The following is a 70,944-nucleotide window of genomic DNA, read 5'->3' on the forward strand; positions in this document are numbered from 1 at the left end:
ACAGCCCCTAACATCACGGCCGTTCTCACGAACTTTTAAGACGTGCCTAACTTTCAGTGATACGGGGCAGATCTGACCCCGAGCAAGGAAGTTATGCCTTCCTCCCTTCAGCTTATACAGAAACAACCACCCTGGGTCACGCCAAAGGCCCCTGCAGGCCAGGATCTTCTTCCCAGAGTTTTTATTAAGGGATGCTTCAGCACGGTGCAACCATCCCTGTGCCTGCTCGGGGCTGCCACCGTGTGCGTCCCTGCCAGGAGAAGGGCTGCAGTGTAATACCTAGAATAAGGCAAAATTTGGGTTTGTTTGATTTGCTGTGTGCACAGCCTGCTGAGCAGGTCACTGCAAAGCCGGAGGGTTTCCTCTGCGGTTTGCAGACCTCGGGATGAGAGCGAGCGGGGGACGACAGCCATCTGGTGGGCAGGAACGAGCATGATTTTTAAGAACAGCAACGTTAGGAAAGAGTTTAGGAAAAGGGAAACGTATTTCAAAGAATTCTTTATGATGCTGTCAGTTCAGTTTTGCATAAAGTGGTCTTTGCCAGTGCAAAACGCGGGATCTGTACGTGCACCCGACAGGTGTTTCTTCAAGTTTCTCCTCAAAAGAAAACCTCGCAGAAATATTTAAGGTGCTACTGGTATAATCTGTAACAAGTATGGAAATATTAATGTGGGCACGGAAAGATTTCCCTCCTCTCCCCCCCGTTTTTCTTGTTATTCGGCTGTTGAAGAAAAGCCACGGATACCCTCCGGGACAAGTCTTTGCCTCAGCGGGGAGGAGGTGGGGAGGAGGCACGCTGGCCACAAGCGACACTCCGAATTTTCACCTGTTGGCCACTGTCACGTCAAACCGAGTCAGCTTGGCAGCCACCAAGCCACACTCCCACCTGCCCGCCCCCGACAGAAATAGCAGTGAGCCCATTCCCCCGCGCTCCGGAGGGAGAAAACAGGGCGAGGGTGATGGATCTTCGCCCTGGGATGGGCTCGGGGCATGCCAGGGGCAGCGAGCTGGATCCCAGGGATCATGAGGTGATCTTCCCCGTGCAGCTGAGCTCGGCTCTGGGCTTGCTGCAAGGACAACATGAAAAGCCAGAGGCAGGGCTGCGTGGGTGAGGTCTATGTGGGTGTGTGCGGGAGCTGGAAGGGGTGATTTGTTTTTCCAAGCTGCCACCCCATCGGACACCAGGAGGTGGCACAGGGACAGCTGAGGACAGCAGGGAGCCCTTTCGCAGCAACTGTTTCTTGCACGTCTTTGAGTGATTTATGGAGTGTGAGGTGTGATTTGGGCCTGGTCACAAGGCAGAGGGGGAGAGCAGAGGAGGTGGCTCGCCCTCTTGCTATTTCGAGATGGGCTGGAGCCACCTCCCCAGGAAACCACACTGAAACAGCTCCCACCTGCCTTTGCTCAGCCCCCATGCCGTGCTCTCATCTTCCTGCAGAGAGCAAATGTGGCCGCCCAGGGTCTTCCCCTCCCCACGCCGGCAAAGACAGCACACGCATTTCTTCAGGGTCAAGAGTTTGCTCCTTTAATGTGCAATAAAAAAGGCAACTCTCCCACATTCGACAAGAAATCCCACGAGCAGGAGCCCCAGGCTCGGCACCCTCCTCCCTGGCCGCCCCGTAGGATTAGGCGGCGTGTGTGCGGTTTTTTTTTTCGGGAGGGTTTTGCTCCCCATGTGCAAAGGAGCTCCCGGCTGCTGCAAAGCTGCTTTTTGGTGTCGGATGAGTCTTGCTTCACCTCTGCGCTCACCAGCTGAACAAGCTACCCCAGCAAGGGCACATTCTCCTTGGTGTAAAAGTGCCTAAAGCCTCCAGCTTTAGGGAGCACAGCTCTCTGCCCCCAGCACACGGGGAGCCGCTAGCGCTGGCTGCTCAGAGGCACCGGGATCCTCCCCACACCACAGCAGGACACGGTGGAAGGCATCAGCGGAAGCAGCAAGAGGGGGGCGGGATGGTATCAGGGAAAGAGGGGAGGAAAGGATGAGAAGGGGGGGAATTAAATTAACTGCAGAGTTTGCTGAAGGCACACCCCACCCCAGGGCAGGCAGCCCTTTCGGCCCGCAGGCTGGGTACCACTCACAGCTCGAGCCCTGCGTGCAGCCAAGGGCTTTGGGGGCTGGCTGCTGTGGAACGGAAACGTGGGGGCTTGGGTCGGGCTCTGGATAAACTGATAAGGGAGAAGAGGAAGGGTTGTGAGTGGGGAGGTGTTGCATACCACAAGCACTTGTGCAAGAGAGGCTAGAGCAAGAGGGCCCCGCTACCATTAGTGTTTTTGCTCTGCCACCTGTAACGTCGCACGCCCTTGCTGCTTTCCAGTCTAACAGCGGCAGGCAGCGGGCCAGGGACCCGCTCTGTTGGGAGGCTAGGAAAGAAGCAGGCACGATTTCAGCAGCAGGCTGCAGCCTCTCCTGTTTCCTGGGCAAGATCTCTGACTGCCTCCCTGGAGAGGAGGGTGGGGAGCTGCTTCCGCTTTGCCCACCTCGTACCAAAACCAAAGCCCACACCTTCCACGTTCTCGAGCAGCTTCGAAAAGCCCCTTCACAAGCCTATTGTGCGACATCCCTAAACACAACAATGGTTATCTGGAATCTGAAAGCAGCTTTAAGATAAAAACAACTCAAAAAAAAAAAAAAAAAAAAAAAGAAAACAGGAAGAGAGTGGAGGAAGGGGACAGAGTCCTTCCCCTGCTGGCCCCTGGTCGGAGGCGAGCGAAACAGCACACACAGCCTCTTGCTCCACAGCACACCAGTCAGTAGCATTCACAAGGCAAACATAGCGTCATCTTCCTTCGCTTGCTTCCGATGATGGCTGGCAGCAGGAGGGGAGACAGACGTGCCTGCCGAAGAGCTGGACAAAGTGGGGAGCCGGTCCGCAACTTTTGCTCGCTCTTCCAGGAACTTGTCAAACTCTGGGACAAGAGCAGAGCATCAGCAAGGAGAGAGGCTTGTGGAAAAGCCCAAGTGCTGCCAGCTGGAGAAGGGGGTTGGCTGGTGACTCTTACCTTCACTGGTGACACCTTTTGCATCCTCGGACTCCCCCTAGGGAAGGAGAAGGGCATGGTTAGAGGCAAGGCAGGCAAAGGTACCTCCACAGGTGTGATTCTCTGTCTGCATGGAGGGAAATAAGACAGTGCTTCCCCTCTTCAGCAGTACAGACGTGTTTAAGTGGCCCCGAGCCCCAGCTCATTAGCTGTGGCTCCCAAAAGGCTTTTCATACTGTTACAATATCCCAGGCCCTGTGTCCTCGCCTTTTCCTCCCCTGCTCCCTCCAAGCAGCCTGTGCTGAACATTCAGCAGTGCTGGTGCCCTTGAGCACTGCCTAAGATCCAGCCCCACAGACAGCTCTGACAGGACTGCTGCCTCCAGGACAGCAGCCCCTCACTTACCACGTCAGTGGAGAGCCACTTTTCGATGTCTTCCATGAAATTGGCTTGGGGAACCGGCACCTGGGACAGAAGGAAAAAGAGGAATGAGGCCAAGAGGAGAGAGGGTGTTCTTAAAACCCACTCTGCAAAAGAGAAGCCCAAATCAAAATCTAACCCTCTTGCCCCACCATTCTGTCAGTTCAGGCCCTTCCAAAGGCGACTTGCAAATGCAAAGCTCTCCCAGCTACCAATGGCTCACCTGCTTCCTCTGCCCCATCCACACCCAGGCACGCGTAGCTTCTAGGATGTGTGCCATTAAAAGCATCTGGGGTTTGGTAGTTGGCTTTGGGGTTTAGTACAGGATGAGGCTTTCCATTCCGGTAAGGACCCACTAGGTGGAAGCTGGCTGCTTGTTTTAGGCAGCCAGAGGAGAAGAGGTGTGCTTTTCTCCACATCACCTCCCTTCCACAGAGCAGTGATGGTCTGATGTCAAAGTCTGTGGTGCTGAAGATAATGAATGTGCCAGGATTGGTACCACGCTGAGGGGAAAATACACCTGCCAAGAAGTGATTCCCTGGCAAGATCATGAAGCACAGCAGAATCTGACATCACACCAAACTATAGAAATGGATCCATCAAAGACAACGCCCTCTGCAATTAAAGTAAGCTTGACTTCCAGTAGGGAAGAAGCTAGCACAGAAGACTTTATATCCATGCGCAATTTAAGCAGCAGAGACAACTTTCTAATGGACAGAGATATCCTTGAAGGAAACCAAGACCAAATCAAAACCCCAGATCCTTTCCTCCAGTCACAAGCTCCTGAACAAAGCTGAGCAAAGCTGAGCCCTTGCTAGAGGTTTTACAAGCAGAAATGCCAGAGGGTATCTGTAGGAACTTTTTTCTTAGTCTATATAGTACCTACAGCTCTCTCAGAAGATAGCGAGGCCAAGAAGAAGAGCAACCCCTTCTCACCAAGGACAGGCAGACTTCCCCAAACCAGGTAGCAAGTTCAGATAGCTACCACAGCTGGCAGAGGGGTGAGCGGGAATGGAAGAGGATGTGTAATATCGAGGAAGTTTCAAAGCAAAGTGGCTCTGTCTACCCAAAGAGAAACTCTTTGGAGTAGAAGTGCGTTCAAGCCAGCTGGACAGCTTGTGGGGAAACTTCCAAGAGCAGACATCAGTCTAGGCAGTGTCCATTTCAGGAAGGCAGGCTCACAGACTTCAGACCTGGGTGTGTCAAAACCTCAGCATGCCTGAGGTGGTGCAGTGCAGGAATTCCTGCTGCCAACAGACAAAATTCAACAGCTTGGAGGCTTGAGCTCTTTAGCTACAAGAGAAGTCCTCCAGCAGGATAAAAGCCAAAATAAGTTTTATTCTGAGTGGGCAGGAGAGGCTGCAGAGGGAATGAACAGCAGCAGCCTTCCCCATATTACTCTTGATTAGTGCCCTTGCTCCTGGGACACCCAGCCCGTAACAGGGCATCCTTTAACTCACAGAGCAGCACATGCTATTTGGGCCTCCAGGCTGCCGGGACTTTTCCCTACAATTACGTATGCTTGAGGGAAGACTGACACTCTGCCTGCTTCCTTCCCGACCCTGGTCTCCAGGGCAGGGCTGTGCCATGTCACTTTGCAGTCTCCTGATGTCTGCTGTGCATCCTCATGTGCCGTGCCAGTGGCACCTCTGTCTAGTTCAGCAGCCCCAGCCTCCTTTCTCCCTGCTGGCGCCCCACAGTCTCACCATTCCTTGCCGCACCATCCAGTTAGTCAGCTGGGCTCCATCACTGGAGGCACCAAACTCCCCCTGGTCGAGAGAGAGTCTGCACTGAACACTGCTCTTGCAGAGGGTGGGGGAGAGGGGAGGCAGTGGGTTTAGGGGGGGGGGGAAGAACACGCTGTTAATGGTGGCCCACTTCTCTGACTGCAGAGAGGAGGCAAACAGACTTGGAAACCCGCTGAAGTAGAATAAAACCTATTTCCAAGTGGAAATTTCCTTGCAGATGTAAGGAGGCTATCCTGTTACCAACTGAGGCAAGTCCAGACTCTCCACAGTTCCCCACCTCTGAGGTTTAAAACATGAGGTAGAGAGCCCAGGGAGTGAATGCAGGTTGGTGGAGACAAGGAGTTATCATCAGTCATGTTAAATGCTTGTTTTTTTTTCCAAACCGACTGCACATTTATTGCGCTGGTGAGCAAGGAGGACACAACCACTCCTGAGGATGTACTAAAGGCTCTCTGGCCACTTACCGCTCCCGTGTTCTGCTGTCGGGCATCCAGGGCACCAGCGAGTCCTTTGGAGGCTTGGGGATCTTCGTACTTTACCCTAAAAGCACAGTTAGATGACAGACAGGTGAATAAAAAGCCCGAGAGTGGAGAGCAGGAACTCCTAAATATATACTCAGGGTTGCTGACTACGGAACATTTCATCTCTTGTCGCTCTGCTACCAAGAGCTTCTAGAAAGGTAGGCAAAACCCCTACGAAAGATGAATGCAGCCCACACAAAACAAAATAAACTGCTCACTGCAACATCACTGTGGGAAACCAGAGGACAGCCGAGGCACACGACAAGAGGATGACAAGGCATCGTCCAAAACCAACCATCCAACAGACTAAAACACAGTCGTACAGAGCTAGGTGCATCGAACATGGCACTCATCTTCTCTGGGGCTGATGACAGAGATAACTAACACAGACTGACCAGCAGAGTGCTACAGGAAGGATTTGAGCACTGAAGCCTCTGTGTGCCCGTATACCTTCACAGGCACAGCTCAGAACCACAACTTTAACCAAGACCACTCAAGAACTGGTGGTGGCAAAGTCTCGCAGATGTATGCCACATAGGAGGTTAGGCTGGATGATTAGAATAGCCTGGCGTTGCTTCAGGGTCTTCAAACACCTCGTTACAGCAACTTCTTTCCACACAGAGACACGTCCCACCCCTCATCTCCCTTATTCCATTTCCGTGTCCCCACTACGCAGCTACCGCACACACTAACGCCACACGTCACCATCTGATCCACGCAGGCTGGAAAAAACAGTCCTTCCATGCTGGGAGCACGAAGCCTGTCCCAGAAGCTCTCCACAGGTCTCCCCTCCAGCTGCTCCCAGGCCCCTCCTTGCAGCCGTAGCAGCCCATCACGTGGATCGGTTCTTGTTGAGGGCCAGGGGCTTGGGCCAGCGACGCTCAAACTTCTCAAAAAAGTGCTCATCCGTGAAGGGGCCGCTGTGGACGATGGCATCAAGGATGAAGTACAGCGCTGCTATCATGCCACTGATGAGGAAGAATGGCAGGAAAGGCTTGAGGTGTTTCAAGCACTGCTTCGCAGAGATGCTCATGAAGCACGGGGAGTCAGGAACAGACCCCAGCTGCAAGAACGTCTTGTCCGGGAGCAGCAGGGAAACGGGTCGGTTCAGAGGGAGGGGGACACTGACAGCAGGGGCTGGTGAGTGAAATGGGAAACCCGAGCCAGTGAGAGCAGAGGCTACCTGGCAGGGGTGCAAATGTGGGCAGATGGAAGGCAGAGAGGCATAAATAGAAGACGCCTCATTACAGCAAAGATCACAAGTCTCAGTGTGTTAAGGATTGCACCATGCCGGGGAGGATACGATTCCACCCCTGCCCAGCTCTCCCTCGGCCACCAGCACCGAGCACATACCAGAAGCTCAGATTTCAGCCCCAAACTGGAGGCTGTTGGCACCTGTGTTTTGCCCTGGACTGCCTCTACCCCGAGGCAGCACATCCACCGTGTGCTGGGAGCTCCCTGCATGTAGCCATCTACCCAGGGGTTCCCAGCCCTGAGTGAAGTGGTTTAGGGCTAAGAGTGGTGGGATTCACATTGAGCAAACAGGCTGAGCCCAAACCAGCTGTCTGGGTGTCTAAGCACGGCTTCCCATCAGGCTGACGTGCTCCTAGCCCAGCAGTGTGGTGAGGGAGGAGCAAGGCCAGCCCAGCTTGTGGAGGCAGAGCAGGAGGAGCTCAGTGTTTGGACACGATGACAAGGAATAAATCAAGTTGTGTGCTGCCCGTGGGCTGCTAGAAGCAGTCTGAGACAAGGGAATGAAAGGAGGCATCCTGATGAGGTCTGAACTTGCCACTGTACAACTGCAGAGGAAGGCACTCCAGGGGTAGAGATCAAGAGCACAAGTCTTGGAGGGCTGGAGGGAGCCCTGTGCCTGTGGACTCTGCTGCTTGGTAACCTGTGGAGAACAGGGCGTGATTCTGACAGGTGAAAGAGATCCAGTGAGCCAAAAGGATCCAGTCAGCACAGATCTTGTTGGCTCCTCCCAGAATAAGGACTCAGGAATCCACTCTTTGCAGAAGAGAAAAGCCCTCTTCAGTCCAGATGGGACAACACCCAACTCTTGCTGCTTTCCGTAAGGAAGTCTCAAACATCAGTCTCATTTACCAACAGGGAAACTGAGGCACAGAGCAGTGCCCTGTCTTGCAAGCCACAGTGGATTGTGTATTTCCTGCACTCCAGTTCAACAGTCAGTCCATCAGGCTCCATTGTTATTCAGTGACAACTGAGTTCAACATCTCCCCAGTCAGGGCACGGAGCAACTCCTGAGTTCACACACAGACAAGGAAACTCAGCCAGTCCCACTCCACACCTTCACCTCCCAACACTGAGCATCCCAGCACATGCAGCCCCTCTGTTTAGCAGTGAGGGACACGCACAAACACAGACCACTTCCTTTTCCATGTGCCCAAGACACTGTGAGGGGGAGACGATGTTAGCAGGGGAACTACTGAGGTCATCCTACAAACACTGCATGGGAAGAGCACGTTTCTGTCACATCCGACTGCCTCCTAGGAACTGCTGCTTGCTGAATTCACAGCCCCCGTTTCCCCGCACGCTCCCCCCTTACAAGAAGGCAAGAACAGAAGGGGTGCTACACTCACTCTCTGCGCTGCTCAGCCAGCGAGCTGCCCCGGGTCATGGCAAACATGTCGAACTCTTCTTCCAGCTTGCCGGAGGTGTTGAGGGACTGCAGCCCTGCACTCACGCTGCTTGAGCCCAGGTCTGTGGGAGACAGAGGAGGGTGAGCAGGCAGGACAGAGCAGTGAATGGAGGGCCGTGTGCTTGGAGTACTAAGTGGAAAGCCAGCATCAGAACAGGCTGAACTGCTCTAGGCCCACTCATCAATCCTGCCCCTCAGCAGCAGAACAGTGTATGCACGCATTCGGTGTTGTGGGTGAAGTGCCAGACTCAGTTTCTTCTTCACCTGCTCTGCAGGATATTTTTAGCTCAGTCTGGCAACAGCGGCATCGATTTACTGCACTGATTCTGAAGGCCAGATGTTCCTTACCATTTAAGACAACACTGGGAATTGCTCCATAACCTGTGGAAGAGAATAACCTGTGCTTCTGGGCAAGCACTTCTGAGACTCTGAGACAGACAAGTGGATTTCCATTACTTAAGTGTCACCTGAAAAACCCTGGCTTGAGAAATATCTCCACTGGCTTGTCAATACAGTCCTCCCGATTTTCTGTAGCTGCACCCAAGCTCTACTGAATGTGCTCACAGCCAGTGAGAGAGCTTCAGGCACCACTATGTAGGTGGTTGGTATGTTCTGAAGACCATCAGGACTCTTTAGGCTTTCTGACAACCTGTCAAGACCTGGGTCCTGAGCCCAAGATGCTCACGGCTGCCTTTGCAGTACAGCTCAGCAGCTTTTTTCCTCCCAGACACCACACAGCAAGAGGCAACTGCACTGCTGCTAGGGATAGGAGGGGGAGCATCTTTCTCCCTTTCCCTGCTGGAAAGCCCAGACCTCAGCCACAGCCTAATGCTGAGGTCCTCCTTAAGCCATGTCCACCTCGTGCACAACCTGAGGCTGTGGATGCTGAGACATGCTTGTGTCCCTTGGCACATACACAGGTTTCTTCATGAGTTTATTAGTTGACAATATTTCTCTAGGTTACTTTATAAACGTAGCTAAATTATTTTAGAAGGTGATTCAAGGGTATTAAAGGGTTCTCAGGAGAAGGACTGAGGGGAGTACTACATGGCAACTCACTCATTCCAGCCAGCTGGGAGGAAAGGTTGTTGGTGACTTCAGGTTGTTTCGCCGCAGGAGCACTGGGTCCCAGGTCAATCAAGCTGTTCTGGGCCTCGGTTGGTGCCTTTGGAGAAAAAATGGAAGATAGTGAAGACTTTGTGAGGTTTGGACACCTTGACCCCCTAGTTCTAGTTCTTTAACACTGGAAAGTCCTTCTGTAGTCCATCAAAAGATACCAGCTGGATAAACCTCTCCTTGGAAGAACGGGGGCAGTGATGGGAGAACTGGCTGGGAATAGTGTCGTAGGGCAGAATGGATGTTTGTAGGTTGGGTGCTGCTCAGACAACAGGGCAGTGCTGACACAGCGAGCTTCATTTGGGAACTGGTCCTCTCCATGCTCAGCAGCCAGAAAACACATCTACAACCGGTCTGTCCTTATTCTTTGGGTGAGGGGAAGGGGCCCACTGCCAGGGAGGGAGAGGCTAGCACTGGGAACTGGACTGTCCTGCACACCAGCGTGGTCTGGTGCAGCTGAGCAGGAAGAACAAAGCCTGCAGCTTTCAAGTGGGGCAGACTGGATCCCTTTCCAACTCAGCAGGACACAGCAGGTGCTGCAGGATGCAAACTGAGCTGTACTGAAGGCAAAAACTCAGTTACCTTAACAGGCTGTCCAGTCCGAAGACGTTCAAACCTGCAAGAAAGACGACAGGGTGTGACAGGATGAATTACAAGAGTGTGTGCTTGTTCACCCTCAACCCAACAGATTTCTCAGGAAGGCCTGGAATAGTTTGCCCCTTCCTACATACTTGGAAAGGGGGAGCATGGTTGAGGGCTCAGTTCTCCCCCCTGGACAGAAGACACCACAACGGAGCCCACAGAGTTCACGTCTCCAAAGGTGTGGTGCGAGAAAGCTTCTTGTGATACTCCAAAGCTAATTCTAATCAAAATGGTTCAAAGCTAGCTCTCCTTCATGCAGAGAAAAGGGACCAAATTCTCCAGATTTCACCCTTGCAGAAGAGATAAGTTTGGTGAAATGGAGGACAAGAAAGGGTGCAAATTCCACCTGGGCAAGTCCTTTCTGTGTCTGCCTGCCTCAGAGCTAGAAAAACATCTCTTTCCATGCAGTTTCCTCCTTCTTCTGGGTTGGGTTTACATACCATCAACAACACAGTGTCTCCGAAGGGGCAGGAATAAGTCAGGAAGAAGTATGAATTGGCTCTTTTTTCAAAGATGGGTGGTACAGGCTGACACCTTAAGCATTACATCCATGGGCAGATCAAAAGGGTGGAATAAAAGGCAGACAACTCTTGTGGAAGACCAGGGCAGAGAAGGGAGACGGGTACCTTTCATGGCGTAGAAACACATTGTTGAGGTTGTCGTTGATGAGGAGTAGCTCCTCGGTGAGCTGCTCATGGAGGACACGGGGAATCAGTTCCAGCACACGCTGCTGCATGGCTCTGCACGTACGATTCAGCTCCTGCTCACAGCAAGGCAAAGTTACCACAAAGGTCAAACTGAGGCTGAGCACTCGCGGATTTGGAAGTGTGACTGGGACAGACAGACCCCAGAGCCTGCTGGAGCCTATCAGCAAGCGTAGAGAAGGAACAGATACTGATATGAGATTTAAACTGAATATGAGCTTTACAGTTACTGGTCTGCTCTCTCCTCACAATTGCATGCCTCTTGTTCAACATATCATTTAGAAAAAAAAGGCCCTCAGGGATTACAGGTCCTTATGTGGGACAACTCCAAGCTCAACAGTGCAACTTCCCTTGGCCATTTAAACTCCACCTCCCCTGTGACTCCCTTATCCCATCACACCCCGATGAGCCCCACACTAAACTGTCCACTTCGGTTGCTCCCCATGCCTGTCATGAGTAATTCCTCAGCCCCTCCAGTCACTCCTAAATTGAGCTCCACGTGCCAGCCCTCTGCCCAGCAGCACTGCCTTCTGTTCCTTACTTGCAGCAGCTCCAGGTCAGAATTCTCAGCCTGGGATGGCACCAACTCTGTCAGCATCTCCGACATGACCTTCACGTTCCCGTTCACCACTTCCAGCTCGCTGCGCAGCTTCCCGACCTGCAGAAGGGAGGGGAAGCATTAACTGCTCAGCCTAAAAGGCTAGGGGGATAGATAAGGTAGCTCTGAATGGCAGCACACAGCGTGTGCGTGTTCACAGAGCCAAAGGGAACGGCCACTGGAGAACTCATTTGTCACTGCTTAGTTTGGCTCCTGGGAGCTCCCAGCCGAAGGAAGCCCCATTACTCACCATCAAATTCATTTGCTGCTAAAAGATGCCAGGCTCTCACCGGGGACCTTTGCCACTACGCCTAACCTTGAATTTCAACAGCCAGCACAGGATGCTGTTATGATTCAGTCTTTCCCCTGCCAGCGGCTCCTGTGTGGCAGCCACTCCAATCATTTCATTTCTGAAGCAGCGGAAGAGGGGAAGAAATGAATTCCCATCCAAAAGGTGAGCCTGGGCTAAGTGTGCAGTTGAAGCTCTTTCTCTCTGGTTTCAGAGGCTACTAATGAGCCCCTCGAGAGCAGTCTCTAGCTTCTGTTCTGTGCGGGGATGCGAGCTACCAACAGCTGGAGGATTAGTGCTGAACCTGCTGTCATATGAAGACAGGGCGAGGAAGGAGAAAACAGGATGGGGAAACAACTGAGAAAGCCCTGGCCTTTGCAAGCCACATAACCAGATAGGGTTGATTTACATAAAGTCAGCAGTGAGGCAAGATAAACAAAGATGATAAGGAGGCACACACTGAGCAAGCTTACACTGCGCTGCACTGCTCTGCAAAGACCTCGCTCGAAGCCTGTGTGTCTCAGTTCCCCTCTTCCCTGCAGCCAAAGGATCCTCCCTATACCTGCTGGCAGCCCCGTCTTAGGGAAGTAAAACCACTCTGTGATTGTGGTGCCCCAGCTCATCACTATGACCACCAAGGAGCTCTGGTGAGCCCTAGAGGGATGATGTTTTAGAACAACTCCTTAAGGACAGAGGCTGGGGAAGGACCAGGGCAGCAGTCCCAGGAGAGCATTGGTGAAACAGCCCCCGGGTGGAGGCACGGTCAGCAGCACCACGGGGTCTGTGTGCAACTCACCTGCTCTGGTGTGGGTGTGATGGGCGCCTCGCTGGACGTCTCTCTGCCAGCGGGCAGGGTGACGGGGTGGAGGATGGACTCGATCTGCTGCGGGGAGTTGACCACAGGTGAGTTCTGTCCGGACTGGGAGTTGGAGCTGTACACGGTCTGCGGACAGAGGTGGGAGAAGTGGCAGAAAGAAGATGTTAGACATTCCCAGGTAGTGCAATTATGAAAGAAACGTTGATGTCTGCACACCATCTGCTTTCAACAGCTCTTCTAGCTTCTCTGCCTCACCTCCCCCACATATCCTGCCCTGTAGCTGTAGCCGCTTTGCCCACCACAGCCTTGCAAAGAGGCTTTCCTGCAGCTTCTCCCTCCTCATTTCCTCTAAACGCGACCTAAAGCTGCTGCAGTCCCCTCATAACTCCAGAAAAGTATCAGCCCAGCTTCCTTCTCCTCAGCAATGCTCCCATACCCTCCGCGGTGTGTGGATGGGTGACAGCATGTCCAGGTCGGTCATGGGGAACTCCAGGCCTTTCCGCCTAAGGTCTTCATAGACAGCCACGACACCAGTCAAATCCGGAGAGCTGCGGAAAGCGTCCGCCCAGGACTGGGGAAAGGGAGACAATGCAGCCCATCGTCATTTGACAGTGCACAAACACCTAAAGGCAAACACACTCTCTCTGAACCGGTGCAGATGCTCTCACTCTTCTCGGCTCACCTGGATGAGGGTCAGCACCTTGTCGTGCACTATGGCAGGCGGATTGTTCTTCGGCAGGATTGTTCTCACCAGGACGCTCTCCACAAAGTCCTGGCTGGCCACAAGGACATGGAAGCGATGGCCACAGTTTTTGACGCACGTCTCCAAGACCTTTGAAGGCAAAGAAGCATTAGCTACAGCCTTCTCTGCCTGCATGGGTTGGCCTTGCTGTCTTTGGGTACCCGTGTCTTTGCAGTCAAGGACTCAGCTTTACAGCAGGACATCACCGAGCTGAGAAAGACCTGATCACTCACCGTCAAAGCCAGCATAACTTCATGGAAATTCTTATTCCCTACAATTCTCTTCTTTATGGCTCGGAAGGCATCTTTGGGTCTGCAGGAGAAATCAGATGGAGAAAGATTATCACAAGGTTGATTCTTTCTCACCTAGGGAGAAAGAATCGAAGTAAAACAGCCACTGGCATCTAGAATCTCATACTCAGTGGTGACCATTCCCCCACCACGTTTTCAGTGTGGCTTGAAGCAAAGACTGGTAAAGCAGCTTCTGCCTCTGGTTCTGCAACAGAACCTGGGTCCTCCTGGTGAGTGCTGTGTCTGACACTGGAGGCTTTTGTGTTATTGTCTGCAACAATCCAAGGAGTACAGACAAAACAGAGGGGAGAGTAAATACAAAAATAGAAATGTGCCGTTTGGGGATGGAGCAAAATCCCTGAGCAGAGATGCCAAGAAAGGAACACAAAAAACTTGGCATGGGTTAGAAACAGGAAGGAGAGAGAGAGAGATGAAACAACCCCTGTTATGTTTAGACAGAAGCTTGTTAAACAAAATTTCCCTGGAAGAAAGGAAGCAGGGGAGATGCAGTGGCAAAATCTTGCATATACTGCAGGTAGACAAGAGAGCAGCAGCATAGCAGGGCCTCCTTAACCCCTCTCAGAGTGGTCTGAGCCCACTGTGGTTCTGTGAGAGGGCACAAAGGGACTGATGTGCTCCAGCAGATCACGGGAAGAGAGACTGGGCTGGAAGAGCAGCAGTGCTGCAGGGCAAGAGTGAGATGGAAACACTGAGGTAATAAGGAGGGCAGGAGTGGATCGGATCAGGGGGCAGTAAGGCTGTAATGGATGGGCATTAGCAGGAGAATGGGAGAGAGCTCCATGCCAGGAGGGTGCAGCTGTGCTAGCAGCAACCCAAAATTGAAATACTAAGTGGTGACAGCTCAGGACTATTAGCAGAGACAGGCAGATCTGCACCATGGGGATAGCAGGACTGGAAAACGAGGGGTGATAGATCTGTAACTAGAGACATTTGACTTTGTTAACATACAACTGTGAAGCAGAAAATTGGGCTAGCTAATCCTCTATCAGCTTCACTGCGGGGTGGGACAGGAGCGAAACCTACATCATCTACTCTATGTATCACCTTCTTTTCTACATGCTGTTCTTGACATCTCCAGTGTGAGAGGGAGCGGTCCCTCTTGAATTCACTGGCAAATCCCCAGGTGCAGAGTTAACATGGCTGGCAGATTTCTGAACATCCCACCCCAGGGAGAGGGAGACAAAGGCTCTCCTACCCATTTTGCGTGTGTCTGAGTGAGTGTATATGGAAATAGCTGAGAACATAACCCCAGCAGGACTCGCACTGTCAGGGGACTGAATAGCAGCCTGAGATTTTCCTCTCTCCACAGTCACTGCTCCGGAGATTTCTGCATTCCCAGAGGACAGAGAGGGATACGAAGGAGGAATAAACCAGAGTAAAAATATTGGAAATGTGCCTTTGGGAGATGGGAGGCAGCCTGGCTTGGATCTAGGTTTCTCTGGGGACTCTGAAGGCCTGTTTGAATGGCTCCCTGTGCTCACAAGGATTACAGGGAGCCATCTAACAGCTGCTCTTGACAGCTTTGCTGTGTCTCTAGATCTCCCAGCAGAGTCTCTTCTAAGGGACTGTTGGGCAGCCTGGCTTATTACCTCCACCACTGCATGCTACCACTGTAGCCTAGGGACGTAGTGTTACAGGGAGTGTGCTGGGACTTGCTGCTGGAGGAGAACCCTTGCCAGCTCCCTTACCCTTCTTCAGTCTCGTTAATGATGTCGCAGATCTCCATGTTGAGAGCCCAGTCCTCGTTCCGCAGGGACCCATCGGTAGCTCTCTCTGGAAGACAGAAACCAAGACAGGACAAGGCTAAGAGTGGCCCTGGGACTCTCACGGCTGCTGTTCCGCTGTCACTGCACCCCAGAGCCCGGCCTCCTTCTCCCTGCCTTCCACCACCAAATATAATCAGGTGAATCAGACAGCCAAGTCCGAGCCACCAAATGCTTCCCACTAGGTGTCACCACCACAAAGCACATCGCAGGCTGCTGTTGGGACAGGCATTCGCTCAACTTTGCCCACAGCACGCATGCTATCAGACATGGACCGCCCGATCCCTGCTGCGTACACACAAAGGGAGAGGGGCTGAGCAGAAAATGCACGACTTCAGCTCCACAGACTGGAGAAATGGAGGCTTATTTGCTTTGCTGCTGCACGGCCAGGAAAAGAAACCACGAGCTTGGCCTGCTCACACCGCCACGGATCGAATGTCAGCGGCGTCGCTTTTGGTTGCATCAAGTTAATGAGACCAATGAATCAGCCCCGTTGCTTACACACATAAAGCGCCTATCACCACATCGATACGGCGTTTCACACGGGTCACCTTGCTTTCACATGGGTTCTACGAAAATAAACAAGCAAACATAAACAACCCAGATGGGACCTTCCCGTCTTTAACATTTGCTTCTTTCCCCTGAACTTCTGGCCTCTGGGGAATACGAGCAGAAGAGGACTGCAGGCTGAAGCCGAAGCAATATGGTTTCAGCTTTGACCGTGTCCCCTTTAATTAGGAATTCCTCAGTCAGCCTTGATGTTATTCAAGGCAGAGACTTGGGCAACAAGCAGCTATTAGTAGAGAACACCAGTGCCTCCACCCTGTAATCAGCCGTCTCTCGGCCCCAGCCACACGGGCTGACTGATGCCTTTAGGGACACCACCGGCAGCTGGGGGCAAAGAGAGCCCGGCAGCGGGGTGGGCAGGGCCAGGCACTCTCCAAACCGCAGGGAAACACTGAGATATAGCACATGGCAAGCAGCAGGGGAGAGCCATCTTTCCAAGCACTCCCATCCTATAAAATGCCTGGCAGCAGTGGGGCAAGACAAACTAAAGAAGCCAGACCAGTTCAGCGCCTACCAGGTGCTCTTCAGGAGACCCAGCGAGACACTTAAAGTGCCTCACTTTTCAAAACTGCTGTCCCCGCACAATCTGGAGGTGACCCTTGCTGCTGCAGGTCCTTTAGCCTTTCAGAGGGAGACTCCTCTGCAGAGCTGCCTCTTCTTGCTTTTGACCCAAATATCCAACAATCCCTCTGTGGGACTGAAACGAAGTGCCCACTCATGCAGCGGTAATGGGGTAACGGGGGAAGAGCATAGGAAAAAGATTTCTAATTCCTGACATGGCAAGCACATCCATCATGTTTTGGGATGTCGTGTTTCTGAGGATCAGCCAGAAAGCTGCTCACAGCTCCCTGCAACACAGCCTCTCTTGTACGTGTGTCCTTCCCACAGATTGCACACCACAGCGTGAAGCGCCCTGCATGGATCTTATCATAATGCAGACGCCACCTTCTCTGTTGACTGCAGAACCTACTGATTAGACTGTGATTAGGTTGATTACACTGTGGCCACAACCAGATGGAAGAGGGCAAACAAGGCAAGGAGAGTGGCAAGGAGAATTTTCTACCTTTCTGTAAGTCTGCCTACCATCGGAATAGCCCGAAGGCCTCTCGATTCAGGTGAACTTGTGTCACTTTGGTCATTCAGATGAACTTTCTGTCACGCATGCCAAGGAGAAATCCTGGCCTCTGCAGATCTAAGCTTCCTCATTGAAGCACATGAGGTAACATCACACTGAGTGATGTGGTGGAGAATATATGCAGGGCAGTCTACATGGACTACGGCTGTGTGTGTCTGGTGTACCATACAAAACACAGGGGAAGTGTTTTCTGTCAGGGCAAACCTGGGATCAGGACTCCGATGGGTTTGGTGCATGAGGTCTCAAAGCCACACTTTGCTATCGCTCTCCTCTGGCATGCTGAGGGGCACCTCCCGCTCAGGACGCACCTCAGTTTAAACTCCAGCCTCCCCAAAAGTTCCTGTGAACTGCTTGTTGCCTCTGGCAGTGAAACTCGCAAATCAATCGCATGGTTTTGCTCTGCTGAAAGGAATTCCACATCCATCCTTCACACTCCTGAAGGAAAACACTGCACGCGGAAGGAAAAAACAAAACTTGGGAACTGGGTCCAGCCTAAAGGAAGGTCCAAGCTACAGAAGAAACCAGGGACGAAATGAAAACAGAATTTAACCTTCAAATCTTTGCTGTTCAAAAACCTCCCCAACCCCCCTCATCCTCTTTTTTTTGCCCTACATGAGTGTGAACAGACTGCAAACGCACTTCCCTGTGCTCGGTGCTACTCTGCAACCCGCTCCCCTGCCCTCTTTTTCCTTCCAAATGTGCTCCTCCTGCCAAGGCTGGGGAGCAGGTTTGCTTTCCAGAAAGGAATGCAAACAAACCGTGTGTGCTCCCTCACCTGGCCGGCCTGTACGGGAAAGTGGGGATTCCTCAGAGGTGACACACAGCCCCACAGCCACCCCACAGCGGTGCTGTGATCCCGCCACCCTCACCTCCCTTCTGACAGCGGTCGGCAAAAAGCTGCAGGAGAGCAGCTGCCCTAAATGCAATCAGAAAATATGGAGGTGGAAGAGCAGAATTAGGGCATATGGAAAACAGGAACGCGACCACACAACATCTCCAAGGACAAAGCACTTGAATTTACCAGCAGAGATTAAGGCCTGGCCTATCTGGCCTTGGGAAGGCTGGAGCTAATGCCCTCTAAATCCTCCTCGCTTCTAAGCACTAAGAGGCTGCCCAAGCCTAGTATACGCTGGAGGTTTCCCTGAAAATCCTGAACTTTACCCTTTTGCTAAAGCCTGCGGAAGGGAAGGAAACAAAGTCTACTCATTAGCAACATGAAGGATCAGGACGGCGGGCCCTGTTTCACGAGCTGTAATTTGCACATGAGCCGTCTGCCCCTCACGAAATCTGAGCCCGGGGACGCCGACAAGTCCCTAAAAACAGCGAGGACAGGAGGCAGGGAATGGCTGCCCGCCCAGCACTGCCTGGCAGGGCTTATCAGGCAGCTTCTGCGTGTGGCGAGCTGATCCCGACCTGCTGCAGGGTATGCCTGTGAGGGAGGTTATCGGTGGTGTATCAATGCCGTCTTCTTCAAAGCCCGACACCAGCTGGCTGTGGACCATGCTGCGTGCAAGAAGCCCTCCATGGGCCTACCTCAAAGCCATGTTGTTTTGGCAGCCAGGCTGGCTTCCCGGGTGTGACAGCACCAGGGTTTGTCTGCTTGCAGCGTGCTGCCTCGCTAATTGCTCGCCTCAACCCCGAGCCGCTGAGGGCTGTGGTACGGGGTCAAAGCGAAGCAAAGCGATGGCTCTTTCTTCCCGGCATCTGATGCACTCCTGCTGACTGTGATTAAGTCATAAAAGCTATCTGGAGCCGTGAGATAAGAAACTATTCTGAACTCGGCGTAACTGGTACACCGGAGCTGTACCTTGCTTTGTGCCACGGATGAAGTTCGTGGCTTTGTTCCTGTACAAGCCTCCTGCCTCTTCCCTCGTGGCAGGGAGAGCCCAGTGCCAGGCTGGCAATCCCACCCATTCCCGGGACAGATACTAAGCCGGCTCCACCTCCCCTTGCTCTCCTTCAAAGGTCTGAAGCATCCCTAACCAGCCAAGCACCATTCAGAAACCTTTCACAGAATCATTTAGGTTGGAAAAGACCTCTGAGATCATCCAGTCCACACATTAACCTAGCACTGCCAAGTTCACCATTAAGACATGTCCCTAAGCTCTACAACTACATGATTTCTGAAGACCTCCAGGGATGGTGACTCAACCACTTCCCTGGGCAGCCTGCTCCAATGCTTCACAACCCGTTTGGTGAAGAAATTTTTCCTAATATCCAACCTAAACTTCCCCTAGAGCAACTTAAGGCCATATCCTCTGGCATGCTCCTCTGCAGCTTGTCAGAGACCAGTGCCCTGCTCCAAGTCAGGCCCTTAACCAGGATGCCTTCAGCACTCTGTCCTAATGGCTTAAAATTCCTTGGCAAAGCATCAGGCACTTTCTCACCAATTTCAATAGGTGTTTGAGGGCACCCACATTTTATTGCACAAGACAGCATAGGTTCAGCAGAAAGTAACGCAACAGTCCTTTCTCCCAACCTCCCTTCAATCTGTATCAATGAATTGGCCCAATTCAGCATCCTGGCCTAAATAGGCATCCAGCACAGTTGCCTTGCTAAGCCTCATGCTTCCACTTTCCACAAGGAAACTTTAGCACCAGCTCAGCTGGGATTCCACCATTCAGCCCTGCTGTATTTCTCCAAAGACGCAGGAGACAACTTGCTCACAGAAGGGTGCAGGGACATCCGCAAGCTGGGACCCAAATGGCTGTGGGGATTGTTCTGGCACAGTGTTTTATCTGCTCCTCTCCCTCACCCATGAGCACAGGCAATGTGCTTTCACCTGCTGCCTCTTTCCAGTCTCAGCTTTCCCTGGTTTTCATGCTTAACCCACTCCCCAAATAGCAAAAACTCCTCTCCATCTCTGTATTACACCTTCACTTCTCTCCCTTGCCTGGCTTCACTCACTAAAATAACCTCTCTCTGTCCCTTTCAGTACTGCTATAATTACTAGCTATTCTAGGCTTCAGGGTTCAGGAGAGAGCACTGGTGGTTTCCTCTCCATTCTCTCACTCCACCTTGTTACTACTAGAGCACCTCCTTGAAATTAGATTTTCCATTTTTTATTTAGCTCCATTTACCTCATTTCCATTTTTCTTTTAGCTCCTAGATAGAGGCCAAGTGGGTTACCCTTTCAAGGGTAAAATCCAAACTACAATGCTTCAGCACTCTGGAAGTTTCTCCATTGGTCAGAAATATTTTATTTCAATTAAATGTCTGTATTCATCTTACTTAGGAAGAGACGTTGTGGCCTGAAAATAGGGCAAAGGCAAATTCCATGACTATATCTCAAGACTGGGAGTAAGAAGGTGTAAACTTACTCCTCTGCAACTGACTCATAATCACAGAGATTATCTGAGTATCCATTTTGATTATTTGAATATCCATTTCCCTGACAGCAAAATAAGTGGGATTTCCTACATTCTCTTTAACGAAGGAATTTGAAAACATCACTGCAATGTGCCACAGAGGGTTTTTTATTTTTATTTATTTATATTTTTTATTCTATAGCCGTCATCTAACGCTGTTTTAGACTTTATAAGCTGTGTCAGACACATATGACTTTGCCCAAGTAATTTACCATGATGTCGTATCAGCTTTCTGCAGACAGCCTGCAGCAGCAGCACTGTGTAGGTTTGGTGCTCAGACTCACGGGTTCACTATGCAGCTGCCACAGACCTACTAAATAACTTGATTAAGTCATGTTCACGTCTCAAATTAGATAGAGAAGATAGCATTTATCCACATCCCCAGGATGTTAGGCGATATTCAAAAGGAGAAAACATTCATATTTACAGCCATCAGCCCTTTTTAGTCCTCCACACCCCAGTTGCTTTCTCGTACGCTGCAAGTCCTCCACCCCACTGGACTCCAATAACCCCAATCGACGCCAGTCATTAAGATTTCTCTACTGTCACACCTCTGATACAGAGGACTCCAAACTCCTGTCTGACAACACTCTTGAAATACTTTCTTCCTCTTCTTTGCTGTCGGTTTGTTGCTTGAAAATCCCTTAAAGAGAAGTAAAGCCTAGTGAGGAAACCACTCACAATCTGACTACTATAGCGATCAGAAGATCTGGAGGGCATGTAGTAACCCGTAACACCAAAAGATGACTTCAGTTTGGCTGTACCCAAACATAACAACGTATCTGATACGCTGGCTGGAGGAATCAAAGAGAGTCATTCTGTACAGGGCAGGAGAAGGCTTCCCTTGGAAAGTGTGATGAAACGTGTGACTGTCATCTGGGCAGGCATTACAGATCATTTAGAGCTTTTTCTTAATGAGAACCTTCCCTGGTGTCGGTTTGGTCAGTGAGAGCCTCTGAAATAGGCAGCACTTAAAAAAAAAAAGCGTTTCCTAAAGCAGCTGCTTTGCTGCTCCCTACCCGCCCCATGCACAGCACCCGTGTGAGCGCGATGAATCAGGGGCTTCATGGCGGAATGGAACAAAGGTCTACACAAGGGACGGAAAGCAAGCGCGGGCATTTGCATAAACATACAAACGCCCATTATATGGGACGGAGACATCCCGTATCAAAAACATCACTGCGGGCACAACCTGGAGGCACTTAGGATGACACAACACGGGAAGAGAGGCTTCTTTATTGTAAGCATTTTTAGAACCACATCTGTTTCCAGACCAGCGTGGCTGTTTGTGGCCTTATTCTTTCTCTCAGACCTCGTGGTGGGAAGCTCAGGGCTGGCGGCCTCCCTTGGGGCTCGCCCTGTGGGGAGACCCATGGCGCCCACCGGCCTTGCCACAAGATGGCCGCGCCAAGCCCTCCACGGCCCCCAGCCACGTAATGGCCGCCCCCTCGGGCAGGGCACGGGGGTCTTCCCGCCCAGGCGCTGATTGGCCGCTGCGGCTGGAGCCCAGCCAATCAGCAGCCCCCCTCCCAACGAAGACCCCCGGCGAGGTGCAGGCGGGAATGGCCGCGAGCCAATCACGGAGCTCGGCGCCGCGGGGGGGGGGGGGGCGTGGCTCGGACCCCCGTCCCCTTTAAGCGCGGAAACTTCGCCTCGCCACCTCGAGACCCCTGCGCGCCGCGATTGGCCGCCGCCGGCGCCTCCTCGGGCCGCGCGCTCCCCATTGGCCCAGAGCGCCTGCCAGTCAGAGCCGAGCACCCCTCCCATAGGCCGGCAGCGCGGGGGGGGGGCGGGGGCAACCGCTTCCCGGTGGAAAGAGGGGTCCTGCGGCGGGCGGGCGGGCTTCAGACCGAGGGTGGGCGGCGAGGCGGGAGGTTGGGGGGGGGAGACGCGCGCGGGGCGGCGCGGCGCGGGGGGGGGCGCGGGTCTCACCGATGCGCTGCCCGACGGGGGAGCTGAAGGGGTTCCCCAGCAGAAAGTCCATCGCCGCCGCGGTCAGCTGACTACAGCGCTCACGTGACCGCCGCGCCGGGCCGGGCCCCGCCGTGACGCCGCCCCCCCCCCCCCCCCCAAACACCTCCCTCCCTGCCGTGAGCCCGGGGCGGTGCGAGGTACAAAGGCAGGGAGGCGCTGCGGGTGTGTAACAAAAATATATTGTCGGAGCCGTACAAAAAGGGGCCGTCGGGAGCGGGGGCGCGAAGTGTAAAAGCGGCGAGGTGCGGGCAAAGCCCTCGGGGCTCTTCCTGGAAGGGTTTTCTGCTGTAGAGGTCACAAAGCTGAAGCAGGGCTCCCTCTGGTCCTCGTAAAGCAGGTTTTTAGCCTGTAAAACCTTTTTACCCTCGGCTGTGAGGGTTGGTTGCTTTGCAGCATGGTCCTTTGCTAGTGGCTGGGATGAGAAGCAGGAGCAGATCGCCTCCCCGCCAGGCCCTTTCCAGTTCCAGGCTCGCTGGGGTTATTCACACGCTGCTAAAACACCGATGCTCTGGTCTGAGGCTTGGGTTGAGAACGTGGATGGTGGCGTGAGAAGCTTCCGCCTCTTCCACTAACACTGAGAAAAACTAACGCTGAAATGAGAAAAGGTCTGTAAGAGACAGAGTACCTTGCACAGGCACAGCTGGGGAAAAAACACGGTAAAGAGGAATGGGGAGAAACATCCTCCCACATGCCTGAGGATTTAATTTTTTAAGACTAGAGTTCAGCCATCAAAAGGGTCAGCTCAATCTCAACTGCCCTGAAAAAGGCAATCTAGACTTCAAATTCTGTCATTTTCAGTTTGTTATCCAGTAAGTTTGAATATCCTGAAGTCAACTTATATTTCATCTGTTCTACCTAGCTTCTCCAGATAACCAGTTCCTACAGACACAAAATCCTTCTGGTGTTTCCCCATACAGTGCCAACGCTTACTACTGCACAGACATCTGATTCCCGCAGGAAGTGGTGAGGCAGACTTGGTATCTTCCACACGCTGCTGGTAAAGGCAGGGATTTTCGCTGTTAAATTACGTATATACATGTACACAGTAATATACAGGATAAATAAAAATCTGTTACAGATATCAGTAAAAGTTAAATACATACGATACGCACACCACATACACATACATACAGACACACAAACGCCTATATGAAAGTCAAATGCTCTCCTGCAGCTCCTCTTCTAGAGGAACGGAAAGCCAAACACCAAGTATGTGGCTAGAAAGAACGGGGATCAGTCCCATCCACTCACAGGTACCTTGGTCGGCTGCAACGGCTTCAAATTGGTCACTAGTCAACGTCTCGCAGCAGCACCACGGCTCTTTCAAAACTGCTGGTGAAAGGGGTGGGGGAGCAGCAAACTCAGAAACCAGGGTTGTCTGTTCACAAACCAGGGGCGAGATGGGCAGAAGCAATCCAAGTTTTTCCCATCCGCTATCGCTCTCCTCTCCATCAAAGCAGGCTGACCGTGCCCTGGAAAAATCAGCAGGAGGTGCATCCCCTCAAGCCAATGAAGTCTGTCGATAAATCGGTGCTAATGACGATTTGCAAGTCCGCAAGAAAAGATTAAATTCTCATCTTCAACATCACGCCAAATGCCAGCTACCAGAGCAGGGAGCTGACACTGACAACTTTCAGTTATTACTGACTGAAGAGGAGGGGGTAGAAGATGTGTCCAAGAGGGAAAGCCCTCTGCATCTTTGATCAACTATCCAGCTTTCCCCTCTAGCAGATTTTAAATTGAAAATTAGAAATAGGGCTGGTGAAGAGTTCAATTCTATTTCTTGGTCCGACCTACATTACCTTCTCTACGTGCCCACAGAATATAAGAATACTTTACACTGGCAAGGGTATCAGGAGGTCATCTTGTCCAACCCCCTGCTTCTAAATAAAGTCCAACTACATTAGGCCGCTCACTCAGTATTTAAGTATGAACAAGGATGGAGATTCAACAACCTCTCTGGGTTGTTTTTATGACTACTGTCATGGTGATGTGTCCTTCCTTATATTGAAAAATCCGTTCTCTGGCTGCTTCCCCCACTAAAGGATCTGAATTTAAGGCTAGTATCTCAGAACCTTTCTGAATTCTTCATACAAATACCTTTAGATTGGATGACATTTCATCCACCAGCAAAGATCTGTTCTCTCAGCTTAACTTCACAACTTTTCAAAAAATAAGACAGTTACGATCCTATGTATATACTGTACAGTTAAAAAACCTTAAAACCCTACACACAGAGTCCTTCGGGAGTGCCGGTGTAGTGCATATGTGCACAGGTCAGTTACACGGAAGTTGAGTAAATCCCAGGATCTTTTCCCATCAAAGTCCAGGCATGATGTAGGCGATGTTGTCTAGTGTGTTTGACTGGGAAAAGAAATTCAGTGTTTTAATGTCAGGTAATGACTCAAAATCCTTAAAAAAAAAAAAAAAAAAAAAAAAAAAGACAGATCAATGTACTACACACATTCATTTGTCTTAGGAGTTGCTGTATCGTGAGACAACAAAACTGTCTAATCACCACTAGCCCCCTGCTGCTAGGCTTATTTTCATGTTTTTGGAAACTTAACTAAACATAAAGGTAGCCTCAGTATTTGGAAGCACCTAGAAATAAAGAAAATGCTCAGGGCTTTCCTCAAGTGACCTCCTCCTAATGAACCCCATCTCTGTCTTTGGATTTGAAAGAAGCCACATTGGCTATATCTCATCAACCACTGGGAAGATGTGGTAAAGGACTTACGTAAAGCAATTAACATTGTAGAATGTAAGAACAACAACAACAAAACTGACTTTAAACTCACAAGTCCTTTAAGAAATTCTGCAGCGTATCAGCGAAAATCCCTCAAAAACACCAACTAGTAGGGTGTCAGAGAGAGAAAGAGGTGCCTTCTGTTTTTTTCTATCACTTGCAACAAACTTCTGAGACTAGGAGTCATTTTTTTGTGTATCAGAAAACAACAGGCAGCAGCATATTATCTGTACATTTTTCAAATGCAGCATTTCAATAACCTCAAATCTGTGGCTGGGTGGCTAAAGGCCTTAGGAATACCTTTTAACTGCTGAAAACAGAGGTGCTTGATCTGTAACAATGGTGATTCTACAATTTAACAATGCCACCTACCGACTGAAAATATAAATTGCAAACTATATGCAACAAAACCACTGGCAACTTTGTCTTAGAATACCAGTTTTTACACATCTGACTGTAAAAATTAGAGTAGTTTCTTTATTATCAAGCCAGGATAGCAGTTTTCAGAAGTGAATGGTAAGTGCCTTAATCCACCTGAAGCTTCGTTGCTCCTTGTAACAAACAATAAGTTGATCAAGTTTCCAAGATAGGCACCATTAGTCATGTGGAAAAGGGGTGTCACTTGCTTTGAATGCACTTGGCAAGCAAGGAGAAAAGCATAGGATGTTTTTCCATGGCTTGTGATGGGAACACCCTGCTGACTCAGCTTCTGTGTAGACAGCCAGTTTGCCGGAGCTCACAGCCTAAGCTGCCAAATTTGCTGCTGTTGTTAACAGTCATTTCTCAGAATGAATCAATATTTGGGACGTCCTACAAAAACATGCCAATTCGTATCCCATTTCTGTTGTTCTCTCGTTCAGATAGGTTTTCAATCTCTTAATGTTTGCAGACTACATACTTATTTTTCATTTTTACTCTTCTTCTCCTCTGCCTACTTGCACCCCCTGTTGGAGGTACGACTTCTGATTCCTTTTCTACTGCTGCCATCTTAATCTATGTCCACATCATGCCACATTGAGGTCACAAGCTCTTATTAAATCAGGGCTCAATAACAAGTATAATTTAAAGTGGAAAAGAACCTGTAGTTATCTAGTTCCTTAGAACACAGACTATTTTCCTTTCCTTGGATGAGGTCGCACACATGAAAGGCCCTACATTAGGAATCCTAACTGAGATCACAAGTTATTTTTTTATGTTGCAAAAGAAAACAATGTGTGAACACAGAGCATGGAAGCTGCACCTGTTTTTTTATGGAAAATCAGCATTTTCAGATATTGTATGTGTACAGGTGCTTGTATTTGATTCAGATGGGTCGATTCAGTCCCTAAAACAGGACCTACACACACTGCAACCAATGGAACAAATATTAAATCCGTTTCTACTGGAAAACAAACAAACAAAAAACAAAACACAACATTGTACAATACCCTACAGTGTTAACATCTTAAGGAGTTTCAAGAAATATCCCTCTATAAAAATGTATGACCAAGACAATTTTCTTACTGCACTGGAATTATAATTGCATCATAAAATTGATTCATCGGAAAACTATCTGGACTCTGCTGAAATTAACAGGGCTAGAATGAAAATAACCACAAGGAACTCACCAAAACTTGCTTAGGGCAGCCATTCAGCTCAGGTAGTTGTGTGGTCAGACATGCTAATGGGCCCAAAGCACAGATGATAGAATCCAGAAGTACTGACAAACTTCCTGAAACAGCCACCATTCCCTGGAAGTAAGGAAAGAAAAGAATTATAGGGACAAGTATTGGAAAATACAATTCTTTCACAACTGTATTGATTCTTCCTCAGATGCAGAATCCTCAGTCCTAAGCAACCCTAGCCCACTTCCATTATTTACACAGCAACAAAACTATGCTGAACAGTTCACAGAAAGACTGATGGCTCAAAGAAATAATAATAAATGTAGTAAAAGCAAAGGCAGCAAAATAAAAGGTCAGAAAGCTGTTGGGTTTATATTTAACTTAATTCCACAATTTTTGCAATATGGTTTCCTTGCCATTTCATAACATCTACTATTATAATTACCTAAGTCCCACAGGCAATGTTTTTTTTTTTATTATTATTATTAAGCCGAAAGAAATATTAAGTCTGTAAAAATGCTTTAGTTATCAATACATCTTCAAAAATTGAATGTGTTTTTGTGCCGTTCTGTAAAGGGAGAGATTTTTAATCCAAATTTTTTCCTTTGAAGAATAACCTCAGTGAGGTCCTACCAGAAACTGCAGAACTGCAGTAACATTCATTTTCTTGCTGATAAAACAAGCAAGCATAGTGGGATGAGCTGACCATGTTAGCCATAAAATTCACTGACATTTGATATTTGAGCCAAATATGTGTTCTGCTTACAGGCTAAGCTGAGTTCTAAACTCTGTGTGTGCACAATTTTTACCGTGTAACACTAGAAAAACACTGGAAAATATTACATCTTCTACATTACCATGTAAGTTGAAACAACAGTAGCCACTACTTAAAGCACTGGGAACATGATACCACCAGAAAACAACAGGACATGCAAAAACATCTTGGTAATGGCCTTCTCTGATCGTTTTCTTAGAAGGCTTGAGACTGTAACTGGGCCACAGATTGTCAAAGACAGCAAGGAAATACTAGATGCAAGGTGAACATATAGTAAGAAAAGACTAGTTTGTTGAGACAAGGACAATTGCCTTCAAGGACACAGAGCTGCAAGTGAAGGACCTGTCTTTCTTTGATGCCTACTGTTTACTGAGAAAAAAGGCTTTTTATTTCACTGAAAATAAACAACAATGCATCAAAGAAACATGACGCACCACCTGTAATTTCTCTTCCTAGTAGAAAAGCATTGTCTAACTGTTTAAGTAAAACAAAATAATAACTCCCTGATCCTATGTGTAAATTATATGACATCACTGTGATGTTGCTGGTTACAGACTCACCTCTGTTTCCTGTAGTCTGTGCCCAATGAGGCTCAGAGATTCGCCCAGCAATTGTAAATGCGCAGCTACATCTATGGGATCAGTCTCAGGGGCTTTGGCTGGTGAGGAAGGCAACACCACAGTGCTGGTGGGGGATTTCTTTTGAGGGGAAATCACTCCTGGTGGAGAAGCTGTAAATACATAAATTAAAATTCCATATTATCCCACTTTCATTCTTTTATTTTCAAGTCTATTTACTTTCTAAAATTCAAATCTCAAAGATGTGAGGTGCTTAAATAGTTCTGTGTATTTTTTCCTGTTGTCTTTCGAGAAAGAACTTGCCTTCAGAGCATGTACCTCAGCTGTCTGCAATCTGGTAGCTTTGGAAGATTTGGTAAACAGAGATGCCAAGCCATAAACACCCCTTTTTCCTCTTGCACCTAGCTACTCTCCCTAGAACTTCTCTGTTACCTCTTCTTGCTTTATGTTTCAAACCCTGAAGTGCTAAAACCAATGCCATCTTCCTAATTAGACAAGGAAATCTTTTTGTAAAGTGCTGACATCATTCTTGCTCCTGAAGAAACACTGTTGTTGACTAATACGATGAGTTAAATGTCAAGACTTGTGAAAAAGGAGGTAAGACTGAGAAACAAGAAAGGACCTTTGTTCGTTATTTTACAGTCTTCTCCACTCCAAAAAAAAAAAAAAAACCAAACAAAAAAACAAGTAGAGCATATGAAGAGCAACAATTACCTTTTATTTTTGGAGCACCATCTGAAGACGATGCCTTTCGCTTCACAGTGGTGGCTTCTGCTTTATTCTGCTTGTGCTGCAGATACTGAGCTTTCTGTTTCCAGACCTGCAGTTACCATGGTATGAAAAGAGACATTTACAGCATTAGCTAATTCTCATACCTGATGCCAAGACCTGGAGGCAAAATGACATTACATAGTTAAGCGGTGAAGCAATGCCACGAGAAGAAAATGGATGCTTTTAAGACCACAAGGGCGAGATAACACACTTTTCCACACTTTGGGGACAGAGGTAATATTTTTTAAGGTATGGTGGAATTACTGTCAGCATGTTCTGACCTAAGCACACTGTTTACAAAAATCATTTTTAAAAAAATCATCTCACACATGCTTACCAGTTTATCTTTCTCAGGGAGCTGCTTCCACACTTCTGCCAGCTTTTTACTCAGGTCTCCAAAATCTGACAGCAGGAGAAATAAAAGTTTCAAATAAATTAACTAATAAAGTTGTGGTGAGAACATAGGAAATTTATGTGAATGTCAACAGTGTGAAAAACTGGCCTACACATACACATTTAGGAAGCAACCTGTCCCACCACTGGAACTCTCTACACTGTCCAGAAAATGAATTTCAGTGTGCATCATTTCCCTTACTGTCTAAAATGAAGAAAAAAAAAACCACAAACAAACAAAACACAAACAAACAAAACCCCACAACCTGATACAGGGAATGTTAGACCATGAGACGACATGTGCTGAAAAACGACACAACAAAGACAACTCTTTAAGTAAAAGAAAGGAAGAGTAGGCAGTTCCTTGATCCAGTTTCACAGCTTGGTTAATATACAATGAAAGCTAATCACGAAATCCATTTCTGTCCTTTTGCTACCTCAAAAATTAAGAGGTTGATATGATACAGAGAAGGCATATCCTGTTGATTAATCAGACTGATGTATAATCAAGAACAGAGAAGGCTAGATTGTTTTCTCACCTATCCTGGGGTGCTCAGAAACAATATTTGTACGATATTCCTTACAGAACACTTGATAGGCAGACATGTTTTTCTTCTTTGGCTAGTCAGAAGAAAAGGAAACAAAGACTTTTAGTTATAAAGGGACCTACTCAATTTCATTAATAATTCTGCATTTATCAGACTTAAAGAAAGGTAATGTACTTAGATCAAGAAGGTAAAATAGCAGTTTTACATGTGTTACATACATTTACTGGCTAAATTTAGTGGGTATGAAAGCACAAGAACCAGCCAGAATTAGTTTTAGCGTAAGGCTTATCTTGCAACAACTCTATCAACGCAATTCATTCATAAATCACCACCTTTGCTATTCTAAATCCATGATCAACATTTAATGCTGTTCATATATCTCAGTTTTCAAACTTAAAATTGAATAAAATAACAAAAAAAAACCCTTGTCATACTATTCACAGTACCTACCATGGATCTGTCAAAACAGCTCAGTTTTTGTTCTATCTATGTTTTGTTCTATCTATTTTTTGTTCTATTTCCTACATCCTTACAGATCACTTCATATTTGCAGGAAAACAAACCATGTAAGATAGCAGAGGCATTAGCAACTTCCGACCTGTGATCAGAGAAAACTTACCACACAGGACACAGTGAGACCTGAGCAAATTTGGGCTACGTCCACCCATTTCCTGTTACAAAGCAACTCTTGTCTATCTGGCAGAAACCGTTTTACCCTATTATACACTTACAGAGCTATAATTATTTTATCTGGAAATCTCAGACACACTCCAGCTACAATTTTTCCTACTTGTGCTTCTGAGTATTAACCGTGGAAACCTGAATTTATGAGTACAGGATAAAAGTGGGTATGTGGCAGTCTGTAAAAATTAGATCTTCATCTTAATACAGGAATAAATGGGTGAATAACTTCACTCTTCCAAGAGTTCACTTCCTTTTTTACAGAAACTGTGATGATGGACTAGATGACTCCCAGACAAGACTAAACTTCTACCTGGTAATAGTTAGAACCAGTTACCTTAGAATACAATGTAGTTGTGGCATGGTCTGTACCAAGCAGATTAAGTGTAACCTTTTCAAAGGACTTTTGTTGGCTAAAGACTGCCTGTGTCACAAGAAAAACCAATGGTTTATATTTCTTTTGCTGTGAACAGAAATCACAGTAGCTGAAATACTTTTACCAAACATGCTGCAATGAAACCATCAATATGAATTATGCTTCAATTTAACAAGTTTTTGGAATGAAGTGTATAATTCACCATTACCCATCACCCAAATTCAATTTCCCCTTCAATTTTTCCTTACTTTTTCCCTTTCTCTTTCCCTTTCTCGTTCCTTTTCCTTTTCTCTTTCTCTTTCTCGTTCTTTTTCTCTTTCTCGTTCCTTTTCTCTTTCCTTTTCCTTTTCTCGTTCCTTTTCTCTTTCCTTTTCCTTTTCTCGTTCCTTTTCTCTTTCTTTTTCTCTTTCTCTTTCCTTTTCTTGTTCCTTTTCCTTTTCTCTTTCTCTTTCCTTTTCCTTTTCTCGTTCCTTTTCCTTTTCTCTTTCCTTTTCTTTTTCCTTTTCCCATTTTTCAGCTTTTTCCTTCTCCTTTTCTTCCCTTTTCCTCCTCTTCTCACTTTGTCCATCTGAGTGATAAATAGTGGGATGAGGTGGAGGAACAACATAGGAAGTACTGGAAGGAGGTGGTGGTGACACTGTTACTTCTGCTACTGCCACAGAAGAGTGCCCAGAACTCTTTTTAGATTTAGAATGCTTCTTCTCTCTGTGTTTCTCCTTGTCTTTTTTTTTCTTACTTTTTTTGGATTTCTTCTTCTTCTTGATTTCCCGGTAGGAGTCGTCTATCACTAGCTCCCCAGCTTCCAACTCCCCACCAGAAGAGGAACCAGATTCTGGTGGTGCCTCCACACCCGAAGTCTCATACTCACTCCCATGGCCTTCTGAAAACACAGATGTGTCAGCACCAAAACTCTCGGAAGGGGGATGTGGGTCTGGAGGAGGTTTGTGCTTCTTCCGGGATGACTTCTGGAAGCTCTGCACTTCATGACCCATATGGAATGAGCCCTGCTCATCTCGAGATGACTTTTTGGAAGATTTCTTTGCAGCTGCTGATGCTGAGTAGGAGAAAGAATCATCATCTGCTGCACTACTTTTCTCTTTTGGTGAAAGGATAAGCTTCATCTTCAAGCCATCAGGTTCACGAAGAGTGAGGGTCTCTGTGTTCACATAGAGAGGTTTCATTTTTTTAGATTTGTGGTAGCTGCCATCATCTGCTGAGTGCTCCCCACTGCTTCCACTCAATTTCTTCTTGTGGTGCTCCTTTTTGCTTTCAGAATGGCCAGAGGAAGAATAAGATGATTTTTCGGATGTCTTCTTTGAAGACTTGGAGCTTGTGGCCAAAGGCGAGGAGACAGCCTTGAGTACGTCCATGTTTTTATCAGCTGAGGATGGGCTAGAAACTGCTTTTTTCTTCTTCTTTGATGGTGGGTCCAAAGATGAAAGATCTGAAAAAAAGTCAAGAGAAGTGTTCATCAAGATGATTCCCTTAAAGACAGCACTACGCTAGTCAAAAGAAACGAAGTGGGAACCTTGCAATACTTGTTAGTACAGCTAATTGGTCTGCATCCTGTCTCAAGAAGAAAGTCTCTGAAATTTGCAGGCAGCTCGGTGTGTCCTTATGGATATGAATCGGGAGTTGTAACACCAGAGCTGATCAAAATATTTAATGCAGGAAGGCAGGGTGGGAAAGTTCTTGAAGTTTCATCAAACTTTGTATTCTACCACAAACCAGCAAATTTTCATGAAAATACATCTTACTGAACCTGAAATATTACACCTCAAGTGCAAGGTTGTCACATCACTTTTAGCTGAGACCAATGACTTGAGAACATCAGCTTTTTCATTCTGAAAACAGACTTTTGACAAAAGTGCAGCTTATAAAGATATTCTAAAGATATCTAAATAAATCTTAAACCCATTAAGGTTTTATAAGCTTAATTGTCATTTCCTGGCCAGCTTTTTCATTGTGAGAATAATATTTCTGTATTTAAACTGAACCCAAAAGCATTCATTGTGTAACCCGACACATTCTGCTTTTATAAATTCACAGAAATTACTTAATATTATCTGCAAATAAAACTACAGCTCATAATATAATAAGCAAAAAAAGAATGCAAACGCAAAAAGGGAAGGCATGGGTTAGAAAACAAATTTGTTAATGAGAAGGGACATGGAAGATCCCTGCCCGAACAACAGTTAATTTTTATGCTAGACTTTGAAAACGTCATTCCCTAATCTTTTGCTGCCTGGTGCAGCAGAAACCTCATCAGAACCAGGTTTCTGATTACACCAATCTGTCTTAGGACAAGGAATTTTCCGCCATGAAGTGTTAACCACAAAGTTTGATGACATTGGTTTAACAGCATCTTTTCCTCAAAGCCATGATCTGCCAACCCCTCCCGCTGCCTGGCTGCTGTCTTACCTCTGGAGCAGTACTCATCGGAGGAGTGCTTCTTCTTCTTTTTGTGAGATTCTGTGCCTGGAAAGAGCTCGCTGTCCTAGAATAAGAACAAAAAAAATTGCTGATAAACAACAGGGAAATAATTTGAGATTCACAGGGACTGGTGCAAGAGATTATAACTTCTGGGAGATATCAAGAGGCATTTGTACTACTGTGATGCCAAGGAACCCTAGGTGTGAACCAGTATTCTCATTCTAGGAGCTAAACCAGCAAAGGAAACGTAAGTCTGTCCCCAAAAGCCCACGGTGTAGATTTAAAGTAAGAGACAAAAAGCAGGGTATGGATAAGTGGGAGAATACAAAAAACAATCAGAATTGGTTTCAGCACATCAGAGAACTAACTGGCATCAGGCTTTCTGTGGACATTGCAGCACAAAAGGACTATAAGGAAATTGAAAGACAAATCTCTACAGGGAGTTCCCCTCCACTGAGAGGAGCACTACACAAGAAAACTTGAAAAAGCACTCTTGAAAGTGTTAAGAAATGAACACTGAAAGCCAGTACTTGGACATCAGCTGATAGGTTGGTAGAAGATCGACAACTACCTCTTAATAAAGCTAAGAAATAACTAAGCATGCATAGGCTGTCAAGCCTTGAAGCAATTCATATTTAATGTGCTAAAGAAGATAAAAAAAGTGAAAGAAGGGACAGAGAAGTGACAATTAAAATGATGGGCCAGAAAACTGACCAAAATAACTCATGTCACCCAATTATTATTTGTCTCTTATCTGATTTATGGTCTGAAAACGAAGCTCCTCTATAGAATTCCATCTACATGGTAGATTTCCACTTTAAACTTGAACATCTTTAGCGGATTTAAAAAAAATAAATAAAACCAATCACAAGATAGTCACCTTCGAGCTAACAGCAGAAATTTTAACTCAAAGAAGAAAGTTTTGAAACTGTTGCAACATGATTTCAGAGTTAAGGCCCCAAGGAGACAAACAGGGCAAGTTCACACCTCTCAAAAGCTATTGTTTCAGGCTGTCTGCAGAATCAGGAAGACAACAGTGCGCCAATTAACATTTTATTCATCCTTTGCTGGCTATTAATGCAACTATAAATTTAAAAATCCCATTTCTTTGTGTAAAAAGTCAGTTATGCTATCTCAGCACTTGCACCGCTGTATATTAAGGCTAGAATGAGATCCTACTACCCTATTTTCCGAGGCCAGAAAAATCAGAATTGGTTGAAATTGGGACTAACACCCTCAATTTCCCCAACAAAGCTACTGAACATGATTACCTGTACTTGTTGTTTTCTACAGGCATTTTTATATACAAACGAACACTGAAACATTCCATCCCATTTAATCTTAAGTTTTACACACTTTCTTACACCTTAAACCTTTTCTCTGGAGGCTTCCTGACCTGTGTTCTCTCCTCCTCTTGCAGCTGGTCCCTGTAAGACCGTTTCTTCTCTCGCTGTGTCCTGACTGAAGCCAGCTCCACATCACTTCGGTCACTGTCTAGGAACTCTAAAATTTATGTGAAATAGGAAAAAAATTAAGAAATTAAATACCACATTAAGGAACAATAGACACGTTGACTATGCACAAAATAAGACAGGAGTGGACATTGGCATGGAGCGATGCACATAACCCAAAAAGCACAGGGGACTGAGAGATAACATTCTGTAATCTCTGACCGCAGGGACAGGGCTTGGTGCTCTAATGCTATAACACAAATTTTCAAGATACCGTTTCTAATCCTTGGCGATTTCTTCCTAAAGTCCTAACTGGACTTAGAAATGTTATCACAACTTACTGTATAGAATCTTAGAATTGCTTAGGTTGGAAAATGCCTCTAAGATCATCAAGTCCCCCTAGTCCCCCATTTCACCCTGACCTAGCAGGGAAAAGAAAGGCTGCAGGGGCAGAGTTCCCAGTCATGGTGGTTGCATTAGGAAATACCACCCGTTTCTTTAATCCCAGTACTGTGCATCTGGAAGTCAAGGGCTTGGGAACCTGCAAAATCTTGACCAGATTAAATTTAAGGTCCAATACCCTTCAGTGGTCCATGGGCAACTAGCTTCCTTTCCCACTCTCTGACACCATGGCCTGGCAAGGGCTGCAGAGGGCACCCTTTTTTTGGCTACTCCCTCCGAGATTATGAAGCAGTCATACCTTCTTTCTTCTTGGAGTCATCATAAGCCATGGCGGTCCTGCAGGAGCCTCAGAATGTGTTGCCAGGTCTGGGCTCCTTCCCCCGTTCCCATCTAAAGGAAAAGATCTGAGAAACAGAGAACGAAAATTACCCTCCTATAAAGAAGAATCACAATGTAAAATGGGAAACTTCCTCTGAAACAAACGAAGATTCTCTGGAAGACAGTGGGAAAGGAAAGAAGTCTACCTCCTCTTCAGCTGATACTCACCCGTTGGGTTTGACAGATTTTTTTTTAAATTAAGTTGGAGGGTTTTTTTTGTTTGTTGTTTTTAAGGATACAGCAAGACCACCTATTCACTGTAAAATCTCCGCATCATTAAAATAATTTATTTACAAAAATGGAAACAAAATCATGTCATGACAAACAAAACTTCATCTGAACCTGTGTCCAAGACACGTTTCGTCAGAAACCACTGTACCAAACAGTGGGATACTCAAAAAGTACCAAACCCTTGAATCTCAGATGAAGAGAAGATGAAATCAGGCAGGGATCACTGTGCTATATAAGAATTATTTTAAGTGTTTTGAATGTAAGGGTTGAACATCTTATAATGAAGGTGTACACCGTTCTGACACTACTGCTGCAGCCATTCTGAATGTCAGCCTGAAATGGAAATGGAAGAAAGCACTCCTTTTTGCTAGGACTTCTGCATCACCCAAGCTCCTGCAAGCTCCCAAATGTCAGGTCTCTTTTGAGTCAGCCTATCCCACAGTTGCTAGCGTGCAGGAATAGGTATGGAAAAGTTGCACTCCTCTCAGTAAACTGCTTTTGTTTTTCAGGCAGTGAACTGATTAGCATGAAAAAGATGAGCTCCTCTCCTAAGTGATTAAAGCAACTGCACCCAACTGATTTTGTGTGGTGGTTGTGTGTGTGTGTGTGCACACACACGTGAAGGATCAACCACAGAGATCACGAAGTTTGTTCTTTGTAGCTCTCACAGTAATCCCGCCACATTTAAGTTGGATTTGAATACCTAGAGAGCGGGGAACTTATGCTACATCTCTGCATTTACAACAATCTAATGAATAATTGGTAGGGAAAGCACAGTGCATCCATATTATGTTGTTTATTTATGTGAAGGCACAAACTGGCGACTAATTCAAGCTGACAAGAGATGTAGAAACATCTGAAATCCGTAAGAATACAAGTGAATTATTCAGGTTTTGGGAAGTCATCCATCAGAAAGCGTTTTAAAGTCAGTATTCTGACTACTACACGTCGTGTGTGGCGAGCACAGTGATTTGTAGGCAGAACTGATGGACGTGTGCAACAGCATCGCTCTTTACTATAAAAAATCAAAAGAAAACAGCGATCTTGCCTCTTGTGGGCTTACAATCTCGCGTGGGCTCCTGCCACGTTTATTCATCAACGTGCGCCCCCTCCTCACCGCCCACGGCCGCTGGACAAAGCCCCCCCACGACCCCCACAGCACCCCCAGGTTCCTCCACAGCCCTGTCGCGACTCTCTCCTCATCGCGACGCCCTCACGACCCGCAGGCAGAGAGGGGGGCGCAAACCCCACCACCGACCCCTCCGCCGCCCCCACCGTGCAGCCGGGCCGCTCCCCGGGGTCTCCCCACCACCTTCGGCCGCCCCGCTCCCACTCCCGTCCCCCTCTCACCCCAGCGGGCCCCGGGGATGGGGGACGGGAGGGGAGGCGCCGCGACCGCCTCACTCCGCGCCGCCGCTTCCCGCCTCGCCGCCCGCCGCCGCCGCCGCCATTTTGGGGAAGGAGCCGAGCGCCGAGCGCCTCCGACTGGAGGAGGAGGCGGAATGGGGGGGGGAGCGCCGAGAGCGTCGATGGGCGCCATGTTGTGCTCTGGGGTTGGCAGTAATGTTCTCCTCAGGCACAGACAGGCTCGCTGTCACAGCCCCCGGCACCCGGTGGGTGCCTGGTGAGGGGCAGGTGCCCGTCTTACCCCTGCCTTCGTGGTGGCAGCTTCCTCAGTGTGCATGTGTCACAACACCAGAGCCCCTCTCTCATCACCACGTCCTGACAGGGAACTGGCTGTGCTTCCAGCAGGGGTTAGGTTTTTGGGTGGCTGTGCCTGCTGCTGTGGGATCAACAGTAAAGAGTGAAATCCTGTTACTGAGAGAGCTTCTGTGTGATTAGTCATGCACGCACGTGAACGGGCACGTCTCCTCCAAGCCTATCTGGTTGCCCGAGGAACTGGCTCGATGTGCCTCAGAGGTGCGGATGGAGTCGGGACCACCAGCTGGGCTGAGATAAGCGTGGCTGAGCAGCGTGCTCAGGGCTCCTGCCCCAGCAGGCATCATGCTACTGTCACACTCTCCTAATCAATTGACCAAGGGTGGCAGGCAGGCAGGGCCAAAGCAAGTTATCCTCCGCTTCTAAAGAGCTCATTCCCTGCCCATCCCTGGAAGGAATTCAATAGAGAGATAAAAATGCTTGAGAAACAACCTTTCTGCTCTCTGACCACTCCAGAGTTCCCCATTCAACAAACCTCAACTGGCTCTTAAAGACCATCATCTCTACTGATACAGGAGTCTTCTTTTTATTTAGATGCCAGCAGACACTCACGTAACTCTTTGTCTGAGGCTGCTCTCCTTCATATGCTGCCTGCAGATTACAATTCCCAGCCATGCCTGAGGTTAAACCAGTCCCATTACAGGCATGCCAGCTCCCCAGCTCTTGCACATTTGCCCTCTGGTCTTGCCGGTGACTTTGTGCCCTAACAAGTGCATAATGATGACAATTATTATTTACATTATAGTAGGACATAAAGGAGTTAGAAGAGGAGAGTTATACTACGCCTGTTATACTGCATGAATATATAGTGTGATCCAAAGTGAGGGGTACAGCCAGCAATAAAGTTACCCAACTGCAATGCACACAGATCAATGCTGCAAGTGCAGCAGCTGTAAAACAACAGAGTAAAACCCGCCAGCTCTTAGGATAAGCGTAAGACCCGTTCAGATGTTGTCATGCATGTACATGCATGCCTGCTGCTGGTCCAACTCTCTGAAATCACTCCTTGCCCTCCAGCCCATAACCCAAGGAGGAGCTATGCTCCTCACCCGTGGACAAGTGCCTCTCAAATTTATGACCTGACGGCCTACAGGTTAGGTGGACACGGAATGGTAGCAAATCAAAATGACATGAGTATGGCTGGGAGAGGCTTGGTGCAGCTTGGAGGAGCAGAGATAGAGATCGCTTTGAAAATCAAAAGCCTAAATTACCCTGGTGTTTGATGATGGCAAGTATTTGATAATGATAGCTGGTAAATGTGTAGGGAAGGTATGTTTACTATTCTGCACTCTAGAATGAGAAAGGATTCAAGCTCCCCTGCAGCTTAATGTTTTCAGCGCTGGATGTTTCAGGGATATTAGAATGTGATAGTGACTGCGTGTAGAGCAGAGAGAATGAATTTGCAGGCGAACTTGCAAAAATAAGCATATAGCAGGATACTTGCATATAAAGCCACTGAAGCACCAGTCATTCAGATTTCCCTTGGTGAAATCTCTCCACGCACCTTTCCTCCCACATAATAATAATAATAATAGGAATTGCAATAGTAATAACAAAAACATGTAGTCCTTCCTACTGCACTTTTCATCAGTGCAAAAATGTTCAGAATAACTCATTTCAATCATTCCCATTTTTTTCAGAGCTAACAAAGGGTACCAACCAACACAAGCCACTGGCATTTACTAACTACTTTCAAACAATTTAGCCTTTCACTTTTCTAGAAAATCCAGGGACCCTGGATTTTCAGAACGTACAACTAGACTATGCAGGTCAGGTGGGAAAATGTCAGGATGCTGATAGGATATTTAAGACAGTCACAACCCCTTCAAATCCTTCACACCTGACAGAATTCTTTCTTTGTACTCTTGAACCGGAAAGGTGCATGGTGAGGAAATTGGAAAAGCAAACAGCCCCCACAGTTTTTAAGACCTGAAGTGCAGCATTAGTCAGTCTCAAACTGTTGTGAGAATATTGCTTGTTCCTTTTGCTCAGAGCATCTTGCATTCTTTTGTCTACATGCCAGGGAGAGAAACTGCTCAAAGTCAGGTGTCTCCTTGGCAATGAGATACATATTGTATGAAGGGCACTTGCCAGTGCAGAACATTTTGGGATGTGCATATATTTTCTTATGCTTGATGTGAGATGAGTTGTGTGCTAGGGGCTACTGCCCATTAAGCCATTCAGTATGGTCATGCTTTTCCTACATTATATTCACCATCTGCTCCTGTCTGCCTGTTTTCTCCTGCCTCCACTGAGGTGCAAGTTTCTAGATTCAGTAGCCCTCTTTTTGTTTCGTGCCTTTTTAGTACTTAGCCCAGTGAATCTCAGGTGCAATGAGTATAAAAGGAAGAAACAGTAAAATGAACACAAGTTATGCACAACACAACCCAGTTATGTACAAAATTAGATACAGCACTCAGAGCTGTATGAACAATTAACTCCCTGCCATAGTTTGCAACTCAGAAATCCTTTCTAATTCTTGCCTTGTTTTTCTGTATTTTTTTTTTTCCTAGATTCCAATACAATTTGGCATTAACTTGAATGGGACCTAGATTAAAACCTCCAATCCCTACCTCTCCATGAAAAGTCTGTTTTGTTTTGCACAACCACTGCTACTCTTCTCTGTGCGCACTGCAACACTTGTATGTCACCAGCTATCAAACCTCCCTTGAGAAAGCATGGCTTGTTACATTTGGTTAGGTTCTATGAGAAATAAATGCATTTTAAAAGGTTATGAATATTCTCATGGAGGAAGTGACTACAATGCTACAACGGACTTCAGGTAAAATAGGCATTTGGTGCCAATTACCTCAGCTGTATAATTTCCTTAGTCTGATTTATAAACAAGGCTAGCGAGTACTGTTTGTACTCTGCTTCCCTGGAGAAGCCAAACTTCAAAAGATTTGTTATCCGCATTGTTTCAGTGTTGGGGATTGACTTAAAGTACTTCCCATTTGTCTTCAGTTTCCGCAGGAAGCATTCTTTTTCTTGCCTCTTCAACTGGGAATATAGTCGTTAACAAAGCCACAAGGGTGCATGCAGTCATTTGTAACATCAGTACAACAGCCTGAATATTCCCCGGAGCCACAGCATCTGTCACAGTGGACGCACACCCTCTCCTGCTGCTCCCAGCGCTGCACCCTCTGTATTCACATGCTGCTGGAGAGGTGGAAAGGCAGTGTCCTCCTACATCTGGTGGGGAAACAACACCGTGTGTTACAGCAGGAGTAGTGGAGGCCGGAAGGGAAGAGCGTGCTCCATCCACGGTGTGGTTAGCCAAAGGGAAGGGGACGATACCTGCGCAATATGCGTAGAGAAAAGCTTCAATGCAGAGAATCAGCTAGAATTAAGAATGGAAGCTTAATCAGAGATGTCAGGATCTGCAATTAAGGCAGACCAGAGTGGCATGTCAGTAGTGTTGCCACCTGAATGTTAGCTGTTGGGGACTGCTGCAACTCCAAGGCTACACAGCTAGCTCTGGCAAGTAGTTGTGAACGTGATGCTGGTGCGAGTGAGAGTGATCTCTGCTGCCAGCTCTCTTGTGGGTTTAGTTGTGAAATTGTGGTTGGCTTTGAGAAAATGGGCTTTCTGAACTCAGCTGGCATTGTCATTGGTGTGCAGGTATTTAACCTCAATTGCATTCCTGCCTGGAGGCTCCAAATCACATCAAGTCACAAAGATGTAACTCAAATGTCCTGCCAGCCAGCCATGCCTTAACAAGAACAACCTCAGTGACACTAAAGCAGCAATACCTCTTAATGGCCACAGGCAACATGCTGAGGGGACCTTTGTTTGATGCCTGTTGGAGTGACACCCCTATTGTCTTTGAGTAATGTAGGTGGGTTGTGGCTGTTTCTGTGAACCTAGCATGCGTATTGCTTCTGCTCCTGGCTATGGATGTCTTAGCTGGAGATGAGAATTTTGGGGAAGAGCAGATGACCTGGCTGTGCCCTGAAAAGCTACAAAAAGGCAGTGGAGGGTGCAGAGAGAGGCTGGCAACAGGACAATGCTGCCTGCAAAACTTGGGATGCCAGCGGGGCCAGTGCCAACCTCATGGCTGCAGTGTGCAGAGCTGATGCAAAGATACGGGCTAGAGGTGACACGTGGAAAGAGCTCCAGTCTCCCAAAGTCTGGAGGCATGGCAAAGGCAATAAGAAGACAAACTGGTGCTGGGGCCAGGTGAATAAGAAAGGTGCCCTGTCCATCCATTTGCATTGCAGAGTGCTATGTACAAGTGTTGTTGCAGAGCATTTTATGTGTTGCAGCCCTTCACACAGTAGGTCATTTGCAATGCTTTCAGGGTCACTGGACTAGACAAGATGCTCTGGGTCATCCAGGGCTGTTTCCTGCTATCGTGGGCATGCTGTCATTCAGTCCTATTGTAAACTGATCGATCTTTATCTTAAAAGCAATCAAGTTTCTTCCCCCAACAACTCCCACTGGGAGGCTGCTCCGGAATCTCACTGTCTGGGAGTTGGAAGGCGCCTTCTGATTACCGGGCTAAATGTATTCATGGTTAGCTTGCATCCATTAGTTCCTGTGCCAACATTTTCTTTTAGCTAATATAATTATTGTCTCGTGTTGCTGTTTTTGCTCTGATGTATTTATAGAGAGCCGTCATACCTCCTCTCAGTTCTCATTTTGCTAGGCTAAACAAGGCATGCTCTCTTAGTTTCCTCATAGCTGGCAGGCTGCTCGTTCCTCTCCCCAGGCCAGCAGCCTTGTACTATCCTTGCTTCACCTCAAATTCTTCCCTGAAGCTGGGTGGCAGGTCATGGACACAGTTTGCTCAGAGGTCTCATCAAGGTCTTATGCAGTACCTCTGATACTTCCCTTTCTCTAGGGGAAACGCTTCCCCTTTTGTTGTGAGGGTAAGAGGGTGAAATACTTTCTTAAAACCTTTCGATACGACTTTCTGATTCTTCCTCTCCCTTCACACCTTATCCTCGCAGGTTAATGAATTTTTACAGGTTAATGAATTTTACAATGGCATTAATGTACTAAGAGATAAAATATGCATAAAGGCAACCATGTTGAAAACAATTGTGGGTGTCTGGTTGCCTGTAAAGCTTAACATACTATTAAAAGAGCAGCAACAGGCAGTTTAATTATAATTTCCCCAGTAGTTAAAAGGGATACAGCAACAAGGAAGATGGCTTATTCCTTGTCTTTCCCTAGGGTTAAGCAGTGACTGCAGCACATGTAATGTGGGGGGGGGACTGTCATCTCAGGTAGGTGGCACTATCTGGTGTCACATTGCAGGGTGACACCACCATCATGCTGGTGGCTTTGGGTTGATGATCATGGGAGACCTGGAGCTGGCATTCCTCCTGCATCATTTCTCCAGTGTGCCCTAGATATTGTTGGGCTATACCTCCTTCCTTTCTTCTTTCTCGCTTTTCCTCCCAGTGCCACTGTTTCTGCTGAGGAAAAGGGAGAAAGAGTCAAGGTGCCTGTCAGACATGCATCTGTGTTCACCTGTAAAGAATTGCCCCTAAACTTTTCCCTTTTCCCCTTGACTCATTTTCTTCAAGTGGCACTACAGCACCCTGCCCCTTCTGGGTGGAAAGAATTAGGCCAGTAATTCTGCTAAAAAAAAAGAAAAAGAAAGAAGGAAAAAGAAAGAAAGAAAGAAAGAAAGAAAGAAAGAAAGAAAGAAAGAAAGAAAGAAAGAAAGAAAGAAAGAAAGAAAGAAAGAAAGAAAGAAGGAAGGAAGGAAGGAAGGAAGGAAGGAAGGAAGGAAGGAAGGAAGGAAGGAAGGAAGGAAGGAAGGAAAGAAAGAAAGAAAGAAAGAAAGAAAGAAAGAAAGAAAAGAAAGAAAGAAAGAAAGAAAGAAAGAAAGAAAGAAAGAGAGAAACCACACCATTCATTCTCATATTATTGCTTGGAGTACAGCTTTGGTTATTTGTGATGAAAAAGGTAGAGGTGAGGGAAGCCATTGTAACAGCATGTCTTGTTTCATACTTGGAGTGTAGTCCTTCACCTTTGCTGCCTCTGTTATCTTCACCGTTGCCTTTCCTGGCCTCTCTCTGTTCTCCAATACCTCAAAATCTTGTGTCTCAAAAATGCCTTATGAAGTCTGATAGTCTGCATACTCCACGTGGCAGCCTGTGTTCTCTCAGTCACCTCTGTATCAGAGAAAGCACCTAGGTGAATACTGAACACATAGTTATGACTTTTTACTGCTCTCCATGAACTGGACATCTGCCCAGTTCACCCATGTCTGTCTGGGATGATTGGATTTCTGTTCAGGTACCAGTTTAAGCTGTCTTAAATAAAAATAAACTGTTTGCTGTATAGTGCCAGAGGGAGAGATCACAAGACTTGTTGCATTCACAAATGGAGCACAGGATGAAATGACAGCTGTAAGAAAAATGGGAGGTGGTTAGAACATTTATTACAGGGAGGATCTTTCTTCTGATCGTTTGATTTATACATGCAAGAGTACACATGACAGTGGAAAGACCTTGAAGTGCTGACGCTGTCTGGCATTGTTGTGGAATGGAAAGAGAAACTCTACTTCATGGAGTTATCAACACACCTTTCCCCAGCTACCCAAAAGCAATTAGTCCTTGGCCTTGGGTTAAGTATAGCTTAAGTCAGCTTAAGCTGATAGTTCATAGCTTAACCATAAGTCAGGGGCACCATGACTTTTTTTTTTTTTTTTTTTTTTTGGGTGGGGGGTTTGTACTAGCATTTGTTAATAAACTTGCTCACCTCTCATTGTGCCACAATGCTGAAATAGATATTACCTCAAGCTCACTTTGCTGGGTTACTGCAGCACCTAGAAATACGGACCTGTGGCACTGCAAGGTGGCACAAGAGAGCTGTCTAACTCGGAAGTCTGCAGTCTGAGCCATCACTGAGTTAATGCTGGGAAAGATGTAGGAGTGCAAGGCCTTTATGAAATGAGTTTTAACTATACTTTCCACCTGGCAGACAAAGCTGTACACTATATAGGGAGGATAAATAGCTCTCCCAAGAGGTGCTGGTCTCAAATTTGCCACACAGGCCTGTCTAGCACACATTTATGTTGGTGAGAAGCCTGCAGAAGGATTTGGTGTTTCATAACTTTGGCTTCAGACTGAGGGAGTCCCCAGCAAGAAAAATCACTGTTGTTCATTTCTCTGAAGGGCACAATACTCAGGATACATAGGAAGAGAAGTAGAAAGATCGTATCAATGTACACCCCTGTCATTACTCATTCTCTTTTTAACGCTACCAGCCTGGTAAGGATATTGAGTATTGGTGCAGCTCTTGGAGCACAAAAAGAAAGGGATGTTTTATGGTGCTAAATTCAATTCACGGTTAAATGTCTCAGGTAATGGAAGCTTTTACCACATCACTTGAGAGACCATTCTATTGTCTGCTAGATTTCATAAGCAGGGAGTTTTCTTTTTTATTTAGTTGAGCTGCTTTCTTTTTCTGAAGAAATAAATGACCAAATAAAAAGCAAATCTGAAAACCTCCCCCACTGAGTCTATTTCAGCTGTTGCTGTTTTCCTTCACATTTTCCTCCTTGAAATGCATTAGTTTCCAGTTGAAGAAACCTGAAGAAAAGATGATTATTACCAAGAAATTTGCAAATTAGCATAGCTCAAAACACCCCCACAGCAGTGTTCTAGTAAAATGAGTAAGGCTGGGCTAAAACCTCTGTATATTTATTTGGATCATTCTATATTTGGGTTTAGCAATCCTATTACTGAGATGAAATTTAAGACACGTTAGATACATTTATCCTGGAAATAGGACTGGTAAATTGTAAGCTGTGATAGGTAGGAGGATGAGGACAGCATCTAAGATCAAACAAGGAGAAGAGCAAAAAACATCCTTCCTTTCCTGTTAAGGGTGTTTGCATATTTTCAGCACATTCAGCAAGCGGATGGTTTCTGTAGATGGACAAAATTAGTGGTTAAAGAGAAGCAAAATGCACAAAGTGTGGGATGTGGGATATTGCAGTGCCATTATACAAATTGATGCTGTGCCTTCAGCAGAAGTTTCAGTTCAATTTAGATCACCTCAGGAGGAGGAGGAGAGGGAGGTTGAGTCACCACGATGAACCTACACACAGAAAAACTGTAGAAAGATTGAAACATTAGCAAAGAGGTGAAGAAGAAAAGGATTTGGAAATGTAGACCACATAAGGTGCTGAGCAGGAGATGTGACCACTAGTCACAGTTTTTTTTTGTGAACACCTCTCTTTCTTGAAGGCCAAGATCTGGGCACAGCACTAAACAAGGGTGGAAATTTCTATGCTAACTCTAGTGCAGTTACTCTAGTTTCAAGCACATTTTTATTTAAATACTGCCATTCTGGAAGGCAGAAACCTACTGTGTATGAGAACAGAAGTCAAACTTGGATTTTGAGAACTTGTCAGGAAAAGCTTTCAGGGAGACAAATGATCACATAAATGTCAACTGCAGCGTTTCTTAAATCTTACTCTGAAACAGCTGCTCCAGTCATTGCCAGCAACAATGCCTCAGCGATATCTGCTGGCATGGCTGGATCTATACGCGGATGTACACAGCATCCTGAAGACATCTAGCACTGATTTTTTTCATCATATCCCTCTCTTTACCGCAGCTAAGTTCACAGTTTATGTACGTGTTACCTTGTGCTGCTAGCAAGTGCTACCTGTCAGGATTTACAGCATCTTTCCTTAACCTCAAACGCTTACAAAAAATCACCAGATGGCAGCAGAGTCATTTCTCGTCTCCTTCTGTCCTGGTCACAGCTGCATGCTCTGGGGTGCTCTTTATAGCCACCGTAGCAAGTTTTCCAGGATATACAAAGGCAGCTATCCCTACTGAGAAAATACCCACCTCTTTCTCAGCAAGATGTAAGGTCTCCATTTGGTGCCTCCATGAAGGCTGAGTTTTAAGGGATGGTTCCCTATTTTTCTCCACAGTTGCTGCTATTTCTAGCTTGCAAACACCTATATACATGTTAATGGCCGTGTTCTTATCGTATGTTATAAACAGTCAGGGTAATGCAAAGTAACTAACTTAGCTTGGGCTAAGAGCAGAGACAGTCTCCAGAACCAGCAGAGGTTGAATCAATTGCTCAAGGATGAAGTTGGTTAACAGGAATCTTGTTAAAGTCTCTTTTGTATTGTTCCACCATTGTGGTGGTTTTTACTCAATAAAATGCTAAAAGGACAATGCTGAGAGGAGAGAATTACCCCGAAGGATTACAAAATACAGAATAGTTTGGTATGGAACAATCCTCAGGTTTCCCGAGCCTGAAATTTCCAATAAAAATGAATAATCCCCAAGCATGATAACTTGTTGAAATTGAGCAATCTCCAGGAACTGTCTAGATGCTAATGCCAGAACCAGGAGAAAGTTTCCTCTGGCAGCCAGGGACCAGTCTCACTGGGTCCAATAGCTCCTCCCATGCCTTTATCGAGAGCTCAATTCTTATTCCCATGAGTGTCCTCACTACAATTTGGCAGTGGAAAGAAGCCCCCAGACTGGTGCTATTTCACTCATTTTTGAAGCCCTCTTTCCATTGCCAGAGATGTGTAAAAATAGTAAACAGAAAATAAAAGCAGAGCATTTTCTATATATTTACACACACAGACACTCACACACTCAGGGCTGTAAATGTTCACTTCCTCGTTCTCCTTCCTACTTAACTTTAGCCAGGCTGTCTTCCAGCAGGGGCTGGAAGTTTGAAATGGACTTAAGACAGAAATACATGCTCTGGTTTATTATGAGCATATTTCAAGGGAAAAGTGGATTATGCTTTTATTGGACTGAATGCATTCAATTGCAGCAACATTTATTTTTTTTCCCAACAAAGTTTTGTTATTCAGAGAAAAGGCTAAGTGTTATGCACTGTGCCAACTGTAAGCACTTTCCTGTAGCTCACTTTTAGAATAGCCTTTAGGATTTACATGACTAGATCAAACCTCAGGAAGGAGAAGCTTGCAGGGGAAAAAAAAAAAGCTGCATTAGAGGCGATAAAATGAGAAATGAGAGACATGAACATCAGTGCAAACTCATCAGCATCAGAATAAACTCAGAAATAGACATTCTACATTTCCATAATGCTGTCAGCTGCCACTACAGAGACAGGGATCTATTACCTCTGTTTATACTGCTGCTAACTTAATTTATAGCAATTTATTCCATAAAAGTAGACAGCAACTCAACTGGCTGGGAGAAAAAAAAAACACATCCCTTTGTGCTGAAAATAAAAATGATAATGCACATAATAGATTTCTGAAAGTAATTTGAATGGCCAGTTAAAACACAAGGTGAGTTATATATATATTTAGTAAATCTCAGCACGATCTACCTACTTTGATATGCACATTCGTAGATGGATCGATAAAAGGGGGATAAGGGACAGTCACAGGGTGACAGCCCCCCCCCCCCCATTCGCAGACTTCTTTATTTTGCTTGGGGTTGCATGGGAGGTGGCAGAGGAAGCAGATGTGGGTACAATGCCCTCAGGGCTGAAATCAGGCACCTTTTCATGATCAGCATTGTGAGAAAACAATCAAATACAGCTTTGTCCAGGCAAAAATGAGCAGCTCATGACATTTCTGTCCAGGTGGCAGAGAAGATGAGAACCAGCAGGCTTTCCATTGCATTCAAAGGAGGAGCGCAGGTGCTGTTTTGCAGGCAGACATAAACGTCTTCTGCTTTTGCTCCAAACCAGTGGACTCAAGCCCCAGCCGAGAAGCTTGCTGTCATGCTAATGCCCATCCCTCATCATGGACTTAGCTTGGACTCAGCCACTGCTGCTCTGTGTTCAGCAAGGAGCTGGCTGCATCCTTCCAGGTTTGTTCCCAAACAAGTTCAGGTTGGTTTGCAAGGTACCATGAAGACATACCTGGAGGTGTTGGGATCTCAGACCTCTTATGTGTCCCAGCTTGTTAAAGCCCACGTGCTGGCTCTGTCAGACCTAATGTCTAAGGCTGTGGTCCTCAGTCTCTTAATTCCCTCAGCAGGAGTCTGGACCTTCTCTGTAGCAAACAAGCCTCATGGTGAGAAGCTTGCTTTTCTGAAGTGCCTTTCAGCCCCCCTTAGAAGTAGTTCATGAGCATCTAGGGGTCCATAAACCAGTGGTGGAAAAGCATGGCTGTGGAAAGTCTACGGGCTATAATTATCAGCCCACAAGTGAACATGTGCTTAAATGCTTTGCTGATCAGAGATGGACTGCCGAACCGGGGCCTTGGGAGCTGCCTTGTGACCATGGTTATTCCCTTTATGACAAGAAGCTGATCTTCAAACTGAGGTGGAACATTTTCCTTGTTGCAACATAACCTGTTTTTGCAGGGGGAAGGAGAGGAAGGAATGCACTGTTAACACTCTGTGGCAAACTCTGCTCGGGATGAAAATAGCTGAGAGCAGGGCAAAACTGAGAGTTTTGTCACTGCAGAGCAGGGATGGCCAGACTAGAGTAGACCAGGAGATGAGATGGCTGAGGACTGAGCTGCACAAACCAAGCCACAGAAGGAGAAGTAAAACACAGGAACAGTGAGGTCTGCCATGCCTGACAGTGAGCCTGGGTAAAGGGTGGCATGAGATGTTTGCGTGATACCCATCTGCCAGATTTCTCCCTCCAGAGAGCACTGGTCGAGAAAAATCCCACATCTCATGGCGTTACCATGAAAAAAAAGGGTCCCCTGTTACCTTCTGCACTATAGTCATGACTCTGCTGGCTCAGTGGTGTCCCCAGTGTTTCCAGGGTTGAAAAGAGAGGGTGCCCTCATTTGGACCATCACTAGAGGATTGTGAGGACCCCCATGAGAAACGATGTTTCTCATACCAGCTTTGCCCATGCCTTCCACCACTTGGAAGCCTCCAATGTGGTTTGCCCAAGCAGCTGCTGGTTGGCACCACATCCTCACCTTCCATGGCTGTAGGTCCTTGCTGCAGTGTGGGAGCAGCTTGGGGGAGGACTGGCAGCACCCTGGGCCCCACAAACAGCCAGTGCATGTTCCCCCCACAGCCTCGTAACCCACCTGGAGTATGTGGGGTGCTTGTGTGAGTCCCATCTGATGTCTTTCAACAGGGAAGGTGGAAAGGCCAGTCCTGAGAGTAAGCTCAGAAGCTGGTATCTCCAGGACACATCCCCAGCTTTGCCTGGGTCAACACCTTGGGATCAAAACAGTGGTTTTGATCAACTGCTTTGTCAATGCCTGCACTGCTTTAGATAGGCACCACCCCTCCTGTTGCAGGGTTGTGCTGTATTACATTCCAGCTCAGTCTGAAGGGAAAATAGGGGACAAGAAAAGTGTTGACTTTAGAAAGACTTTTTATTTAATATTTCAAAGCGTTACAATAGATGCAGGCAGGGGTCTGTGTAGACTCCTTGTTCTACTAGAGAGTTCAGATTAAGAAGAAAAAAATCAAATTGTTTGATTCATTGCCTCAGTTCTTTGGTTGTACAAACCAGCAGGCTATTGATTTATAACAGGTGAGAGTCCAGGACGGTCTGATAGCCTGCATCATGAGCAAGCATACAAAAAGCTTCATAAATGTGTAAAAAGATAGTGTTTCTGGCCCTTATTGTTATTTAGCTGCTTAAATACCGCCAGGTTCAGAGGGAGTCAGAGGATTAATAACTTTGAGGATCTGCCATCTTGCACATCAGTTGAAACCTAAGGGGGTGAGAGAGCAAAGACAAATTTTCCTAGGTTCTGTGTGCCTCAGCTCCCTTGACAGTCTTTCCAAATTCACACAGGTAAGCAGGTAACATTGGCATGTGCAACAGCATTTCAGAAAGGAAGGGAAATCTCATGGTGCGGTCTTATGAAACGGGATGCCAAGTTGGCTGTGGGAAACAAAAACCAAGATTGGAAGGTGGGTGAGGGAGCGACACTGGACAAGTGAGTGTTGAAATGCAAAGGAACAACGTGCATGGCAAACTGAAGCCTTCTCAGTGTACAATACGTACCAAGATTTGTGATTTGTGAAGATTTGTGATTTCAAATCTAATTGCTGTTCCTTCGGGGCCCCAGCATAACAGTTTATTATGGATGTGGAAGCAAGAGCCTGCTTGGTTAAATAAAGTTTTAAAGTCTGAAAGCTTTGATCATAGTGCAGATTTGTGTCCACTTCAACCCAACTTAATGTATAGAAAAATAGCTCATGACAGCATTTTTGATAGCAACCATACATAAAGCTGGGTTTTACCTTGTTTGACCACCCATCAGAGAGTTAGAAATCCAGAGCCAATTAGCAGTGCGATTTAATGCATTGAAACACAACACATACTGCAAAAACCAGCCATGCTGAAGGTTACAGACAACATCACACACTGCATTCAAACAGCTGCATTGTCAGGCCTGTGGAACTCCATGAGGTTTGCCTTAAATTGCTGTTCTGCTCTGAAAGGCAGGCTTTGAAGAGCTCACTGCGTGGCTCCATGTTCATTGTATCGCTCTACTCCTTATCAGATCATATGGTTACAAAGAAGATGCTTTCTTCTGTTTGCCAGGTGGAATCAGAGAGGAAGGATGGACTGCTTTTCCATGTCAACTCGGAGAAGATAAGTTTTGCACCAGTGATTTCATCCTGCTATGTTTCCCACTATGCTTGGACAGCCTTCCTTGTTTTGCCCAGTGACACTGCTGCCGAAGCTTTCACCACAAAGTTTGCTTTTAACAGAAGCCAACTTTGCCTTCCCTGCTTGGTGTCATTTTAACTTGACACAATTAGTCCTGGCATGAATGTCTGCAGTGCTCGGAGCTGTGTTTCAAGGTAAGGCAGCTCGCCTTACTCGGTTGGTGAGCTGAGAAGCTGTGGTGTGGCCTCTTTCTTTTGATGTCTCATCAAATGTCTGTCCAGCCTCAGACTTCCAAGGGCCAGGTGGAAAACACCTTCAGACACCAAAGGCTCTCATCTGCTGGTGTTTACATGCATCAAAATCCCTTGCCAACAGATGAGAGGGCAGCCAAATTAAGTGAGACACGGGGTATTGAGCACATCTGTCAGAAACATCTGTGAGAAAAGCATTCATAAAGTCTCACTGCAGTGTGATGCATTTTTTTGTTGTTGTTGTTTTGTTTTGTTTTTTCCTTTTTGTTGGCTGCTGACTTGACCTTCTGGGTGCTGAGGCTGTGGCCCTGGCCTGTGCTGGAAAGAGAGGTCCCAAGGAGACAGGAGCAGAAGGGACTGGGATGGAGGAAAGGCACCCCAGGGAGAAGGAGGACTCTGTAAGCACCAGCACAGTGTCCCTGGGATCTGTGCTTTGTGTGGTGGTAAGTTCCACTTCCACATAAGGTCTTCTTATGGTTGGGATGTTCTTAGGTGTCTCTCCCTTATGGATCCTCTCTTTTCTGTGAGAGCTGAGCTCCCACTTTAAAGCTGGTTTTCACGTTCCCCATCACTCAGACAGCTTTTTTAACTGACTTGTTGGGACATAACAGCTTGGGTTCTGTCTGTCCAACCTGGATGATATCAATCAATAGGTTCAGAAGTTACTCACAGAGGGCAGGGGTACTGCAAAATGATGTTTTTATTAGCCTTGTTTCCACTGGAAATCAAGGTAATAAGTCCAGATTCATTGAGTTTTCCTCCAGGGAAGGAGACATGGCTTATAACAGTGATGCATCTGGCTTCTTTTCATGTGTCTGTGGGTCTCTCAGTCTACTCTGTAGACATTCTGCTAGGTGATACCAAGCAAGCTTTGCTTTTCCCAAGTGGCCTTCCCAACATGCTTGTTTGTTTTCTTCCTAATCCGCCTTGCAATGAGGCTATGATCTCATGTGGGGTCCTATCTACACTATCTCAACAGAACCAATTACTCTTCTTGTTTTAATTAACAGCAAATTCAACCCTCCCTTTGAAAACCAGGGGATGAATTTCCCTTAGCTGTAGCTGCACAGGTCTTGCTGGCTAAAGCTCAGTTAGGTGCATGGATGGAAGCACCCAGCCTCCTTCAGGGCATACCATGTATAATGCTGTGGGGAGAGAATCCTCCTCACTTCTTCCTTCTCAAATTCCTCCATAACCTCCAAGGGAGAGGAATTAACTTAAAAATAAACACTGCCTTCAGATACAGGCCGCTTATCTGAGTGCTGAGCAGGAGCTTTGTACAGGAACCCCTTAGGAGGCACTTCATCACAAGCTTCCCCTCCAAAGCAAGCAGTCAAGCGTGAAACCCCCAGCAACAAACAGAAATACAGCTTGAACTAACCTACTTAGCTGCCCCAGCAGCTTTAAGCAGGATTCCCTGGCTGTTGGCACTGCTTTGATGCAGGCAGTCCCTCCCTTTGCTTTGTTGCCTTACTTCTATAACTGTGGTTGTCAGGTGTGGTTCCAGGACTGCTGCCTTCACCAGCATCCCCAGTTCAATACGCTTGTGTTTTGGCTGGGTGTGCAGAACATAAATGGCCCATGATGCTCTTTATTGCAAAAGGGCTCTCTACCTAACACACTGTTCTGGAAATCTAGGGGTTTTAATGCCTGTGGGGTAGCAAAGGTGTTCCACCTCTTTTTGCACAACCCTTATGTTAAAGCCCATTTTCTCGAGCTGAAAAGGTAATGCAGTTCATCTCTGCTTGCCATCCATTTTAAATTCTTCTGTCATCCCTCTTGCAGGTCCCACAGTGAGGTTTGGTTGGTGTGGGGTGGCTGGTCTGCTGGCCCTAGCATTGGCCCTGCTGCAGCTCAGCAGTGACAGAAGAGGTGCCTAACATGGTTGTCCTGGTTTTTGGGCTGCTTTCCTCAGCCAGCTTACAAAAAGGAGTTGTGCATTGGGAACTGAGATGCCCATGCTGCACATTTCACTAGGTTCAGGGATGGACCTGGTAAGAGGGAAATCACCCGTGGGGTAACAATCACAAAGCAAATCGTTATCCTCTCCCTTAATGGTTGTGTAGGGGAAGGTGGGAGGAAAGGATAGCCTCCTCCTTTTGTATAATTACACAACAAACAGGGAAAACACAGCCTTTGCTCTGCTTAGGCAGCCAGAGGGGCAAGTAGACAAGGTCTGGGCAGAAGGGGCAGTTCTTCTCTTCCCCATTCCGGTTAAGGAGAGAGGAGATGGAGAGGAGCTGATACCCAGAGAGGACATGGCCAATAGACCCAGGAGTTGGTGAAAACCTACTGGGAGCCTGTAAGGGACACCAGAGGAAAGAAGTAAATAGTCTGTGAAGAGTGGAACTAATGAGGCCTGGTTTGAACACAGCTTTGCCTCCCAGTCAGTTGTCAGCCCAGCTGAAACTTTTCCCATGGTTGGGACATTTATAAGGCTCTTCATCTGTGTGGGCTCTCCTGTGTCTAATAACCTGGGAGTTCAGCCTTCAGATTTTCCACCATTTAGGCCACAGAGACATTGTCCTCTACCAGGTTCTCTCTCTCTCTTTTTTTTTTTTTTCTTTTTTTCTTTCTTTTATTTCATTTAAGCCTGTTATGCCAGTGAAATTCAGCTGAAATTGTACAGTGAGCTCAGGGGAGTGAAGGAAAGGAAAGGTAGGCAACTGAATGGACAGACACACATGCATTAACATCTTTGCACAAAGAGCATAGTTGTGTGAATACCATTTTCTTAGAAAATCTGGATCAAAATCTCTGATTTTTCAGCAAGCATAAGATGGACTTAAGCCTACTGAGGGTCTTGAGGAAGTAAAGGACCACAGAGATGGGATGCTTTGTTTTCCTTGTCCAACTTCCATCATTGTTCAGGAGGAAGAATGCCACAAACAATGCCTGAAATCTCCCACCAGCATCTACTTCTAGCTTCTCCTCTGCAATAATTTTTTAAATGGAAGAGTTGTTTTCTGCTCTTGATCTCTCAGTGCTGCTTTCTTCTTCATCGTCTCCTTTCTTTCTTTCTTCCTGTTTTTTCTCTCTCTCTCTTTTTTTTTTTTTTTTTTCCCCATAAACATCATAAAATCATCAGTCAAAAAGAGGGAAAGAGGGAGAGATTAATTAAGAAGCTTGTATTCCAGTCTGAGGCTTTCAGTGATAATCAGAAACTGCTTGAGTTGCGCTTTCAGGGGTTTGTGATATGAACAGAATTTCTGGATAGGGAGACAAGCTGTAATTAATTTCTCTCTCCAGGACGATTACAGATATAAATAGTAAAACAAAGAAAGCAAATATCAGCAGAGGTGCTCACGCTGCATGTACTCCATCGCAACATTGCTCAATAGCAGATTATTTTCTGTTCAAGGTCAGTGGCTCACAGAACAAAAGGGATATGGCTCCAGATTTCCAGGAGGTTCCTGGGCAATCATCACTTCATCATCCCCGTGATAATCATCACTTTCATCCACTTCTCCAACTGCTAGGCATAGCAAAGAGACTTTTTTCTCATCCCAGTGCTATCAGGGACCTGTCCCATGGAGGGCTGGCAGAAGAAACTAGTTAAGCTGGGTTAGTTTGGTCCAAAGATAAGGAAACGCCACTGAGATAACAGGCATCTCTCACTTAGTGCTCCTCATTAGCAGCCATCAATGTTCAAAGCAGGTCAACGGCATCATTCACTATTTTATATAGGGGGACAATGAAGCATGAGAATACACAGAGCAATGTGCTCACAGTCTACACTAACAACAGGTACCACGTTTTCTATGTGTTTCTATGTTATAATGTGCTTTACCCAAAAAACAACAGTCTCCTTTAAGGGCAAACAACCTCAGAAGAGCTAAACTGCGATCAGCTTCCAGAGTGTGTTGATGCCATTGCAATGAAAACTCCTCTGTTCCCAACAGCAATAGCAGGTTCCAGCTCTGGATGTACATTAGAAGTAGGAATGAGGGGATAAATAATTCTGAAAGCTTCCTTTTGAGGTTTACAAAGAGGTTTTGTCAACTTCTTCTCGTGCTGAGTACCTGCCTAAAATGAAGGACATTACTTTGAAAACTACTTTAAAGTAAGCAGTAAGGAAGCACTGGGCAGGGACTGGCTGAATACTGCAGCAGGCTCTGTTCCAGAGGAGGGCAGGAAGGACTGAGCCACCGGTGAGCTGTGGGTCAGAAATCATTGTTTGTCACGTGAGGAAAATATAGGAGATATTGAAAGGTCCAGAGAAGGTCAATGGAGATAGAAGTGTCATTGAATGTACAGATGATGAGAGATCGCAGGGTCTTTTTAGCCAGAAATGATGACTAGTTAGAGGGAGACTTGTCTGAGACATTCACAATGATTAAAGATGGAAAGTGAAATTGATTGCTCCTTCCTTTCTTTTCTTTCTTTTTTTTTTTTTTTTTTCAACTCTGTCCTGCGACATGGGAACAAGGGGTCACTCGCTGAAATTAAAGGGCAGCAGCTTTAGAACTGATAAAAAGAAATCTTTTTTTCTTTTGAAAATACTGCATGTAGTTTATCCATGGAATTTATTGTCCCTCTCCCTAGGGTCATGGAGGCAAAGGCTGTGGCTAGATTTTAAATAGACTGGACTGATTTCACCACCCTTTACAATGTTTGTGGCTACCTGGGGCAAGGCAAAAAAAGCATGGGAATCGAATGACATGCTTTGGGGCAAAACCTCAGTGCTCCTGAGCCAGGATGGAAACCTCCCCATTAGAGCTGGGTGAGTGGCTGGGGTAGGCTTAACCATGCCCACCCCTGTGCATCGCTCCTCTGCCAGGAGCTTTTGCCTCATTGTGGAGGTGGATGAAGGGATGAGTCTCAGCCCAGCCTCTCTCATTCCTGGGATGATGTCTTAACAAAAACTCACCTTCACAGCTGGCTTCAGCTGGAACGGACCAAGGGGCGTTCACGATGCATGTGCTGGTTGTGAAGTGCTCATGAAAACCAAGCACTATTGTCACACGGACAAGATGAGCTCTGTGTCAAAGAAATAAATACATGCCAAACCCAACATGCGGCTCTTGAGAGCTCTCAAGAGTAATGAGGCTTAGAACTGGAGAATGGATTCAGCTCTCAAGTTTGTCTTGGCCTTGTCTTTTCTTAAGTGAGGTAGCAACCATCACGTTCTGTTCTTTGGAAAGGGATGGTTTCATTATTCATTGGCCATGAAACTCCATCTGCTTAGGAAAATAGTGAACAAAGGACAGGTAAGGCAGCAAATCTGCTATGACGTTAGTCCCAGGGAGAGTCTGCTGAGGATGAAGATCTAGCCATTTCGACAGCTGAGCCCTAGGGATAAAATTACAGCCTTTTAATGTGCCACAGATACCTCACGCAGGAGTAAAATAATATGTGCTGGGCTTTTACTTTTGGGGGCTGGGATTCAGTTTCATTTGCAATTCTGTTTTCAAAGAAAGATGGTTGATAGGACAGGTACAGTTGTTTGAAAGAGAGCTTGTCCTCCAGCAAAACATGGATTAGAAAAGTTTATTAGCACTGAAGTCTACACTGAAAACATCAGTGGTCACATTCCTGTGTCCTGGAGAGCCGTTAGCCATTTCCAGCTTTAGGAGAAACAAAGGACACTTAACATAATGCTCCCAGGTATTTTCTGGAGTAGGGACTAAATGTCAGTGCCACCAACATTTATTTTCATGCAAATGGTCTTCTGGGTAGTCTTCTCCTCAATAGCAGCCATCACTAATACCTGAGGCTCTTGACTGCTCTGCTCTGCCACTGGAAGTAAGCTTTCCCATCTCACCAGTCAGAAACCGTAGGATACTGTCATCCCACTGGCAATGCTGTCAGCTCACTAAAATGCTGCAGGATCTTGCATGATGTCCCCCCAGTGACCACTATGACTAGGCAAACCTCTCATCTCTTTGTTTTCCTGCAGTGTTTGGGGGTAAAACCACAACGTAGCTGCACACTCTTCACATACTGTTCTTATCAGGATCACTTCCAGCTTCTTGTTTCAAAGGACATTTCAATGTATAAACCCTTTTTCTCTTCCCCATCACCCCATTCTTCACTTGCATTGTGCATGGCCAGCTGGAAGAGGTCACTTTAACCAAAGTTTGACTGTTCCTCAAGCTGACATGGTAAGGCATACTTGTCATGAATTTTTCCCAAATCCCTAGATGTTGTCCTCCAATGAGATTGCTGTTGATTAGGTGGAGCCCTTTTCCATCTGGGCTACAAACATCCACATCCACACAGAGGAAGAGTTATTAATAATGCATCGGTGACTGTGATGAATCATGATAGGCGGTGACAGAAAGTAGGAGATGAATACATTCAAATCAGTGTGCCTGGCAGGTACATGAAATATTATTGTGTTAGAGATGGGACCTTCAGCACTGTAACGCCACTACGCCAGGAGAGAGATCCAGTACTGATGCTGTCAGTCAAATTTGATTTTCTCCAGGTTCCTCTCACCCATCACTATGGTGTAGGAGCACCTTTTATCAGCCAATATCACTGGTGTCTGTCACAGGTGGTACTTTCCCCTTTCCTCCTTTTCTGGCTGCAGGAGAAAGGGGGAAAATTAGCAGAAAAAGAAAGTAGAGAAAGGGGAGGAGAGTGGGTGCATCTCTGGGAGCTGTATTACAGAGGTGGCTGCACCACACTGTGGGCCTGTAATAGCTTTAGCCTGAGCCTCAGTGCTAAGGCAATTAGCAGATGTGAAAGGCGAGGAGAGAGAGATTCAACTGCAAAGAGCATGTATACAATTGCGATTGCTTTTTGAGACCCTGTGGAGAAAACGGGAAGCTGTTTTCCAAACAGCTCATCAATCAGGCTTACATCTTATCCTTCCATTAGGGAGCGATGGAAATATTTCTAAATTCCCTTCCTTCACAGTCTGAGGGAATGCTTTATCTCGTGGAAAAGTGAAACGTCCCATGATCTTTTAGGCTTTTCTTCCCCTCCAATTCCATCTTCCTGGGAATAGTTCCCCTTTTCAGCCTGAAGAAATCAAGGCTGAAAAGAGCAGCGCAGTTGGCAGGTCCCTTGGCAGTCTGTGAGTGTTGAGCTCTTGAGTGAAGGTCACACCAAATGATTTGTGGATGATCTGCATGCAGTTAAACATGTTTGCACAAAACGCTCATCAAATAATTCAGAATAATGAGTGCAGGTGCTAAAATCTTGATGTGTTTGCAGGCGTTTCATGATCAGAAGTAAGAGCTTAAAATTTGCCAGCTTGAGTTGCTCCTGACAGAATAATCAGTATGGTCTGCCATGCCCCATGGTGGCACCCTCCATCATGTGCCTGAATTACAGATACAGGAGATGCTCATTGCAGCTAAACCTTCCCATTTCTACTTTTCAGCAAGCTACTTTTCTCGTTCTGCCCCATCTCAAAAGCAGACTCACTACAAGACAAGTTGAGTCTGGGAAACTGAGAAATCAAAAAGCTCTCATGGCTCAGGCTCAGAAGAGACTGGAGGAGACCAAATGCCAGCAGCACTCATTGGTAAGTTTTCTTAAAATGAGCCTGTTGCATCAGTAGTCAGCCCTTGGGTCCTTGCTTCCTCATTTTACACACAGCATTTGTGCTATACCTGTCTCTGTTCTGGGATGAGATAAGTAGTTCCTTGGTTGGGGGACACCGGAGATGAGCTGATGGATGGTATCACTGAGGTGTGTTTGGTCAAATCCTAAAAGGCTGCATCCACATGTGGATGAAGGAGAGGAACCAGCCCTGAGTGATCCCAGCACCACTACTTGTCTAAGTGTTTGGGACCTGTGGTTTTAGCCTCTGTGGTCACGGAGAGGTGATGTGGTTTCCTAAGTCATCGTGGCCTTTTTACACAAGGCTTCTTTGCTGGAAAGTCATTGGTGTTGTGCTAGGCCACACCACGTCTGTGAGGCAAAACAGTCCCAGCTGCCATCATCTGGTGGGGGAACAGGGCTGGGCCACATCTGTGGCTTTGGCTTTTATTCAGAGAAGGAGCTACAGGGAGATGTTCTGGGTAGGAACAGTGCTCTTGCTGAAGGGCTGTAGAGATGTGTGTCTTCTTCACAGACCCTGAGACATCAGCAGTTCTCACCATTAAATAAGATGTATAGGACCTCTCCAGAAACCCTGTAAAAAGCCAGGATAGACACAGTTTCTGTGGACAAATGCACAGGTCTCCAAGAAACACTAGCATCCCCCTTGTGAGCAGTTGGAACAATGTGTCTAACTCAGACATGAGGATAGGGCTTGGGTGGTTTGATTCATTTCCCACTGCAGTTGGGGATGGGGGTTACCTGCATGCCTCTTTTGTGGGGTAGGTCCTGCATTTTTGTTGTACTTCATTGCTCAGGAGTCTTGGTTCAAGAATCATAGGTCGGTTGCTCCTGAATAAAGCTAAATGTGGTAAAGAACAAGTATGGTGAAAAACGTCTTTGCTCAAACTTCTCTAGCACCTGTCTCAGTGCTGATCAGCAGCTATACAATAACCTAAACTGGTTGCATCTCTGATGGACAGGATGAATTCCCCGAGAAGACCATTTTGTGCATTGGCTCCTTGGATTGAATCTGTTTTGTTTAAAAACAGAGGACTGAGGTCTTTAGGGTTGTTGGCTTGGCATATTACAGGAGTTCTATATGCAAATGTAATTATACATATGACTCCCCCCCTCCGAGAAAATCCAAATAATTCATAAATTGGCACAAAGACTATATTGCTATTGAGTTTGGGGTGGTCAGCCTGCTGGCCATTGCATTTCAATTACCTTTATCTTCATTTGCTACCAGTGAAGTGAAGTAATTTCCGTTGATTATTGCCAAAACCCCAACAGATATGTTCTTCCCTTTTGTTTTCTTCTTTTCAAAATTGAATTTAGTGCTGGTGAGTGGTGCCAAAATGACAGCTCTGCAGCCTGGAGTGCTTTATTCAGCCAGGGAACTAGTCCTAGCACACTATGAACAAGGGATGCTTTGCTCGGGATGGATGTACTGAGGAAGCAGGAATCAGACAGCTGCACCTCCTCCTTTAGTCCTGTCTGGTGCAGCGCATGGTCCCAGCTGGGGACAGAGTGACAGCTGTGCAACTTTTCACATTCTTGTCTCAGCTGCATGAGGCACATCTTTCAGCTGTCACGGTTGCAGCGGTCTCCAGACACCCATCGTAGACTTTGGGCACACTGATGCACAGGACTAGGCTGTGGTCCCTGCTCTGTGCTCTTGGAGGCAGGTGAAAACTGGGGGCAAATGGTGAATTCAGACTTGGGCAGGGATTCTTGGCCCACTTCAGGGAAAACCAATCAATGTGCTGGATGCTGGTTGTGTGGGACAGGCCGAGAATTCCCACAGGCAAAAAGGAATTAACTCCCAAAGTTTTTGTTTGACAGCACTTCCCAGGAAGTCACCATGAAGCTGCTGAACACATACTACTGACTGACAAGGCTTAGTTACCCCTGTCACCAGGGATGTCACCGACAGCCTCACTGCCTGAATTTCACTCCCTTCTCCTCACCCTGTTACCTCTCTGCCTGGAGCCCAAGGAAGGAAGAGGAGGAAGGTGGTATTTATGAGTGCATCAGGAAGATAAAAGAGAAGCTAGTAGCAAGAGCGCTAAAATGCCATTAGAAGGCATGCTTTTCTTGTGACATTTTGTTATCATAATTATTATTTCAGATGCCTCAGAGTATAATCAACAGTTGTCTCCCCATGAATGTGCTTAGTAAAAATGTCTCAAATGCACGAGAGAATCCATTTATTGCTTCTGAGTTGCAGGAAGCTGAAATTACTGCTTAAATAACCTCTTGGTTCAAGTGAGGGTAAATCAATGCTGACCGTGGAGAACAAACAGTACAGATTTTACACTCATGACCCAAAGCTGCCCACCATCACAATTAATCTGATCTTGTCAAATGAAAATGAAGGTGAATTATCTGTCATATTTCCAGCCGGTATTCCTATGATGTGGATGGGAGCTGTATTATTACAACAGTTTACAGTTTTTTTTTCTCTTTAGTTGGTTGCTTCTACATTAAAAAGGGAATAGGAAAACCCACGATGCTGTCCTGTTTAATATGCTTGCGTATATTGTCCCTTGCATAAGGTTTCCTCTAACGAATAATTTAAAATTGTGCTAAACATTCGCTCTGTTAGCTATCTCACATGATTACAGACCAAACAACTTTCTGCTCAGCCTGAGCCACCTCCTTAAGTTTGAGGGGTTGTGTCGCAGTAAATGAGGTCATGCCCTTGTCTTCTCAGTTTTCTTTGTGGTATATTCAATGCGTGCGAGGAGCTGGATTTCCCACCTACTTCTTCAGCTTCCTCTAACCCTTACAGAAGTGGTGCAAATATATCATTGTTTGTGGTACAGCTTTATGGCCAACAGAGCAGTTGTGTCTATTGAGATTTGCTTTGACAGAAAGTGACAGAAATTGGACTGGGAGGTTGCATTTGCTGGGTACCACTTTTCTATGGTCATGTTCAGCTCAGATTTACTGTCTCATGCTCTTTGTGGCCCCTGGATTTTACTTGCTTTTTGAAACACTTGTCCAGCCACACAGATTTCCCCCCTTTTCTGAAAATATTTTGAGTGGTGGTAGGTTATAGCTTTCCTGTACATTGGAATTTCACCAGAGTTTTTTTTTTGCACCAGTTTGAATCTTAGAGTAGCTGCAGAAATCCGGTTAGGAGTACAATATAGAGGTCAAGACCTTTGAAGAAAAGGTGAGTACATCCTCCAAGGATATTCCAGCACTCTGGGGATTGTCTGTGAATACATCAATCCAACTTCCTGCTGTTTGCATTAGCTTCATAAGGTTCCCACACCTTCATAAGATCCTTCAAAATGCTGAAGAGTCCTTGAAGTTGTTAATGGGATGATGAGCTGAGGAAGCTCATCATCTTCCAGACAAGAACCTTTTCTAGATGAAGCATTTTAATCCTACTGCATATTACTTGGTTCAAGAAGTGGAGGGTGAAATTTACGTTCTGTTGAGTGCAGGAGTGAGATTAACAGATCTTAATGGTCTTTTCTCTGGCTTTAAATTCAATTTTCCATTTATCTTTCATAAAAGTTGAATTGGAATGACTTTGTTCCTCATCTAAGCAAGGGGTTGAAAATATGGGTTACAATTAGGTGGAGAGGGTCTTGTGAAAAGCCCTGGAAAAGCTATTCAAATCAGCCAGAGAGATCCTCAGTGCAATCCAGACACACTTGGAACTCACTTGTGTGTGATTAAGGAAGGAGTCACAGAGAGGGCTCCCAACAGTGGTCCTGGGGTCTCTGGGTCCACTGCTTTGGCAGCAGAGCTACAGAGAAAGGAATATTCACAGGACAGAAGGAGCGTTTAACCACCCTCAATTTAATCTAAAAAAAAAAAAAAAAAGGTCTCTGTGGTTACCATCTATATACTTGGACCCCCACATGAATCTTGAATTAGTAAAACCTGTCTTCAGGCTGTTGGATGATCTTAATTAAACTAAATTAATTATTTATTCAAATAAAATAAGACATGCCAAGATTCTCCAGGGAGGCTGTAAGGATAATAATGTCTCTTATTAGAAAAAAGTGTCAATGCCTCATACAAAACGGATACATTTTGTTTGGGATACTGCTTTCTTAAACTCTTCAGGACTCAAAATGAGTCCTCTCCTATAGTGGGAGCCCTCCAGCCCTCTCTTATTATCACTCTCTTGCTGCTTTGCATTGCAGAACTACAAATACTAGGCAGATATTTCTTTTCCTAAGAAACTTCTGCCAGTCTTCACCTGAACATTTATACAGACTGAAAAACTAGTGATGCTGAGAAGATATTTCTTTTCCATGACACATTGTGAGTGATTCTTGCATAAAATTGCCAAGCTCTTGACAAAGTCATAATCACTAACTAATGATCCATAATGCAATTGCTGTAATTAGTAACGTTATTGATATTACCTTACTAGAGTAATTGGACTCACTTAACCTTTGTTTGTAGCAAGAGAAATTGGGATATTGATGCTGACAAGTACTGGCATCAAGTGGACAATAAACAGTCTGTACAGCAGTTATTTGATAATATGCCTGCAGCTTGGTCTTGGCTATTTGTCACAGCTTTGTGGTTGGGTTGGAGCTGGGGGAATTTGGAGTAGTGGAGTGTACTTTTTACCATTTGAGTCTGCTCAGACTTGCCAAGTCCATGTTAAGGTTAAGTGTGCTCCAGGCCCTATGACCTGTGGATTAAGGCCAGTGTGTCCCCATTCTTCATAGGAAGTCACCTGGAAGTATATGTTGGTAAGAACTGGAGTATGCTTGGCCCTTTCCCCTGTTATTCTCAATCTCCTGAATGAGAGTGTGGGTCTCATATGAGAGTGTCACATTTGATGGCACTCTTCAAGTGAGCTCCTGGATATGGGAAGTGATAGCGCTTACCATTCAAGTCAGGTGAGCTTGGGTTCAAGACTCATAATGGGTATGTGCTTCACTGAGAATTATCTTATAATTATCCTCTTGGTGGTGGCTGCAGGTCTCTAGATCAGCTGCTCACTGAAGGCAGGTAGATCTAGCTTCCCAGATTTCCGTCACTACACCCAGGACTATGAAAAAAACTTTAATTATTAACAGAACTGATATGATGAGTGGGGCACTGATGCCTTGCAGTGTCCTGGAACTGGAGGTTCATTCTTGGGGATGACGGGGTGCTCCCCATGCTGTCCCATCTTGGGAGCTCTGCCAAAAACTGGAGAACCCTGTGGTGAAGCATGCTTATATATATATACATGTATATATATATATATATATACATATACATATATATATATATATTTATATATATATATATATATATTTTTTTTTTTTTTCCCTGCAAGGAACTGGACTGAGCCCAACCACCCATCAGATGGCAGCAACTCTAGTTGCTAAGAGGCTGGTCTGGATTCAGCATGTTGTCATGGAGGAAAAGGCTGGCTCAGATTTCATTGTCAAACCAACAGCCAGAATGGGCGAATTTGCTCAGAAAGGTCTTCCTCTTCCAGTGAGAGGGTGAAATAGTGTGCTGGATGGTGGCCATGTGGCATGAAGTGCAAGATGCTTTGGTCTGATGCCCTGGAGTAAGGCCTTTGGGGAAATCAGCATCTTTCTCTTTTTAATGACTGTGACATATTATATTGTCCTTCTCCTATTTGTTGTAATAGGAAATAATCACTGAATGTGTTTATCTGCTCTGCATACAGCCTGAGGGTGGCATCTATGGAGGCTGGCTTTGAGGATCAACACCGCCTCTGTTCCCACTGCCTGTTGTGGGCAGGTTGGATAATCATAATGTTCCTCTCGACTTTGTAACTGCAGACTTCATGGGATACAAGAAGAAAACTGGTCTGGGGAAGGAAACCACACCTGTATGGAGATTGTACGCTCCTGCCAGAGCCCTATTTTGAAGGGTGCAGTGGGGAGAAAGGGCAGAAGTGCTGAGAGGGGTCAATATGGACAGATGTCCTTAAGCTTAGCAAAGCCACCAGTTTGCTCCAGGGGATGTGAAGGAGCCTCCCTGGCCCCACCACTGCAAACGGCATCATCGGGGCTGGGTGAGGGCCAGCCTGACAGCTCTGTCTTCATTGTAGGGCCAGGTACCTTGGTGCCGTTCCAATGTTATCTCCCAATTAACCTTGACACAAGCCTTAGCTTACCAAAAGCCTGATGGACCTCTGAAAAATTCAATATTTTTTTCCTCTGATGAGGAGCATTCAGATGAGTTTCAGCTTATCAGGGCCAACAAACAACCTCAGTCCCTTAAGTGTACAGGTGGATGCTTAATCGGACTTGACCTCCTCATCATAGGTAAAAAGTGCTACATGCTAAAAAAATTTAATTTGCTGATCTGTTATAAAATCTATTTATAACAAAATCTACAAAGGGGAAATTAGATTGAAAACCGACTCCAGGCACCACTTAGGAAGAATTATTTCATGCCAGTATGTGTTAAATTCAATATCTATTCCATTCATGCAGTGTAGTTTATTAAAATGAACAGCAACTCAAATATGCATTTCTGCATTCAGTTACCTCAGCCTATTCTTGATGGATCTATTACTGCTGAAGGATACAAATTCCTGCCGAGTGCAAGTGAGTTCATGGCCATTTGATGGTGGGAAAAAAAAGAAAAGGGGGAAAGTTAGAGGCATAAAGTGCCTCCACCTAAAAACAGCAGTGAGAACTAACCAGCAGGAGACCCACATCGGAGCAATATATAGGCTGTTTGTGGCCTTTCTTGTGACAGAGCCTGACTGCTACATCATCGCCAGCAGATGGTTTATTGTTAGCATTTACCATTGATAGGGAAGCATTTTTTTCATGGGTTATCTCGGGAGGTGCTAGAGCTGGGGCACTGCCACTGGCCTTCAACACATCCAAATCAGGAGGGTTTGGGTTCTGTCTGAGCCAACAAGCCCAGGTTCCTCCCCAGACCCTGCTACATCTTTTTCCCACCAGCTCTGGTACCAGCTCTGCCCCTGGGACTCCTCTATTGTTGGGCACCTCTCCGCTGCTGCCCCTGCCTGCTCTGCTTGATGGCATCTCTGGGTTTGCTTGCTCCTCTCCCAAAATGAAGTTACCCCCACTTTGTGCTCCTGCAACCTCACCTCCAGGTGCCTGTCCTGGTTGGTGCACCTGTCTTCTGGGTCTCACGTTGTCCAGCCACTTACAATGTCCCTGTCCCAGGGACTAAGCTGAGGGTGTAACAGGCTTCCAAGGGGAACCTGTTGCAAAAGCTGCAGCAGTAAACATATTCAAAGAGTCCGAGTAGGTGAACGAAGAATAAGGCGTGTTGGCTGATGTAAATGGGCCATCTTTACTTTTCTGTCTGCATGCATTTTCACTTTTCTAAATTTCTTGCCTCCATCTCTGATGTTTTGCTATATTTAGTTTGATAACTAACTGAATTTCCAGTAACCTCGCAAAATATTTTGAGCTAAATGAATATGGAAAATCCCACTGAAAACAGTATGATGTTATTTTGTGTTACATTTAGGTTTATTTTTCCAATTGTTCCCCTACCAGGGTGAAAAAGTTTAAAATGCAGATGTGCCTGGTGGTTTTAGGATGTTCTCCAATTTTTTATTACTTGTCTGAGGTACATACTTTCGTTATCTTTAAAAAGACATGAAAGATGAGGCCGACGGAGAAAGAGATTTGCTACAAAAGTCAGAAAATACTCCATGGCCAAGCAGAATTTTAAACCCAGTCCTTGATGCATGCTGAGTTGGTGGGTAAGGGTGTAAATCAGTGGGTCAGTCCAGCAACAGAGACATGCTTAAAAGGAATCCAGTTCTGCCAGGGCTAAATCTTCTCAAACAGAAGCCTCCCTTTGAGCCAGACTTTGTCATATGAGACTAATTGACAAACCTCTGTGATATAATATTATCCCTGTCACCCCACTGAAATGCGGTACTGATGCTGGATTCTATAAATCAACCCGATCTTAAAGAGGAGAGTTAAATGAGCATCACATTATAAACCACAAAGCACATTCATCACTCTGCTACAACCCATAAATATGACAAGTACATCCATCAACTCAGCACCTTTCTTTCAGGTCTGCGTACATGGACGTTAGCAACTTAATGGCTCCAGAAAGGTTTCCCTTCTTAAATACACTGTGGAGCCTGGTCTTTCATTTACTGCGGTTAGCAGAAGTGGAGCTCAGCCATCTATAGCTGTACTGAGAGCTCCTCTAATGGAAAAATCCATCTCTTAAGAGGGTGTACCTAGAGTAACCCCCTTGGAAAGGGTTACTTTCACACCGTGGCTCGTGCTTCAACTCTATGAACTGTGGCAACAGAAAGACTGCTGTCTACAGCCATCAAACTATGCAAACTGGAAAATAGTGTAGCTAAAAACGGATGAACAGATCTAAAGATAAGTTTTCAATGATTTGCTGTCAGACTGTAAAGATTTATTGAGTGGATACTCTGGGTCTCCTATAATCCCGTGTTTTCATTATCAGCTTGTTGGATGGACTGGGGAATTATTAAATCTGCAGATGGTGGTGAGCTGAAAGGGGATCTACACACGTCTCGAAGGCAGGGTTAGAATTTGAAATGGCTAACGGGGAATGTGGCCCAGTAAAATACTATATGGACAACCACCAGGCACTGCAAGAGAGGTCTGAGCCAGCTGGTAACAGTCAGAGAGCAGAGAGGGTGGAAAACATGGTGGGGAGGAAAGAGTGTCTATGTTTCTATGAATTTGGCTTGACCAAGAGAAGAGATGAATGAAGATAGACATGACATTGATTTCTAAACACACAGAAAGCCACAGTAAGGAGAATGGGGTGAAGGAAAGAAGTAATGGCCTTAATTTGTAGAAAGAGAAATTTAAGTTTGGCATTAGGACAAAGCTACCTGATGGTAATGGCAGATAAAGAGATGGAGTAGATTGCCTGGGAAGGCAGTGACATCTCCATCATGAGAGGTTTTGAAGAACAGACTATAAATACAGTAGATAGTGCCTTATGGAAACAAGGTGGACAGGATATTATTTGAGACCTTCCAGCCCTGTTATCTAAAATTCTTTGTTTGGCTGTTGCTGGGGCTATTAGTCTTAATACTCATAAGTCCTACATGACATAAAAATCCATGCTCTGACTGCTCATTTTCCCATGCACAGTTAGATTTTGGGGGAAGTATACCTAGCAGTTTCCCACCAGCATCTTTCCTTTTGTCTTCTGGAGAGCAGGTTGAGATGAATCACCACATCTTCCCCCATTTCTCTTGATGCTGTGGGTGAACAGCATTGAAGCCCAGCCTGGCCCTGCTGTGCTGTGGGGTAGAGATGGGCTTCAGAAGAAGCACATAAGCAAACTCTCATGGAGGTCTTTCTACCAGGGTGCTGTGTGCCCCCAGAAACAGCTTTTAAAAGTCAAATCCTGCTTTTAGGTAGAGCAGGTGACTACACAAAGATTTGGTTATAAAATGTTTAGCCCTCCAAACAGAGTTGCAGTGAATCTAACAAAAGCTATACTAAACCCAATGGGCAAGGATTCTGCCGTGGCTAGTCCTTTGGTGAGAGGGGATGGTGGTTTGGGGTGGGTGGAAGGACTTCCAGAAGTTTTGGGGATAAATTTCAGAGTTTCACATCTCATACTTTATGCCTGTGGTAGGGGAGGGTCTTGATGCTGTGGTCTGATGACGTTCCTCTTCTGTCCCGCTCCAGCTGTTCAGGGATGAGACTACAAAAGGGGTGCTGACCCCCACCTCCCCTCTGTCTGTCTGGGGACATATCCCTTCCCTTCAGTCCCAGGGGTCTGCTCCCACCTGTGCGCAGCCACCATGCCGCAGAGCACTGGTGGCAGTACTGTGTCACCCCATCCTGTCCCCCAGTGTGGCTGGCAGCAAGACAGCCCCTTCACGGGCCTCACCAGGAAGGGGAAAGAGTGGGGCCAATCCTGCCCACCTAGGTCTCATGCCCTGCCCGCTGTGGAACATTTTGGTGTGCCTTTCTCCACCTCACCCGTAAAGCATCTTTTGTAGTCATTAGTAAATGTGCCAGCCTGAAAACAAACAACAAACAAACAAATGAAGCAACAACAAAACAAAGCAAACAAAAAAGAAGCAGCAGCCTTTCATCACCTCCAACCAAACAGTGGCCATAAGCAGATGCCTGGGGAAGAATAAGAACAGGGCAAGCGTATGTGCTGCTTCTGTTAATAAACTTCCCCTGTTGAATAATTTAGGTCAAGTCAATACACAGAAATCACAGCAACTGAATTAAGCAGGTGCAGAGAAAGCTGTAGGTTTTTTTGTTTCCTTTCAGTGTTGTATCTGAAAGCTGGGTAAATTCACCGGGTGCCTTTCCCATCCAGGTGTTAGTGACCATCTCAAATGGAGCTGACTGCATGGACACACAGGACACCACTGGTGGTGACCTGTATGTGCTCTGGGTCACAGGGTGGGTTTGGGTGGGACAGAAGCCTGTGAAAAAGATGTTTTCCTCATGTTTGCTGACCTTGTGTGTTTGCTCATATGCTGTCCCTGTGCTCTCCCCTAAGACTACTAGCTATGAATGCACTGCTGGTGATTAAGTTTCATTTGCATTTGTGCAGCTAAGGCAGGTCAGATCATTCAGAGACTCTAGATTATTGTAAGAGCTTCAGGGGTAGTGGACTTGCCTAATAAGAAAGAGCTCTGTACCTCTGTAAAACAAAGCACGCTAAAGGTACACCCAGCTTGTTAAGCCAAACACTCCAAAGGCTGAAAACATAAAAATTAAAGATCTCCCTCTAAGCTCAATCCTGCCCCTTCATGCAAGTTTGTTTTGGTGCACTCATTAATTACATGATAACAGGCTTTTTCTATTTATTTATTTGTTTATTGGTTTGCCCTCTACAGCTTTTCTCATAACTTAGTTCAGTAACCAGCCACTAGCAAGCTCTACAGAGGAAACACAGATGGGAAAGGTTGATATTCATCTATCTTTAGAAGGCCAAATTTGAGTGGATGCAACCGGGCACAGCAAATGCTGCTGCTTGAACTCCCCTCCTGTTACATTTCCAGTCTCTGATGTAACAGCGCAGATGTCCGAAAGCTCTTACAAGCCCCAGAGAGACTTTAAGAGCAGAGAAAGGTGGAAAATTTAAATAAGGAGGCTGTGGACTGACCTAGGGGCTAGATGGACTGGGGAAAAGAAAAGAGTGTTATGCAGCTGCTGTTATTTTTCCCTTTGACCTGAAAAAATGCATTACATCAGGAAGTATTTTAAAAAGAGCGAAAAAGGAGACTAAATCCTTCCCGGCTCTGTAACACATTGCATTAGGCTCGAGCAAAAAACCTTGGCTCGGAATAAATCTGAACATGGGAGAAATTAAACTATAGAGCCAAACTTTATGGCTGGCACACAGCTCCTGGGTAAATAATGATAGCAAAACATATTCTTTTCCTTTTAACTAAGATCTAAATAGTTATGGAGGTCTGTCTTTGAGAAAAATTGACCAAGCTTAGCATACCTTAATTAGCTTCCAAAGGAAAAAATTGAATGAGGGGGGATTACTTAATTCACTGTGCCAGAAAGAGCCACCTTTGTATGCCCGACCTGCTACAGACGTATTGAAGTTTTTAAAATAATTCAGCCTGGCTTAATGTGTCACGACAAGTTATAACAACCTGGTGCAGCATATTAAGAAGAAATAGTCCTCCAGCCTCAGGTGGGCCAAAGATATTTTTGGAAGTTTTATTGTACCCTTGAGCATTTCTTGAGGAAAACAACAACACAAGTACTTCGGCTTTCTATGGTCTGAATCACAGAGCTGCTTGGAGGCCTTCATAATTTCACCTTCATGTGGATGCTGTGAAAAAGGGGGCTGTTGCCACCCCCAGCTGGGGGAACTCAGGAAGAAGGTGAGTTCGATAGCATGGCCAAGGTCCCCCAGGAAGCCTGTGGCAGGATCTGGAGGTGACGAGGCCATCCTCACGTCCCATGCGATGCAGATAAAGGCTTGTTAGGCATTAACTGGAGCTTATCGCAGCTGATGGCACTGCTCCATCTTCTCCACTGGCAGCCCACTGCAGAGCCTAGCGGTGTTGTTGGAAAGGCTCCTGCTCACAGGATGGGCTTTTGGCCAGTTCTCTGTGCTCCACCGCCAAACGTTAGTTTGCAAATGCAGTTTACGATTTCCTCTCTCTTCACTTACCCCCATCAAGGGCTTGGCTGAATACAGCAATAAGGAAGCAAGGAGGGTCAAGTTTATAAATGACTGTGGGAAGTTTGGTTTCCATGGCTGCCAGCAATTACTGTGCAGACTCAGAT

The 70,944-nt window shown here is 46.2% G+C and overlaps 2 protein-coding genes across 3 annotated transcripts; both read right to left on the reverse strand.

Annotated features, from left to right (window-relative positions):
* Positions 1–1,502: 1,502 nt before the first annotated feature.
* TOM1 (target of myb1 membrane trafficking protein) lies at positions 1,503–22,377 on the reverse strand. Of its 2 annotated transcripts, XM_032207571.1 has the most exons (16): positions 22,312–22,377; positions 15,235–15,319; positions 13,469–13,547; positions 13,176–13,325; positions 12,930–13,064; positions 12,473–12,619; positions 11,331–11,447; positions 10,712–10,845; positions 10,026–10,059; positions 9,387–9,492; positions 8,269–8,389; positions 5,612–5,687; positions 5,106–5,168; positions 3,385–3,444; positions 3,001–3,037; positions 1,503–2,907 (listed from the first exon to the last, which is right to left on the reverse strand). In XM_032207571.1, exons 1-16 carry the CDS (start codon positions 22,361–22,363, stop codon positions 2,759–2,761), a joined length of 1,545 nt encoding a protein of 514 aa, XP_032063462.1. In that variant the 5' UTR covers positions 22,364–22,377; the 3' UTR covers positions 1,503–2,758. The 2 variants fall into 2 exon arrangements, with proteins under 2 accessions (XP_032063462.1, XP_032063463.1); XM_032207572.1 differs by lacking the exon at positions 5,106–5,168.
* A 136-nt stretch (positions 22,378–22,513) lies between these two features.
* On the reverse strand, positions 22,514–37,130 carry HMGXB4 (HMG-box containing 4). Its single transcript, XM_032205992.1, has 11 exons — positions 37,071–37,130; positions 35,410–35,515; positions 34,655–34,761; positions 33,247–33,322; positions 31,328–32,269; positions 29,760–29,843; positions 29,165–29,229; positions 28,771–28,876; positions 28,039–28,208; positions 26,707–26,829; positions 22,514–24,717 (listed from the first exon to the last, which is right to left on the reverse strand). Exons 2-11 carry the CDS (start codon positions 35,438–35,440, stop codon positions 24,673–24,675), a joined length of 1,749 nt encoding a protein of 582 aa, XP_032061883.1. The 5' UTR covers positions 35,441–35,515; positions 37,071–37,130; the 3' UTR covers positions 22,514–24,672.
* Between the last annotated feature and the right edge of the window lie 33,814 nt (positions 37,131–70,944).

This window comes from Aythya fuligula, chromosome 1 (assembly GCF_009819795.1).
Source record: "Aythya fuligula isolate bAytFul2 chromosome 1, bAytFul2.pri, whole genome shotgun sequence".
Taxonomy (NCBI): Eukaryota; Metazoa; Chordata; class Aves; order Anseriformes; family Anatidae; genus Aythya; species Aythya fuligula.

Bases quoted from the DNA above. Each gene is read 5' to 3' on its own strand.
- TOM1 (XM_032207571.1), bottom strand. From the start codon at position 22,363: ATGGACTTTCTGCTGGGGAACCCCTTCAGCTCCCCCGTCGGGCAGCGC. The intron at 9,493-10,025 runs GTAACTGAGTTT...TTTTCTCCAAAG, and splicing joins GGACTGGACAGCCTGTTAAG to GCACCAACCGAGGCCCAGAA. The intron at 5,688-8,268 runs GTGAGTGTAGCA...CTGTGCTTTTAG, and splicing joins CTGGCTGAGCAGCGCAGAGA to GGTAAAGTACGAAGATCCCC.
- HMGXB4 (XM_032205992.1), bottom strand. From the start codon at position 35,440: ATGGCTTATGATGACTCCAAGAAGAAAGAAG. The intron at 28,209-28,770 runs GTAATTGTTGCT...ATGTATTTACAG, and splicing joins TGGTGCTCCAAAAATAAAAG to CTTCTCCACCAGGAGTGATT. The intron at 24,718-26,706 runs GTGAGTTCCTTG...TTCTTTTCCCAG, and splicing joins GCTGCCCTAAGCAAGTTTTG to TCAAACACACTAGACAACAT.